Genomic DNA, 72,089 nt, shown 5'->3' with positions numbered 1-72,089 from the left:
GCAACTAATGAGTGACTGACTTCAGATTCAATCGTCAATTGATAGCTGTTTACATTTTTGTGGTACATACCAGGGTTGCCTAACCCACCAGTGGGACTGAGGCAGGAGGGCTTTGGGTCTGCAGTCAACAGGTCGGTGGGTAAACATCCTCTGGTTATGAGCAAATTGCTATCACTGTTAATCTAACGGGAATAAGCTGATCTGGAAGGGAATTCATGCATCTTCAGTTTGAATTCAGTTAATGCCACTAAAATTTAGGTCAGGATCTGGAGGCCGTCTTGCTCACACTGAGGAATTGGAAATGGAATTGTTTTATTATTGTCACATGTACTGAGGTACAATGTAAAGCTTGCCTTGTATATTGCTCGTATAGATCAGATTATTCCACAGTGCAGAACAAGGTAAAACAATAACAATGCTGAATAAAGTAAAAGTGCAGGGCAGGTAAACAGTAAGGTGCAAGTTCATTTGACAGAAGTTTGTGTAATTTGTCATGTCACCAAAAACAATGATAAATTCCTATAGATGTTCAGTGGAGAGTATCCTGACTGGTTGCATCATGGCCTGGTATGGAAACACCAGTGTCCAGGAATCGAAGAGACTGCATACAGTGATGAATACAGCGCAGTGCATCATAGGCAAAGCTCTCTCCACCATTGAGTATACTTACATGGAGTACTGCTACAAGGAGGTCGTATCCATCGTCGAAGACATGCATCATCCAAGTCATGCTCTGTTCTCACTATTCTCTTTGGCAGCAGGTACATAAGACTTAGATCCAACAGCAGTATGTTCAAGAACAGTTATTACCCTACAACTATCAAGCTCCTGATCTGGCGTGGATAACGTTAATTACACTACTCTGAAGGAGGAAGAGCTTAGGAGGAGACAATGGAACCTAATGGCCACTCCTTTGCTTGCATTTTCAGAAACAGCTCCATTTCCATCTTTCCCTTTCAGGGTTCTTTTGAAGACCCTGACCTGGAGTTACATGCAACACACATCAAAGTTGCTGGTGAACGCAGCAGGCCAGGCAGCATCTCTAGGAAGAGGTACAGTCGACGTTTCGGGCCGAGACCCTTCGTCAGGACTAACTGAAGGAAGAGTTAGTAAGAGATTTGAAAGTGGGAGGGGGACGTGGAGATCCAAAATGATAGGGGACGACAGGAGGGGGAGGGATGGAGCCAAGAGCTGGACAGGTGATTGGCAAAGGGAATATGAGAGGATCATGGGACAGGAGGCCCAGGGAGAAGGAAAAGGGGGAGGGGGGGAAAACCCAGAGGATGGGGAAGGTGTATAATCAGAGGGACAGAGGGAGAAAAAGGAGAGAGAGAAAAAGAATGTGTGTATAAAAATAAATAACGGATGGGGTACGAGGGGGAGGTGGGGCATTAGCGGAAGTTAGAGAAGTCAATGTTCATGCCATCAGGTTGGAGGCTACCCAGACGGAATATAAGGTGTTGTTCCTCCAACCTGAGTGTGGCTTCATCTTTACAGTAGAGGAGGCCGTGGATAGACATGTCAGAATGGGAATGGGATGTGGAATTAAAATGTGTGGCCACTGGGAGATCCTGCTTTCTCTGGTGGACAGAGCGTAGGTGTTCAGCAAAGCGGTCTCCCAGTCTGCGTCGGGTCTCGCCAATATATAGAAGGCCACATCGGGAGCACCGGACGCAGTATATCACCCCAGCCAACTCACAGGTGAAGTGTCGACTCACCTGGAAGGACTGTCTGGGGTCCTGAATGGCGGTAAGGGAGGAAGTGTAAGGGCATGTGTAGCACTTGTTCCGCTTACAAGGATAAGTGCCAGGAGGGAGATTAGTGGGGAGGGATTGGGGGGGACGAATGGACAAGGAAGTTGCGTAGGGAGCAATCCTTGCGGAAGGCAGAGAGAGCTATGCCTTCTCCATCCGTTATTTATATACACACATTCCTTCTCTCACTCTCCTTCTTCTCCCTCTGTCCCCCTCACTATACCCCTTGCCCATCCTCTGGGTTTTCCCCCCCTCCCCTTTTTCTTTCTCCCTGGACCTCCTGTCCCTCCTGTCCCATGATCCTCTCATATCCCCTTTGCCAATCACCTGTCCGGCTCCTGTCTTCTCCTATCATTTTGGATCTCCCCCTCCCCCTCCCACTTTTAAATCTCTTACTAGCTCTTTCTCCAGTTAGTCCTGACGAAAGGTCTCAGCCTGAAACGTTGACTGTACCTCTTCCTAGACATGCTGCCTGGCCTGCTGCGTTCACCAGCAACTTTGATGTGTGTTGCTTGAATTTCCAGCATCTGCAGAATTCCTCGTGGTTGCCTGGAGTTACACGTTGACTTCGGTTCTTTGCAGGAATGGGACCTGCTCTCGGGGTTTCGCAATTGGCCGTTATTCGACATGCCAAGGATGCGGCCTAGGAGATTAGCTCGCCTTTGGAGTTCCGGGATCTCGTGGCTCTGGAAGCAGGCGGACCAAAAGTCAGTGTCTCTGCAGGAATTTGGTCTGTCGTGGGAGATGGAAGGTCTCTGGCTGTATGCCCAGAGACCCGAGTTCTTTGGGCACAGAGCTCAGAAAAGTGACGCAACGGACTTTTAACATCATAAATCAGCGAGTTGTTTGTTATGTCGCCCCGGGAGAGAGCAATGCATACTGCAATATAACAGTGACCTAAACAGTATTCGCATTATGGTCAATCCCCAACACCAAAGAACCCATCCATCCCATTCCCCTTTTTAACTCCCAGTATCCCTGGAACTCATTCTTTGATATCAGCTCCCCATTGAATTTTATTTTTGCCTGGCCCTTGATGAACTGGCTGTTGAAGGGAAAATTCTCTACTTAGGAACTAGTGAGAGCATGGGACAAGCTGCCAGCAAAAGTGGTGGATGTGGATCTGATTTCAACATTTGAGGGAAATTTAAGAGTATGTGGATGGGAGGAGCATGGAGGGCTATGATCCAGGTGCAGGGGAGCGGAACTAGGCAGAATAATAGTTTGGCATGGACTAGATAAGCCAAAGTGTATTTTCTGTGCAGGGATGTTCTATGAATCTGTAACTCAAAACTTTATCTCTCAATGTAAATTGTACAATGTACAAAGTAAATGGCAGGATACTTGGCAGTGTGGAGGAGCAGAGGGATCTCGGGGTACATGTCCACAGATCCCTGAAAGTTGCCTCACAGATGGATAGGGTAGTTAAGAAAGCTTATGGAGTGTTAGCTTTCATAAGTCGAGGGATAGAGTTTAAGAGTCGCGAGGTAATGATGCAGCTCTATAAAACTCTGGTTAGGCCACACTTGGAGTACTGTGTCCAGTTCTGGTCGCCTCACTGTAGGAAGGACGTGGAAGCATTGGAAGGGCTACAGAGGAGATTTACCAGGATGCTGCCTGGTTTAGAGAGTATGGATTATGATCAGAGATTAAGGGAGCTAGGGCTTTACTCTTTGGAGAGAAGGAGGATGAGAGGAGACATGATAGAGGTATACAAGATATTAAGGGGAATAGATAGAGTGGACGGCCAGCACTTCTTCCCCAGGACACCACTGCTCAATACAAGGGGACATGGCTTTAAGGTAAGGGTGGGAAGTTCAAGGGGGATATTAGGGTGGGAAGTTCAAGGGGGATATTAGAGGAAGGTTTTTTATTCAGAGAGTGGTTGGTGTGTGGAATGCACTGCCTGAGTCAGTGGTGGAGGCAGATACACTAGTGAAATTTAAGAGACTACTAGACAAGTATATGGAGGAATTTAAAGTGGGGTGTTATATGGGAGGCAGGGTTTGAGGGTCAGCACAACAATGTGGGCAGAAGAGCCTGCACTGTGCTGTACTATTCTATGTTCTATGTTCAATAGACTTGACTAAAAGATTAGCACTTGGATATGTATGGTCAAAGTTAAATGTTCTTCACATGAGTGGCCCCTCCTGCAAAAAGAGTTGTGCACAGTAGAGTTAGGAATTGTGGAGAAGAAAAGTAATTTTGAAGCTTTTGAGCACAAATATTTAAAGATATTTAAAGTGAGAAAAGTAATCAAAGTAACCAATAACACGAGAGAATCTGCAAATTCTGCAAATCTTGATCAACACATACAAAATACTGGAGGAATTCGGCAGCATATATGGAGGAGAATAAACAGTCAGTGTTTCAGATTGAGACCCAGCAAATGGTCTTGGCCTGAAACATTGCCTGTTTATTCCCCAAGATAACCAATAGGTTATTTATTGTCTTTTTCTTAGTGGACAGTGACAGTGAGAAACAGGTCCTTCTATTATACTGAGCTTAGATTGGCCCAGTCTAAAGCATTATATTTAGTTTTGCATACTGAATCTTCAGGAAGGACAGAAACACTTTGGCCTTTGAATCAGTAGAGCACAAGTCACTAGGATTATAAATATAAAAGTAGAAGTACTTATCAGGACAGAGGCAACTGGAAGAGAGAAACAGGATAGCACAATGGTTAAGCAGGCAGACTCACAGCTCACATAAACCAGGTAAAATCTTTGACCTCCGGTGCTGTCTGTGTGGAGTTTGCATGTTCCCTTAACGACTACATCAGTTACCTCCATCTACTCAGTTTTGTCCCACATACCCTGAACATGCACGGGATGGGAGGTTAGTTCAAAGTACAAGAGAGACGTTCAGGCAAGTTTTTATTTCAACGCGGAGAAAGAGATTCATTTTATATTTTAAAGATGAACTTTCTCTGATACATTTACATCAAAGTATCAAAACATACAGTGGAATGCGTCATTTGCATCAAACCAAATCAGCAAGGATTTTGTTGGGCAGCCTGCAAGTGTTACCATTCTACCAGCACCAGCATAGCACGCCCACAATACACTAACTTTAACTGTACATCTTTGGAACGTGGGAGGAAATAGGGACACTCGGGGAAAACCTACATGGTCACAGGTAGATCATATAAACTCCTTACAGACAGCGATAATAAGAAACTCATATCTCTGGCACTGTAAAAGCAGTATACCAACCACTACACTACCAAGCCACCTGATGGGTGACTGGAATATCCAGCAGGGGTACTGGTGGAGGCAGATATAATGAAGCCATTTAAGAATGTCTTAGATAGAGACATGAATATGCAGAGGATGGAGGGATGTAGAATATATGCAGGCAGAAGGGATCAATTGTCATTAGTTTAATTAATCTGGCACAATGTCATGGGCCTGTTTCTGTTCTTTGATCTGTGGTAATTAAAGTCATAGATTCATCATGGAAACAAGTACTTTGGCTCAACTGGTCCACACTAACTATGATGCCAATCCAAGCTTTGCCCAAATTTTCTCCATATGCCTTTCAATTTTTCCAATTGAAAGTTCCAAGTTCAAAGTTCAAAGTAAATTTTTATAATCAAAGTACCTATATGTCACTATATACAACCCTGGGATTCATTTTTTTGTGAGCTTACTCAATAAATCTAAAGAATAATAACCATAACAGAATCAATGAAAGATCACTCTACTAGGGCGTTCAACCAGAGTGCAGAAAACAACAAACTGTGCAAATGCAAAAAGAAGAAATAATAATAATAAATAAATAAACAATAAGTTTTGAGAACATGAGATGAAGTGAGTCTATTGGTTATGGGAGCATTTCAATGATGGGGCAAGTGAAGTTCAGCAAAGTTATCCACTTTGATTCAAGAGCCTGATGGTTGGGGGATATAACTGTTCCTGAACATGATGGTGTGAATCCTGAGGCACCTGTACCTCAGGAGAGCATGTCTTGGGTGGTGGGGGTCTCTGATGATGGATGCCCTTTCCTGTGACAGGATTTCATGTCAATGTGCTCAATAGTTGGTAGGGCTCTATTCATGATGAACTGGGCTATATCCACTAATGAAGGATTTTCCATTCATGGGCATTAGTGTTTCCATACCAGGCTATGATGCAGCTAGTCGGTATACTTGTCCATGCACTTTCTAATGTTGTTTCGGTACTGCCTCAACAAATTCTGCTGGCAGTTCATTCCATATACTGACAACCTTCTGGATGAAAAAGGTGATTCCAGGAATGAAAGGGTTATCATACGAGGAACGTTTGATGGCTCTGGGTCTGTACTCGCTGGAATTCAGAAGGATGAAGGCGGATCTCATTGAAACCTTTCAAATGTTGAAAAGCCTAGACAGAGTAGATGTGGAAAGGATGTTTCCCATGGTGGGGGAGTCTAGGACAAGAGGGCACACCTTCAGGATATTTAAAACAGAGATGCAGAGAGATTTCTTTAGCCAAAGGGTGGTGAATTTGTGGAATTTGTTGCCACATGTAGCTCTGGAGGCTAGGTCATTGGGTGTCTTTAAGGCAGAGGTTGATAGGTTCTTGATCGGACATGGCATCAAAGGTTACGAGGAGAAGGCCGGAAGCTGGGCTTGAGGAGGAGATAGGAAAAAAGGGTCAGCCATGATTGAATAGCAGAGCAGAATCGATGGGCCAGATGGCCCAATTCTGCTCCTGTAGCTTATAGTCTTATGGAAAACATTGCATATCAGATTCATATTAAACCTCTCCCCTCTCACCTTAGAGCTCTGCCCTCTAGTTCTTGAATCTCCAGCCCTGGAAAAAAAGTTAGTGTGCTTTGAACCCCTCTATGCTCCTCAAGATTTTATAGACCTCTGTAAGATCAGATCCTCACTCTCTTCCACTCCAATGAAAGCAGTTCTGAACTTCTCAAACTCTCACAGTATTTCAGTCCCTTGAGTACCAACAGCATTCTTGTAAATCTCCTTTCCAGCTTAATGACATTTTAATTGGCCACTGTAAATAGCTCCAGGTGTGTAAGTGAGTGATGGATCCTGAAAATAATGGAAATGTGCAGTGAACACAGCAGTAGGAAGTCAATGTATAGACGTTAGCTGAGAGGCCTTCTTTGTAATTTTTGATTCTATGACTGTGCGTGTGCGCAGTTCACCCCATGTCTCCGGTGGGATTACGCCGTTGCACACACCTACCATGGCCAGCAGCCCCCAATTTCCAGTGGCCTCATTGTCCTGACTAACCCATCAAGGCAGAGCCGTGTGCAGGCAGTAAGCAGATCTCACATGGTGCCATCTGAGACCCTAACCTCAGGACATTGGGTGGACTTTCGGTCGCTCAAGTCACTAGTAATCCTTTCTTACTGCATCCACATGCCTCTAATGATCTGAAACACTTGCAAGCAGTTGAAATACATGTATTTAATTTAAATTGAGAAAATAACAAATGTATTTCAAAGCACTCAATTAATTAAAAACATTAATACCGATTGTCTTATGAGGAAAGGTTGAATGAGCTTGGGCTTTTTCTTTTTGGAGAAAAGGAAGATGAATTGCAATTTGATAGAGGTGTATAAGATTACAAGAGGCATAGATCAAGTGGACAGTCTGTAGTTTTTCCCAAGTTGGCAGTGGCTAGTACTGGAGGACACCTTTTTAAGGAGAGTGAAGGAAAGTTTAGCAGAAATGTCAGTGTACACAGAGAGTGGTAGGTGTCGGGAATGTCCTGCAAGGATGATGGTAGAGGGAGATACATTAGGAACATTTGAGACTCTGAGACAGATGTATGGATGGTAGAAGTATGAAGGGTTATTGTAGGTTAAAAGGTCGACACAGCATTATGGGCTGAAGGACCAATACTGTACCGTACAGTTCTATGTTCTCTGCTCTAATTAAAGTTGAATACAAATCACTTTATTTCCTTTTTAATAAAAGTCAGTGCGTCTATTCATTTGAATGAGACAGAACCCTGCTCTGATGGCCAAGGCAGGATACTCATGGAACACGGACGCGTTCTGCGACTGGCCAACAGCTCTCAATGGCATCACAGATTTCCATAAGTGCAATCCAGCCTGTTGTTTCAAGTTAATAACCTTCCATCGTCAGCTTTGACAATCCATCATCTGCTTCAAATATTAACCTTGTATATGTCTCTCTGTAGATGCTACTTGGATCCAGTGAGCAGTTCCTATATTTTCAGTTAATGTACCAGACTTCCACCATGCACAGTACTTTGCTCTTGTTCTGAATTATTCAATAGCTTACAGAATTAAGTTATGAGGAGAGATTATAATTTAAATTTTCACAATTGAGGTTGCTAGATTTTTGGTGGATTGGGATATTGAGGAATATGGAACAGGAGCCCTGTTCTAATTGAATAGTTGAACAGGCTTGAAGGGCTGAATGGTCTTCAGCTGTCCATGCACACTCGTTGGCCACTTTATTAGGCATTTCTATACACGTGCTCATTAATGCAAATATTTAATCAGCCAATCATGTAACAGCAACTGAATGCATTAAAACATGGTCAAGAGGTTCAGTTGCTATTTAGACCAAACATCAGGGTGGGGAAGGAATGTGATCTCATTGATTTTGATCATGGCATGATTGTTGGTGCTAGATGGGGTGGGTTGAGTATCCCAGGCACTGCTGATCTCCTGGGATTTTCGCGCACAACAGTCTCCAGAGTTTGCAGAAAATCGTGCAAGGAACCCCAAAGAAAATCCAGTGAGTGGCAGTTCTGTGGGCAAAAATGCCTTGTTGATGGGAGAGGTCAGAGGAGATTGGCCAGACTGGTTCAAGCTGACAGGAAGGCAACTATAACTCAAAAGTGATGTGTAGAAGAGCATCTATGAATGCAGAACATGTTGAACCTTGAAGTGGGTAGACTCCAGCAGCAAAAGACAACACTTTTATCTGTACATCTGCTAGTGAATGAAAATATCTAATCAGCCAACCATGTGGTAGCAACACAATGCATAAAAGCACGCAGACAAGGTCAAGAGGTTCAGTTGTTGTACAGACCAAACATCAGAATGGGGAAGAAATATGATCTAAGTGATTTTGACCATGGAATAATTGTTCGTGTTAGATGGGCAGATTTGAGTATGTCAGAAACTGCTCATCCCTTGGGATTTTCATACACAACAGTCTCTAGACTTTACAGAGAAGGGTGTAAAAAACAAAAACACATCCAGTGAGCGGAAGGTTTGTGGGTGAAAATGCTTTGATAATGAGAGAGGTCAGAGGAGAATGGCCGGACTGTTTAAAGCTGACAGGAAAGTGACAGTAACCCGAAATAACCAAATGTTACAACAGTGGGTGCATAGAAGAGCATCTCTGAATACACAACATGTCAAACCTTGAAATGGATCAGCTACAGCAGTAGAAGACCATGAACATACACTCAGTGACTACTTTCTTAGGTACAGGAAGTACTAATATAGTGACCACTGAGTGTATATTCCTACAATGACTGCATTTAAAAGCATTCATTTCATGTAAGATGTCTGATCCATTTTGGTAAGGTATAATAAGGTGCAGTACTAATGCATCACTTCTTAACTTAATGTCTCACATTGATCATGTCCAATATCTCTTTCATCAAGGGGACATTGAGACCATTTATTTAAATGTTTTATTCAATATTTCATGCATTTTAAACCTTGAAAGTGGTAGATCAATTTAGGTACCGATCTGACATTTACACCAATGAGATTTATTCAGTTTTTAATGTGCAAGAGAGGTGTGATTTATATATTGATGTAATTCAGATGATGGATTAGCTGGTAATTTCATGAAGTCATTTTTAAAAATCCAAGCATTTTAATTTGAATCCTGATGTTAGTAATATTTCTTTCCTTGTCTGATTCAATCATATTCAATGTAACGTCTTAGCCTTCTGCAAAATAGTACTCACTTTTCCTTGTGTAAACAAAGATAAACTTTCCTTCACAACTTACTATCACACTTAACAAAGGAAAGGACCATTAAACACTTTGCAATTACTTATTCACAGTGATCTCAAGGTGAAATAGAAGTTTTTTTAGAACATTTATTTCAAAGGTTCGAAGTTCATTTTATTATCAAAGTGTGTATGCAGAATACAACTCTGAGATTTGTCCTCTCCAGATAGCCATAAAATACATAAAAAAACATAGAAGTCATTAAGGCCCCTCTCCCACATGAAAAAGAAAAAGAAACAAATCTTACAGGTTCCCACAGTTTCCAAAACACAATTAAGACAAAAAGAACAAGTAAAAGGCATAGAAAAGGTGAAATAATTGACTCTCTGGATGATGTTGCCTGAGGAAACATTGCTCGCTGGCACCATCTTGACCAGAAATTCATCTGAAAAGAAGCAAAAGGCTTGGCTGGAAATTATAATACCAGGAAATAAATGCCAGGCTAATTTTATATAGGGGATTAAACCAATAGCTACTGATGGATTACAAAAGATGGTAGGTGAACAAGTCAGTTATCTAGTACCTTATGTTAGATTTATCCTATCACCTCCTTACTGTGCTTGTTAAAAAGCTTTTCACTTATCCGCACTTTGAAGTTACACCCCACATTCACTGCCATGTGTTAACCAATGCACATTAAAGTTTGGAGGTCATCAGGAACTTGTATTACTAATAAGTCATGTTAGTGATGACTTTTACATTTCACATTTGTGACTGGTGTCAGTTTGTCTGTCCTGACCGGTTGCATCACCGTCAGTATGGAGGCGCCAACGCACAGGGTTGGAAAAAGCTACAGAGAGTTGTAGACTCAGCCGTCACGGGCAGTAGCCTTGCCACCATCAAGGACATCTTCAAAAGACAGTACCTCAAAAGGACAGCATCCACCATGAAGGGCTCTGACCATCTAGGACATGCCCTTTTATCATTACTACCAGCAGGGAGGAGATACTGAAACCTGAAGATGCAGGCTCAACATTTTAAAAACAGCTTCTTACCCTCTGCCATCAGATTTCTGAAAGGTCCATGAACCCATCAATGCTATTTTGCTCTCTTTCTCACTATTTTTATATATTCCTATAACTTTTATATATTACATTGTACTACTGGCATAAACCAACAAATTTCGTAATCTCATAATGAAAATAAACCTGATTCTGATTCTGGTAGCAAAGGTGGGCACTCTTGTCCACTTTGCTCTGGTGAGGACTGCTGTGGAATGTTGCCATCTTGTATATTATGCCAATAGCAGGTTTGGGCTTTGAGGTGAGCTGAAGCCCGATTTAAATCAAACACCAGAGTTTATTGACGAGCCAGCATTGGGGATTTTGGAGAAGATGTTCCGCTGATCCAGAGGTCACTTGCCACCTGACCTTGGATCACAGTGTTTTTTTTTCCGACATGCTTCTCTGACTGGAGGCTAGCTCCCAGCTGATCAGTGTGGCCTAACACAATGTAAGGGCTCCCTGACCTTAAGCGGTTGACTGCACACCAAGAATGGCTTTGACAGCTTGCAAGTTCCTGCCCTCAGGCCCGCCAGCTATGAAAGATGTAACAAAACTAAATATTTGTGAATTTCTTTGACTTTCACAAACACTTTTAAAGTCTGGAATGATCAAAAAATGAAACCAATATTAGACTAATTGCAATTATTATGTTTTAAAGTAACGCACTAAAAGAAGCATCTGTGCACACTGTGCGTGACAGTCAAACATTTAAACTCATAGACAAATCAATTGAAAATGTGAACTTACTCATTTTGACCCCACTGGTTTCAAGAGGACAACTGCAGTTGCACTGAGTCCATCATGATGAAGGGTCAAGGGACAGATTACTTTGGTTAAGAGTAGGGAAATCTATGAGACTCCATCGCTATAAAGCAGGTCTCCAAGAGCAATCTCTTGGCTCGGGACTACTAGCTTTTAAGCAGAAGATTTGGACTATTAAAAGATTCTTGTATGGTCAAGGATATAATTACATAGCAGAATCAGAGAGAGAGACATACTAACATATCATGATGTTGCTTATAAGGGGGACATTAAAGCAAGAAGTCTGAACAACATAGAGCACACAAAACTTCGGTGAGATTACACCATGGATACTAACTGTACATCCAGCTCTCTGCCGCTTGTAGAACTTGATAGAGAGTGAATGACTGATGAAACTGCCTACACAACAGTCTCCACAATTTAAAGTAATTGATTAGGTGAATTAGGAGCAGTAAGTTTTCTCTTCCTAATTGCACATTGATTTGGACACCAAACACAGTCGGCATTAATTCAAAATAATTATTTCCATTTCCCCCAACTGCTTTAATTCCTTTGCTCTGTGGAGAGTATCCAGTGCTCATAAAGCTGTCAGACAAGATCATAATAATAAGCACAGCAGAGTTGAGCCACAAATTTTAAAGTATTCAAATGTTTTGTTACTGTGACTTCAATGATGCACATTATTTTGCTATATTCTAATACAGATTAAAAACAAAGAGATATTATTGGAATATTAATGCTTTCATTTTAGAAGGGAGCTGGAATGCTGCTGCCTTTATATTCTGAAAAGAATGATTAAAGGTCCTTCCCAGACCCATCCTTTTTTCGATTATTAATATAAACCCATGTTAACCTTGCCTTTTTTATGCACGTGCAACTTTGTGGAAAAAGTAGATTCTAAAGAGTTTGTATAATCTGGAATTTCTCACTTAAAACTTTGTATATTAAAAAAAACACTTCCTTGAAGCACAGCCCCATTCTAATCTTACTTGGTGCCCAATCAATTTTCTTTTTAACAAAGCAATTCATCTTAAGTATGAATTAATCATGCCAGTAGAAAACTGAATGAATAACATTAATATTGAATTCTCCTGATGTAACAGTTATGTGTAGTTGCTGAACATTAGCGTTGGAAAAAAAATGGATGTTACTGAGAGTTTTTCATTTGCCAAATATTGCTTTCCTTGTGTGTCAAGTTGTCATCTTGTAGATACATGATCTTCACTGAGTCCCCTTGCTCATAGATCAAACATGCAGTCTTTCCAATAGAAAATTATCTGTTTAGCTACTTCAGTCACAAAGAAGATGAATGTCCATGGAAATTACGAAGAGTGTAGATTAAATTATTAACCGAGAGGTTGTACACCTTGGGAGTCATTTCAAGAATGATTCAAGCGGTGCTGAAGAGAAAGGAAAAAAATAGACTTCTCACAAAATGATATTTAATAAAATGGAAATAATTTATTATATCTTAGTTTTGCAAATTCAGCAACCATTTTTTTTATCAAGATAATATTTATGTCAAGCACTTCCCTCCTAATTGGTTCTTTAAGCCTTTACACAATGAAGGATTACCATTATATACGGTGTTGATGCAAGGAACTGATAGAGATTGAAAATAGGATCAAACAGTAAGGTTCTTTCTTTGTTAGATTATCTGTTCTTTAACCAACATCAAGTGAACTGCATGCCAACTGACTCAGCATTTCATCCTCTACTGCATGACAGCTCTTGCTGCTTTTGGAAGGAACATGAATTGGTTGTTTGAAAAGCAAGCCGCTGTAGAATATGTGTTTTTCAAATATTCTCTCTGTATTTTTTAAATTAAATTGCTGAAATTAAATAGTTTAAAATGAACAATCTTTTAAATATTGGTCTACGGAAAATGCATTTAACGCATTTTATTTGAATTATTTTTCCTAGAATGGTCTTCACAAATCTTTGCTTGTAAGTAATAGCCAGATGCTGTGGATACCTGAGATCTGAAGCACACGTACTGTAGATATTATTAGTAACACTCATTAGGTCAGGCAGCTTCTGTGGAGAGAAACAAAGTTTGTGTTTCAGGCCAAAGATCCTTCCTTAGAGTAGATGAACAAACACAAAAAAATCTGCAAATGCAGGAAACCCAAGCCAACATACACAAAATTCTGGAGAAATTCAGGATGAAGGATCTTGACCCAAAACGTTGAAGGTTTCACATATGGCAAAGGATTGCATTTCTGTTGTCCAACCACTACCAGTGGGAAATGCTACCTACATTGAAGTATAACACCTGCAGAAAGGGCTAGCACAGGCAAGTCATATCTTCATTGGTAAGTAAGTTTATTATTGTCATATGTACAGTGAAAAACACGCCCTGCATACTGCTCATACAAATCAGTTCATTACAACAGTGCATTAAGGTAGCACGTGATAAAACAATAGCAAACTACAAGGTGAAGTGTTGCGGGATGCAGAATAGTGTATTACCATTGCCCACCTCTAATTGTCCTGGAGAAGGTAGAAGGCTGCCACCTTCCTGAACCGCAGTGGTGCACATGGTAAAGCATTGCGACTTCCCCCACCTCCCCCACCGCCCCCCAGTTTCCTTGGCTGTGTAAGTCTAGGGATAAGGCTGTGTAATTTGCTACCCTGTTACAACCCGGTGCTAAGAAGTATCAGACAGCACACTGCATATGATTAAAAGAATTATATTTATGAATCTTAACTAAAGGGTTAGTAAAGAAAAGAGAGATAAAAACAAAAAGGGCCCTTATAATTAAACATTCAAATGTGCATCAGTTGGAGCTCAACTCTTTCAAAAGTCATATTCACCGATCCTCAGTAGACCTAGACACCTTGCTCCATCGAATCTCAGTCCCCCACCGGGTCGAATCCTACAACCAGTTCTCTCCAGTGTCTTCTCCCTTCATCTCCACCCGAACAAAGGAGCCAGCTCAGAGTGGTGTCAGGCACACGACATCTACACCCACTCCCCTGATTGGATGACTCACTTTCCAAAGTGCCCGTTATCTCTAACCATAACCCAAACACTACTTCTACAAAAGCATCAACCCTCCCCTACCCCCTCTTATTTCAGCAAAAAGCATCAGCACCCTGTACCCACTAAGCAAGCCCCCACGAAAGACCATAATCTGCAGTACAACAAAAATTAATCATTCACCCAACAATTCAACATAACACAGGCTCCCTCTCTTCCTAATAAATGGATAGAGAAATGTCCCCCTTTCACAGCGAGTGGGGAGACCAACAAGACAAAAAAAAACACTCGCTGATTACATTGTTAAGGTCTGCCGCGTCGCTTTTTTTTTGCGTTTTCCAACTTGAGAATGGGCAACAAACGCTCCCCCACCAATGAGGGAAAGAGAGAGAACGATCCAATACTGAGGATAATTTGGGTGCTGTTTAGGGAGATGACCTTTCAGAGGCACAGGACCAGTTGCTGGGTTAATGGCACTGTGCCTGTCTCTGAGGCAATGGACAGAAGAATGAAGCCAGATAGAGCAATACTGATAGTGATCTGATAATAAGGGGAGCAGATACTGCAGATACCAAGATGCTGTGTTGCCTCACAGGTGCCAAGGCTAAGGAGATCTTGCAGCAGGTATAGGGCAATATGAGCAGGGAGGGTGAGGAGCCAGAGTTCATGATCTATATGATGGAATGAAAGGATAGGTAAATAGGGGGAAAAACAGAGGACAATGATTAACTTATAATCAATCACCTTGCAAGCGCCTTAGCTTACTGCTTTGGACAAGTCAGAAAGAAGCTTCACTCTGCAACGGGTGAGGTACTGGCCATTATTGTCTAAAGGTAGGCATAGGATTAAATAAGGAACTAACTGATCCTGCAGAAGCATCTCAAGGTATAGCTAAATATGGGAGGGATGAGGTAACAGCTAGAATGTTCTTGAGAAAAGGGGAAGGGGTCCGAATGAGGAACTGATGGGCTAGCTTTGGCTTACAATAATTATAACTAACTGACCAATGATTATCTTACAACTAATTGTATCTCAGCATGTGATTGAAATGATTCTAATATTGTCTAAACTTGTAATCGTAAGATTTCCTGCTACCTGATCAATATTATAAATTGTGGAGAATTGTGTAATTCGGGGGCAGTGCCTGGACTGGCTGTTTTGGGAGATCAGTCTGTCGCTTCCCCCATAGCATGCTATGAGTAGAGAATAAAGGTTTGAAAAGAATTAAGTGTGTCAGTGTATTTGTGGTACAATTGCTCTTGCATCTGGTCTGATCGAGTATGACATATATAGGTACAAATAGCAGAAAAATGAGCAGGGATGAGGTCTTTCAGAGTGATTTTAAGAAGTTAGGTAGTAAGTTAAAGAACAAGATCTACAATCTCAGGATTACTACCAGTGACGTGTGCTATTGAGCTGAGAAATAGACACATATATGATGGTACAAAGATTAGAGGAGGAGCAGGTAGTGTTGAGGAAACAGGTAGGCTGCAGAAGGTCTTGGACAGATTAGGAGAATAGGCAAGAAAGTGGCAAATGAAATACAATGTTGGAAAATACATGGTCATGCACTTTGGTAGTAGACATAAATGTGCAGATTATTTTCTAAACTGGGAGAAAATCCAAAAAATCTGAGATGCAAAGGGAGACCTTGTGCAGAAAACCCTAAAGGGTAACTTGCAGGTTGAGCCAGTGGTGAGGAAGGAAAGTGAAATGTCAGTATTAATTTCAAGAGGTCCAGAATACAAGAGCAGCGATGTGATGCTGAGACTTTATAAGGCCCTGATGAGGTTTCACCTTGAGTATTGTGAACAGCCTTGGGCCCATCATCTAAGAAAAGATGTGTTGCATTGGAGAGGGTTCAGAGGAGGTTCACAAGGATGATTCCGGGAATGAAAGGGTTATCATACAGGAAACATTTGATGGTTCTGGGTCTGTACTCGCTGGAATTTAGAAGGGTGAGAGGAGGTCTCTTTGAAACATTTTGAATGTTGAAAGACCAAGACAGTTTAGATGTGGAAGGGATGTTCCCCATGGTGGGGAAGTCTAGGACAAGTGAGCACAACCTTAGGATAGACAGGCACCCAGTTAGAACAGCAATGCAGAGAAATTTCTTTGGCCAGAGGGTGGTAATTTTGTGGAACGTTACCACAGGCAGTTGTGGAGGCCAGATCTTTGAGTGTATTTAAGGCAGATATTGATCGATTCCTGATTGGACATGGCATCAAAGGTTATGGGGAGAGGGCCAGGGAGTGGGACTGTGGAGGGGAATAAAGGACTCATGCATGATTGAGTAGAGGAGCAGACACAATGGGCCATATGGCTTAATTCTACTCCTTTGTCTTGTGGTCTTAGGGTCTTATATTGTAGTTCGACACGTGGCTAAGGAGTAGATGCAGGTGCAGGGAATTCAGATTTATAGATCATTGGGCTCACTTCCAGGGCAAGGGTGACCTGAGAAATAAAAAAGTTTGCATCCGAACTAGAGGGGAACCAATATCCTCACTGGGAGGTTTGTGAGTGCTGTGTTGGAGGATTTAATCTAGAGTAACAAGGGGATGGGAATGTCAGCGGTATGAGTACAGATGGTAGGACTGAAACTAAGAAATATGGTATGATAAGTAAGACTGTAAAGAGGAACAAGGGATAGGCAATTAAGCATGATGAGACTGATGGGCGGAAACGTGGTTTAAAATTAGATCTGGTGGGAGGATACCAAACTGGGCCAGGGCAAATTATGACAGGATAAAATAAAGAGCTAGGGAGTTGTGGATTGAGGGCAGGTGCTGTTGAACAAGTCTATGTCTGATCTTTGTTTAGAGTTCAGGTTCGGCATATTTTGGTTTGGGCAAGAATAGTAAGGTAAGGCAACACTGGATAACCCATGAGGTCCTAAATTTCATCAGTAAGGAAAAGGAAACAAATGCACTGTTCAGGAAACCAAAAATCAGACTGGGACCTTGGGGAGTATGAAGATGGCAGGGAAGTTGGAGAAATTTAAGAGATTCTCAGACAGGCACAGGGATGAAAGAAAAATGGAGGGTCACAGGGGATGGAAGTGTTAGATTGATCTTGGAGTAGCTCAAAAAGCCAGCACAACATCATGGACTGAAGGGCCGGTACTGTGCTGTAGTGCTCGATGTTAAGTGCTCAAGCAAGCGATTAAGAAAGATTCAGGCTTACTATCACTGACATATATCGTGAAGTTTGAAGGCCATAAGGGGCCATGAAATGTCCTTGGACCTTGGCAAACGGGATCCAGGAAAATCCAAAAGGTATTTCAAACTTTATTAAAGAAAAGAAGGTAACTGAGAGGGTAAGTCCACTCAAAGATAAAGGGAAAAAATGTGCCTTGAGACAGAGAAAGTTGGCTGAGGTATTACTTGTTGTTGGTATTTACTGAGAAGTTTTTCTAATAGATAGGAAACCTTACCTATCCATATTCCTGTCTAAGGATCTTTTAAGTGTTAATATACCACCTCATCTACTTCCAGCTCATTCTATATACTATTCTCACTCAGTGGAAAAAATTCCCCCTTAGGTTCAAATTCAGTCTCTTCCCTTCTCACATTAAGCCTATGCACTCTAGTTCTCAATTCACCAACCCTGGGAAAAAATCTGTGCATTGACCCATCAGTGACCTTCATTATTTTATAGACCGCTGTAAGATCAGTACTCCATCTCCTGAAGGCCACTGAAAAAACTTCCAACCTGCTCAACCTCTCCATATGTCAGTCCCTCAAGTCCAGACAACATCCTTGTAGATCATAGTTTGGGGCTGCATAGAAGAATGAGGGAAGATCTCATGGAAACCTATTAAATATTGAAAAGCACATATAGAGTGGATGTGGAGTGGATATTTTCTATAGTAAGAGAGTCCAAGTCTGGAGGACACAGCCTCAGAATACAGGGTGTCCCTTTAGAACAAAGATGAGGAGGAATTTCTTTAGCTAGAGGATGGTGAATCGGTGGAATTCATTGCCACAGGTGACTGTGGAGGCCAAGTCATTGGGTAATTTAAAACAGATGTAGAGAGGTTCTTCATTCATAAGGGTGTCAAAGATTATGAGGAGAAGGGAGGTGAATGGAGTTGACAGGGACAATAAATCAGCTATGCCGGAATATTAACTTATTCCTTTGAGATACAGCGTGGAATCAGCCCTTCCAGCCCTTCCAGCAGTTTACAAGGTCCTATTAACCTGCAAACTGGTACGTTTTTGAAACATGGGAGGAAACTGGAGCTCCTGGAAGAATCTGACACAGTCACGGAAAGAACTTCCTTACAGGCAGTGGTGGAAATTGAACCTAGGTCACCTGTACTGTAAAGTGTTGTGCTAACCCCCATGTTACTTGCGGCCAGCAGAGCACGATGGGCTGAATGGTCCAATTCTGCTCCTATGTCTTATGGTCTGATGGTCTAGATCTCCTCTGCACTCTTTTCACCCTCAACGGCATCTTTCCTATTGCAGGCCAACCAAAACTGAGCACAATATTCCAAATGCGGCCTCACCATTATCTCTTCCCATAGCACTGAGTTGTGTATTTGGGCTTGCAGCTCATCTACATTTCCTCAGGCTTCGCTTGTGAAGTTTGCATGAGATTTCACAGAAATAAATTCTAGTGAGCAAAGCAATTGGAGGCAATTTACATGTTGCAAGCCATCACACAGATTTTAAAACATCTAAGGCTGATTGACTTCCCTGGACGACGAGACGGTCATGGAAACCTTGAGAATATTAAACTCAATTTGTGGAAACATGGTCCAAATGATAAGGCTTAGCTAAAAACGCAGGTCGAGAATACTAACTTGTCAACGTCTCTTCGTAATCAGCTGCAAATTATTTTTCGATAATCCTGCTGCAATGACATTGCAATCATTGTTTCCTTAATGTGGCAATTTATTTACATCAATAACGTGGTGTTCCTGAATTAGTGTCACTGTTGTCAACACATGAAAACCTCAGGCATACATCATTAAATATTCATAGTAAGTAATTGATATGGTACTGGTATTGAAATAGGGATTTCCCAAGCACTGGGTCTCACCTTCATGGTTCAGTGATGTTCAGCATAAACTGGCCAAGTCTTGCACTGGAAAAGAGGATATTGTATTATATGTAACAGTCCTTAGTGCAACTATGGGCACTTTAAACTGCCCAATGCATCGCCAGAACCAGTCTACCTGCCCTCAAGGACATATATACGGAAGGGTGACAGAAAAAGGCCAGCAATAGCATAAAGGATACGATTATGGACTGTTTGTCCCCCATCTATCAGGGAAGAGACTATGCAGCATTCATGTCAGGACCACTAGACCCAAACGTTTAGGCTGATTAGCATCTCCACCCATGAACTAACCCCACTCCATCACTATATACACATCACCTAGTGTCACTTTATGTATGTACAATCAGTCCATAGATGTATATCACAGATACTTGTACATCATGCTTTATAGGATCTCTTTTATATTTATATTCTGTTTTGTTTTATTGTGTTCTTTAAGCTTATAGTGCTTTTTAGGCTGCATCGGAAATGGAGTAACAATCATTTTGTTCTCCTTTACACTTGTGTTCTGAAGCCTTGAGTCTTAGTGGAACAAGTGTGGGCTTGTTCGTCATGGGAACTGGATAGAAAATCCCAGATTTAACAATCAGCGTCTCAGTCATAGTCTATACCTGACTCCTTTACATTGCTTCTTACTGTCCAATGTGAGAATGTCAAAGTATTGTCCTAATCTATGCAAATAAAAACAACAAGAACATTTACTGATAAACCAAAATTCATGCTGTGATAATTGGTGTTGGTCTTGGTTTGTTATTGTCATATGTACCAAGATACAATGAAAGCTTGTTTTATGCAGATCAAATCGTTACACAGTGCATTGAAGCAGAATAAAGTAAAACAATAACAATGCAGAATAAAGTTTAAAAGCTACCAAAAAAGTGCAGTGCAGGGAAATGATAAAATGCAATATCATAACGATTGTAAGGTCAAGAGTCCATCCCATTGAACAAGAAGTCCTTCCAAGGGATTGATGGAAGCTATCCTTGAGCCTCGTGGTACATGCTTACATACTTATGTATCTTCTGCCGGTTGAGAGAAGGGGGAAGAGAGAATGTCTGAGATAGGTTGGATCTTTGATTATGCAGGTTTCTTTACTGAGGCAGCGACAAGTATGGACAGGGTCCACAGAGAGGAGGCTGGTTCCCAGGATATCGTTGCCATACCAAGCCATTATGCTTCCAGACAATGCTTTTATGGTGCATCAGAGAACATAAAACACAGAATATAGAAGAGTACAGCACACGAACAAGCCCTTTGGCCCACAGTGCTATTCTGAACCAATTGAATTAGTAATCAAATGGCAAACTAAACTAATCCATTCTACCTACACAATGTCCATATTTTTTCCATTTTCCTCACATCTTACCTAAACATCTCTTAAAAGTCTCTAATATTTTTGCCTCTACCACCACCCAGAAAGCACCCACCACCCTCTGTTTAAAAAACTTGCCCCTCACATCTCCTCTGATATCAGTCCCTCTCACGTTAAATACATGTCCTCAAGTATTAGACATTTCAACCCTTGAAAAAGATTGTCCATCTACTGTATCTATGCTTCTCATAATCTTATAAACCTCTGTCAGATCTTCCCTCAGCCTCCACCACTTCAGAGATAACAACCCAATTTTGTTCAACTTCTCGTTACAGCACATCCTCTCTAATCCAGTTAACGAAGATTCAAAGTATGTTTTTATCAAAGTATGTATGCAGTATACAACCCTGAGATTTGTCTTCCCCACAGAAAGTCACTAAACAAGGAAAACTATGGAACCCCTTCTAAGAGAGACATCACCCCCATATGCAATAGAAAGCAAATCGCGCAAACCGCAACAAAAAACAAGCAAAAAACACAATATATAAAACAGAAAATTGAGAGAGTCCAGGCATATTCAGTTCAGTGCTGTGTTTGTTATCTGCAGACTGCCCCGATTCAAAGTTGTCCAAAACATCAACAAAAAAGGAGTGACCAGAAACCAAAATCACATCATAATGTGAACTACAGAGTACAATCCTGATAAACATTTTCTGCATCCTCTCTAAAGCCTTGACATCCTTCCTATCAATTAAAAAATTGGTAAGGGTAGATGGAAGTATGCTGAATTTCTTTAGCTTTCTCAGAAACCAATATTGAAACTAATGAAAAATCAATCACTTGCTAAGGTTCAATTCTAACATTTTTCACTTTTTTTTTTGTTGTTGAACCTTCTCATTAAATGTTTGAAAACAAAGTTTTAAATAGTACAACATGGTGAGAGGGGGTTGTGTTCAAAGGGGTAGAATTTCCATTCCACCATCCAGGCCTAAAATGACGATTTTGATTATGAAGGCCAATCCTAAACACTCTGCACAGCCTTTTGTGTGGCCAGACAGCAAGCAAGATGTTTTCTCCACTTCCCCGTGAAGTCTGAGTAAGATAACCCAGCCCAAGGCTCTTGGTTAGGCCAAAATTCTTTGATGTAGAGATAGCCCCATTGGTAATGCTACTTGATTGAGGTACATCACTGTGAATGACATTTTAACAGTCATATATTTTCATTGCATAGATGTTTTATTGATGATCCTCTATAGTTAAAATAAACCATTGAGACAGCTAGCATCCATAGGAATTTGTAGAGGCTTTAGAGTGCATGCAGTGGAGATTACCAGGATGCTGCCTGGATTGGAGAACGTGTTTTATGAAGATAGGTTGAGTGAGCTAGGCTTTTCCTTTGGAACAAAGGAGGATAAGCGGTGACTTGATAGAGGTGTACAAGATAATAAGAGACATTGACAGAGTGAGCAGCCAGAGACTTTGCCCAGAGTGAAAATGACTAATAGCAGGTGGCATAATATTAAGGTGACTGGAGGGAAGTATAGAGGGATGTCAGAGCTAATTTTTTTTACACAGAGAGTTGTGAGTGCGTGGAAGGCCCTACCAAATGTGGTGGTAGAGGCAGATACGTTAGGGGCATTTAAGGAACCCTTAGTTAGGCACATGGACAAAAGCAAAATGGAGGGCTATGTAGGAGGGAAGGGTTAAATTGATATTAGAGTAAGTTAAACCTCCAAGGGGACCACAACCTTGTCATAGAGTTTGGAGGCTTGAGTACCTCAATGACCTGGAGAGTTATGTTGGTTGGAGTCAGGGCTTTATTCTTTGGCTCTTGGTAGGGTCATCCATGCCAAAGAGGTTAAAGAATAGAAGCCAGACCAAGAGTGGTCCACCAGTCCTCCAGGTTGGGAGTTCAGCTCAGGGCTAACAACCCTGACTGGTAAAAAGAACTGTTAAGGAAACGGCAATGAAGAATCTTTCTACATCTGTGCATAATGGTATTCCTGAGTCTCCACCAGGGACTTTCATGACTGACAGTAGTGAAAACCAAGCTATTGACCCGATGAAGGAAGCCCTGGGCACTGCCAGAGATAGAGGAACTTCATTGCTGCGTTACAGACAATAGGTAGGAAAATTAAAAGCTTAGCTCAATGTCAAGAGCTGAAGGACCCGTACAGTCCTGCAGTGTTCTATGTTCTATGAGCTTGTGAAGAATGACACTATTGTTAGGGAAGTACCACATTGAAGCCAGCTCTGATAACTCGAGTTCAATACTGATTTCCAGTGCTGTTACTGTGTTGTTTGTTCGGTTCACCCTGTGATCCTGAGTGTTCCTTCGGAGTGCTTCAGTTTCCTCTTCACCTTCCAAAACCATGCAAGCTGGGAGGTGAACTGGCCACAGTAGATTATGACCTCAGTGCACAGATGAGTGGTAGAATTTGGGATGGATGTTGCTGAAATTTGTGAGAGAATAAAATGGGTTAGTTCATGAATAACTAGGTGCTTGATGGTCGGCATGGACCCGATGGGCTGAAGGTACTGCTTCCAAGCAGAATTACTCCATGACGCGACCTATCATCGAGTGAACCTCAAGTGTAGTGACAACTGGACCCATCACAGCACTCTCCAATTGAATCAGAAGGCTGAAGCCTCAGGAAAACAGTTAGGGAACAATTGACTGAACAAAATAAAAACAAAGAAATGTTTAAAATACAAGGCTGCATCTGGCAGAGAGAGAAGCAGGGTTGACATTTCAGGTCAGCGACTTGTCATCAGACCTGGGATGGGCAAACAGAATTCCTCAATACTCAGAGCGAAGCAGCAGTGAATTAACAATAATTTGCAAGTTGAAATACTGCAGATGCTAACAATCTGAAACAAAAAAACACAGAAAATGTTAGATACGTTCCCCCTTCATGGTGAGTGAAGCGATTAATGATACATTTCAGAAATGAATATCAAGCTTGGCTACTTGCTTTTCCTTCTAGTATTATAAGAACATAAGACCATAAGTAGAATTATGCTATTCGGCCTATTGAGTTTGCTCCACCATTTCATCATGGCTGATCCAATTTTCCTCTCGGCCCCAATCTCCTCCCTTCGTCCCGTATCCCTTCATGCCCTGACCTATCAAGAATCTATCAACCTTTGCCTTGAGTATACATAAAGACTTGGTTTCCACAGTTACCAGTATCAAGGAATTTCACAGATTCACCACTCTCTGGTGAAATTCTTCCTCATCTCCCTTCTAAAAGGAAGCACTTCTGTTCTGAGGCTGTGTACTCTGGTCTTGGGCTCTCCCACCATAGGAATCATCCTCTCCACATTCACTCTATCAAGGCCTTTCACTATGTGACAGATTTCAATGAGGTTACCTCTCATTCTTCTGAATTCTAGTGAATATAGGCCCAGAGCCATCAAATGCTTTTCTTATGACGTCATTCAATCTTGGAATCATTTTAGTGAACCTCGTTTGAACCTTCTCCAGTTTCAGCACGTTCTTTCTAAGATAAGGGGCCCAAATTTGCTCATAATACTCCAAGTGAGGCCTCACCAGTGCTTATAAAGTCTCAACATTACATTCTTGCTTTTATATTCTAGTCCTCTTGAAATGAATGCTAACATTACATTTGCCTTCTTCACCACAGACTCAACCTGTAAATTAACCTTTAGGTAATCCTGCACAAGGACTCCCAAGTCCCTTTGCACCTCAGTTTTTTTGTATTTTCTCTCCGTTTAGAAAATAGTCAACCCTTTCCTTTCTTCTGCCAAAGTGCATGACTATAGACTTTCTGACACTATATTCTATCTGCCACTTCTTTGTCCATTCTCCTAAACTGCCTAAGTCCTTCTGTAGCCTCTTTACTTCCTCAAAACTACCTCATCCTCCACTTATCTTCATATTGGCTACAAACTTTGCAACAAAGCCATCAATTCCATCACCAAATCATTGACATGTAACGTAAAAAGAATCGGTCCTAACACAGACCCCTGTGGAACACCACTAGACATCGACAGCCAATTGCAAAAGGCTCCCTTTATTCCCACCCTTTGGCTCCTGCCAATCAGCCACCACTTTATCCATGCCAAAATCTTTCCTGTAATATTATAGGCTCATAGCTTGTTAAGCAGACTTATGTGTAGCACCTTGTCAAAGACATTCTGAAAATCCAAGTATGCAACGTCAACCGATTCTCTTTTGTCTATCTTGCTTGTTACTTCTTCAATGAATTCCAACAGATTTTTAGGCAAGATTTTCCCTTGAGGAAACCATGCTGACCATGGCCTACTTTATCATGTGCCTCCAAGCACCGTGAGACTCCATCTTTAATAATCAGCTCCAACATCTTCCCAACAACTGAGGTCTGATTAACAGGGCTATAGTTTCCTTTCTTCGGCCACTCTCCCTTCTTGAAGAGTGGAGTGACATTTGCTACTATCCAGTCTGTAGGAACCATTCCAGAATCCAGTGATTTTTGAAAGATCATTACTTTTGCCTCCACGATCTCTTCAGCCACCTCTTTCAGAACTCTGAGGAGTACACCATCTGGTCCAGGTGACTTATCTATCTTTAGGCCTTTCAGTTTCCCAAGAACCTTCTCTCTAGTTATGGTAACTTCACGCACTTCATGTCTCCTGATACCTGGAACTTCCACCATACTGCTAGTGTCTTTCACAGTGAAGACTAATGCAAAATACTTATCCAGTTCATCTGCTAAGTCATTGTCCCTCATTACTACCTCTCCAGCCTCATTTTCTAGTGGTCCTATATCCACTCTCACCTCTCTTTTACACTTTATGTATCTGAGGAAACTTTTGGTATCCTCTTTAATATTATTGGCCAGCTTACTTTCGTATTCCATTTTTACCTCTTAATGACTTTTTTGACATTTTATTACACTGAAGTCTCACTTTACAATCCAATCCACTTCAAAACTTCAAAGCAAATTTATTATCAAAGTATATATATATCACCATGTACAACCCTGAGATTTATTTTCTCGCAGGCTTGCTCAAACCATAATAGAATAACAGCCATAATAAAATCAATAAAAGACCACACCAATTTGTGCATTCTACCAGTGTTCAAAAGACAATAAACCGTGCAAATACAAAAAGAAATAAATAATACTACTAATAATAAAGAAATAAACAATAAATATTGAGAATATAAGATGAAAAGTCCTTGAAAGTGAGTCCATAGGTTGTGGGAACATTTCAATGATGGCGCAAGTGAAGTTGAGTGAAGTTATCCCCTTTGGTTCAAGAACCTGATGATTGAGGGGTAATAACTGTTCCTGGACCTGGTGGTGTAAGTCCGGAGGCTCCTGTACCTTGTTTCTGATGGCAGCAGTGAGAAGAAAGCATGTCCTGGTTGGTGATGGGGCGGGGGTCCATGATGATGGAAGCTACTTTTCTGTGACAAATCTTCATGTAGATGTGCTCAGTGTTGCAGAAGGCTTTACCCATGATGGACTGGACCATATCCACTACTTTTTGTAGGATTTTCTATTCAAGGGCATTGGTATTTCCCTACCAGGCTGTGATGCAACCAGCCAATATACTCCCCACTGCACATGTATAGAAGTTTGTCCAAGTTTTTGATGTCATGCCGAACCTCCAAAAAGTCCTAAGGAAGCAGAGGTGCTGCAGTGCTTTCTTCGTAAAAGGACAGGTCTTCTGACATAATAACACTGAGTTCACTACAGCTTCAATGGGTTGAAGTTGGGATTCCTCATATTCTCTACCCTTCTGATAATTTTATCCCTTAGGGGTTGAAACTGGGACTTGCACACATCTGATAAGCAAAGGTTTAAACTACCATCCTGTTTATCTATTCCTCCTTTCTTTTTACTCTTTCCAACATTAAGTGGCTTCTTCTGGGCTCTTCTCCTTTGCTGCTTATTTGAAAAGAAAACATATTTCCCTCCAGCTTGTGGAACTAGTACAAAATCTCTCGTGTTCTTTGCTGTCCTAAATTAGTTGCAAGCAAAGTTGGAGAACAGAATGTCACAGATTTCCAATGTTCTTGGGTCGCGCAGTTTGCCATCTGTAGTGCAAACCACCCCTATAATGCTATTGTAATATCATTTACACTTTCCTGCTGTTCTGAGTAAGTCTGTTGACTTTCTTCACCATCTCCTGGTACTGGCATCTGTTGCTACTTGACAGCATCAACAGGGAACAGAACAAAGTGTGTTAGCACCCTTGAGGCAGACTGGGAAGAATCATCATGAGCTGGCAACGTGCTTCACCTGAGCTCAGAGAACCGAAAGGTCTGTAACTTTTAAATCAATTGTATTCCTTCAGTTAACGGATAATTGAAATTGTGGGCAATACAGGATAGGATGCAATGATGTGCTTTGAATTCATCACTTCTATACAGCAGAAAGGTTTTGCATTAATATGGCCCCCCTCACATCCTTTGTAAAAATAAATTTAAATCAAAAATGTGAAAATTGAGTCAATGTTTCCCTTGGTATTTTGACTGATTTTTAGTTTTCACTTTAAGAATGCAAAAATCTCAATGCAATAAGGCACATCTAATAAATAATATAAAGAACTCAAAACCTAAGACTCATTGGCCTTGGAATAACATTGCTTCCCAGAATGTAGAGAAAATTCACCACTTCTAATTTCCGTAATGGAGTGTATTTCAGACTTCAGAAAGATCATATAACAATTAAATTACAGAAGTGAGAAAATTACAGAAATACATTAAAAAAAGCTCTGCTAGGCTCATGGATGTAAGAACAATGAAGAGTTATGGGCAGTGTAGGAGGGAAGGGTTAGATTGATCATGGAATAGGTTTATATAGGGGAAAGTCAAAATAAATTTATTATCAAGGTACATACATACTTTACCATATACTACCTTGAAATTCATTTCCTTGCAGGCAATTACAGGAAAATGAAGAAATACAATAGAATTTATGAAAAACTATACATAAACAAAGACCGACAAACAACCATTGTGTAAAAGAAGACAAGTCATATAAATAAAAAGTAACACTGAGAACATGAGTTGTAAAGAGTCGTTGAAAGTGATTCTGTAGAGTCAGTTCAGATTTGAGGTGAGTGAAGTTCTCCAAGCTGATTCAGGAGCCTGGTGGTTAGAGGGTTATAATTATTCCTGATCTTCGTGGTGTACGATTTAAGGCTCGAGAACCTCCTATCCAATGGTGGAAGTGTGAAGAGAGCATTAGCTGAATGATGGGGGTCCTTGATAGTGGATGCTGCTTTCTTGTGGCAGTGCCCCATATAAATGTGGTTAGGGCTTTGCCTGTGAAGGGCTAGGCTGTATCCACTACTTTCTGTAGACTTCTCTGTTCCTGGACATTGATGTTTCCATAGCAACATACACTATTGGTGTTTACATACCAGACCAAATGCAACCAGTTAGGATGCTCTCTACGGTGCATCTGTTGAAGTTTGTCAAAATTTTAGCTGACATGCCGAAATTATGCAAACTTCTAAGAAAGTGTAGGCCCTGTCATACTTTCTTCGTGAAAGTACTTACAACATCATGGGCCGGAAGGCCTGTACTGTGCTGTACTGTTTTGTACTCTGTTTATTGATTGTCTCTTATAGAAAAAGATGAAGTCATAAATATCACCGTTAGACATTGAGTTAGCTAAGAGTCGAGTGCTTCCTAATTGACCTGAATACATCATGTATATGTGGGTTATGAGCACCTTGAAGTAATTTTCATTTTGTAACCACTGGTAACTCTATAAATGCTGACCAATTAGTAATTCAGTGCATTCCAATGGTAAAATACTGGAAAGCAACGCATTCAAAATGCTGGCAGGATTCAGCAGGTCAGGCAGCATCAATGGAAATGAATAAACAATCAACATTTTGGGCCAAAACCCTTCATCAGGACTGGAAAGGAAGGGGAAAGACACCAGAATAAAAATGCGGGGTAGAGGAAGGAGGACAAGCTCGAAGGTGAGAGATAAAACCAGGTGGGTGGCTGGAGAGGAAAGAATCTGATGGAAGAGGAGAGAGGACTGACGACCATAGGAGAAAGGGAAGTAGGAGGGGCACCCAGGTTCACGTGATAGACAGGTGAAGAGAAGAGGTAAGAGGCCAGGTGGGAAATTAGAAACAGAGGGAAGGGAGAGGGAAAATGAATTACCAGAAGACGTAATCAATATTCATGCCATCAGGTTGGAGTCTACCCAGACAGAATATGAGATGTTGCTCCTTCACCCTGAGAGTGGCCTCATTGTGGCAAAAGAGGAGGCCATGGACTGACATGTTGGAATGGGAATGGGGCTAGGCATTAAAATGGTTGGCCATTGGGAAATGCCACTTTAGGCAGATGGAACCAAGTTGCTCAACAAATATCCCACAGTTTTCCCCCTGTCTTGCCAATGTAGATGATGCTGCAATAGGAACACTGGATACAATAGGTGACCCAAACAGGTTCAAAGGTGAAGCGTTGCCCCAATTGGAAAGCTGTTTGGGGCCCTGAATAGAGGTAAGGGAAGAGATGAATGGGCAGGTATAGCATTTCTGTTGCTTGTGGGGATATGTAGCAGGAGGGAGATTAGCGGGGAATCATGGAGGGAACAATCTCTGTGGAAAGTGGAGAGTGGGGGTGTAGTAAAATGCGTTTGGTGGTAGAGTGTCGTTGAAGACAGAGGAAGTTGTTGAGAATGATGCATTATATGCGGAGGCTCACGGGTGAGGTCAAGAAGAACTCTTTCCCTGTTAAGGCAGCAGGAAGATGCCTGCGAAATGGAGGAGATACAGGTGAGGGCAGCATCAATGGCGGAGGTAGAGAAACCATATTCTTTGAAGAAGGAGAACATCTCTGATGCCATGGAAAGGAAAGCCTTAGGTACTAGAAGGGTTACCTTAACCTATGTTGCATAAGACTTGGTGAAGTACAGATAGGAATTAAAGAAAATTGGGAAAAATTGACCTAACAAAAGATGTAAATAATTGCTTAAATAGATCCAATTACTGACACAGTAATTAAGCAACTGAGCTACTCCAGTGATACTATGTGAATCTGCTTACAATGTAAAGTTCAAAGTTCAAAGTACATTTATTATCAAAGTATGTATATCTACAATCTTGAAGACCATCAAACACCCAATGTGCAGAAAGAAAACAAATCATGCTGACAATAGAAGTAGGTAAGTAGTCCACAGGCAGAAAATCAGTCATCACTGCAGCCAGTCCAGGAGCCTGTTAGTTGCAGGCCACAGCCTCAGTTAAATGCAAAGAGGAGGAAATCTCATGGAGCATTGAGCTGAACACCAGCCCATCCTTCTTCTCTGGCTTTGACACCCTGACCTTTTCAATCTGGCCCAGTGCTTAAATCGGCCATTTCTCACTCTGGGACTGAGCCCTACCACTTCAATATGCTCTCGGGCTCACCTTGATTCATCCCCTCCCCAACCTTCAGAATTTAGAGACGGTTTGGATGAGTCAATGTAAGGGCTGAATTTACATTCTTGGAAATAGTGTTCTCCAATATCAGCATTTGCATCAGACATAATTGCTTCATTTCCTGCACCATATCATTGTGTTTGAGAATCTCCAAGGATCTGTCTTTTGTCCCTAGTGTTTCTCATGGCCCTCAGCAACAATTCCTTAAAACACTATTTCCACCTGCATGTAAATGGCATGTCAGCCACATCCGTTAAGTCCTTCACTGCCCCTGAGCTGGCAGTTGCATAATGTTTGCAAATCTCCAACTAAACACAAGGATGCCATAGTCTCTGTTCAGTAGCAGACCTTTTCCCTGACCATTGACTCTATCCCCGTCAAAGACAACTGTTTTAAATTGGACTAGAATGATTGTAACCATGATATCATTCTCCAAAGATGAGCATTGCTCCAGAGTTTCAAATGGTTCAAATGGTTCAGTTTCTTCTCAGAAATTGTATACAGTATACAATCGAAATACTTACCTTTGCAGACATTGATGAGAAACAGAAGAATCCCAAAAGAATGAACGACACAAAAAGTTAGAACTCCAAAGCTCCCTCTCCCCCCATCCTGCAAGCATCAACGCATCAAGCTCCTCCCTCCCCGCCCCTTTCAGCAAAAAGCATCAGCGCCCACCACCCTGCTAAGCAACAGCAAATCACCCAAAGAAAGACCATGATCTGCAGTCCACAAAAACTTTTGTTTACCCGACAGTTCGAAATGCTACAGGCATTCTCTCTCACTATCTAGCGAAACCAGAGACTGACAGTGGCTGTTACAATACTACAGTCTGCTGCGTATGAGGTCACACACTTCCACTTCTGTAATAGTTCAGCCCTGCCCCATTTCAGCATTATAACATGGCATCGAAAGTGATAGCATCGACTGAATTGCCCAGGCCAAGGTCTGGTTAATGAATTGCTCATCGGAATATCATTGTAGTGGTGGTGTACACTACAGACGGTGTGCAGTTTCTTAACACCTCACCCACACCTTTATTGTCTCCAAACTTGACTCCTTTTCAACCAGGCTCATTCTAGTCCCAATAAATTTGAGACAGACCAAAATAAATTTACCACAAGTTCACTTCATTCGTCACACCTTGCATTGGCTCCCAACTGTTCAATTCAGCTTCAAAGTCGCACCCTTCTTTTAAGGTTTACTCCTCGCCACCTCCGTAATCCCACAGAAATAATTGTGACCCCTTGATCAAACCCAAATTATATTTATTTATTTATTTATTGAGATACAGAGTGGAGTAGCCCTTTCTGGCCCTTCAAGCTATGCTAACCCAGCAACGTCTGATTAATCTCTAGCCTAATCATGGGATAATTTACAATGACCAATTAACCTAGCAACTGGCATATCTGTGAACTGTGGGAGGAAACCAGAGCACCCAGAGGAAACCCACACGATCATGGAGAACACGTACTAACTCCTCATAGACAGCAGTGGGAATTGAACCTGGCCTGCTGGTACTGTAAAGCATTGTGCTAACCACTATATTACTGTGCCTCGTGATAGTTGGTCTTCAAGCATTAAGGCTCCTAGCTCTGGAATACCCTTGTAATTCTCTCTGCCAATCTATCTCTTTCCTTCTTTAAAATTCTCTTTAGAACCTGCCTCTTTGTCCAAGATTTGCTAAGCTATTCTGACTTGTTTGGTCAGGCACCTCTGAGTTAGTATGAGCTACTTTGCTTCGTTAAAGGTGCTTTAGAAAAACAAGTAGTTGTAAAGGTGCAATCGTTGTGTCTCCCCTTTCAACAGAGGCCCCGGCTGAAAATGTTGTTTTGAAATACCTGAGAAAATAATTATGTGTACGTGTGTCCAGTATCTGTGATGTAAAGTTGCATAGCCATGTTTTATTGTGGAAGATGTCTTTGCCTGACCTCAAGCAACAATGTAAGTTTAGATAGCCACTTTAGTGCTCTTGAGGGAAAGGAATACATTTTTGTAACATCATTAAATCTACCAACCAGTCCCTGCTGTACCAAACAGTACTTTGACAATAATGGTTCATGGCAAGACCCAGAAGTATGTGGATCACGTACTATATCTCAGAGCCACCTCTCGATGAAGGTGGACACTGCCTATAATTTGTCAATACAGCCTTTGGCGGATTAAGAAAAAGTATAATTGAAGATCTCACCTCTTGTATAAAACATCTGTTCCACTGGGCAGCAGTCATCCCTGCGTCCTACATTTTTCTTACACCTAGACTACTTCGAGCATTGAAAAAATATCATTAAAATTGTCTCTGGAAAATTAAAGTTCAAAGTAAATTCCTTATCAAAATATGTATGGGTCACCGGATACTACCTTGGATTCATTCCCTTGCAGACATTTACAGGAAAATAAAATGCAACAAAATTTTGAAAGATTATAAATAACAAAGACTAACGAACAACCAATGAGCAAAAGAAGAAAAATCATGCAAATAATAAAAACAAGTAAATAAATTCTACTGAGTTGCAGAGTCCTTGAATCCTCGAAATTCATTGGGAAGGAAAAATAAACCAATGTTTGTTCCTCTGCCAGGGCAATATTGAAATAGATGCCATTGACAAAGTTAGATTCAGTGGCCAGGGAAGGGGGCTGCTATTGAACAGAGACAATGGTGTCCTCATGCTTAATTGGAGCTGACTTATTGTGTTCAATTCTGGTCAGCTCATTATAGGAAGGATGTAGAAGCTTTAGAGAGGATGCAGAGGAGACTTACCAGGATGCTGCCCAGAGTAGAGAACATATATTATGCAAAACTTTGAGCAAACTAGTGCCTTTCTTTTTGGAGTGAAGGAGGATAAGAAGTGACTTGAGAGAGGTGTACAAGATCAGTGATCCCCAACCTCCAGGCCGCGGACCAATACATTGCCGCGAAGAATGCAACCATGCAGCGGTAGCCAGAACGCACCCAGCACACCTTTAAGAAAAAAGGCAATTCCGTCGCCTCTGATCTGGGCTGATATTTACGTGCCAGGCGGAACCTAATTAATTAGCTTATTTATTTTGGCTTTTTTCCGGAGGTTGGGGACCACTGCACAAGATGACAAGAGGCATTGACAGAGCGGACAGCCAATGCCTTTTTCTCTCGCAGGGTGGAAATGGCTAATGCAGGAGGGCATAACTTTGAAGTGATTTGAGGAAAGTATCATGGGGGGATAGAACATAGAAAACCTACAGCACAATACAGGCCTTTCAGCCCACAAAGTTGTGCCGAACATGTCCTTACCTTCGAACTACCTAGGCTTACCCAGAGACCTCTATTTTTCTAAGCTCCATGTACCTGTCCAGGAGCCTCTTAAAAGACCCTGTCATTTCCACCTCCACTGCCGCTGCCGGCAGCCCTTTCCACGCACTCACCACTCCCTGCGTAAAAAACTTACCCCCGACATCTCCTCTGTACCTACTTCCAAACACTGCCAAGAGTCTTACCATTAATGCTATATAATGCACTGCTGGGGGGTTGTGCAGAGACAGGTACATTAAGGACACTTAAGAGGCCTGTGGATTGTCATATGGCTGAAGAAAAATGGAGGGCTAGCAGGAGTGAAGCATTAGATTGATCTTGGAGTAGGTTAAAAGGTCAGCAGAACATTGTAGGCTGAATGGCTTGTACTATGCTCTACTATTTTGTGTTCTTATTATCCCCTCTACTGATGGCCTGGTTGTATTCAGCCATCTAACCTTGGGAAAGCAGTGATGCCTGACTCCTGAAACACAAACTTTATTCCTAACTCCACCATGGGATAAGATACTAGGTGGACATAAGAAAGTTGTGGCCTATTCCATTCGAGCATGTGTTTAATGCTTCCATGAAGAGGTGCAATGTCCCTACTGACCTATGGAAATCTCTGGCCCAAAGAGGAGAAGCATTGGCATGATATTGAAAACCTCAAGGCCAAACATGATAAAAAGACCCTCCATTAGAGCAGAAGGAATGCAGTAACTCACTACATTGCCCAGCTATTTCCTTTCTGTCCTCCATAACCTGGCCCATCTACAGAAGGGTCTTTAATTTCCACTTGGCCTCACTAACAGCTGATAGCCCACAAAACCAGAGTGAAAGTAAATCATCTTTATTCACAAGAGATTGCCCATGGAGAAAAAGAATAGTGGTCAGAGTGTTGATATGTGCTCCACGGTTTATTCGGAGTTGCTATTTGTGCCACTGTATCCACCATATTTTTATTGAGAATAGACCCCTGCAGCACTTTGAGCCGCACCGCCCAGTATCTCCCAATTTAAACCTAGCGTAATCATGGGACTATTTACAATGACCAATTAACCTACTAACTGGTATGTCTTTGGACTATGGGAGGAAACCAGAACACCTGGAGGAAACCAATGAGGTCACAGGGACATCTTAGAAACTCCTTGCAGACAGCAGCAGGAATTGAAATTGGGTCGCTGGTACTAGGAAGCTTTGTGCTAGCTACAGTGCCGCAATTCCACAAGGCCTTACTTTTGGATTAGAGATTAGATCATGGAGCTGAAACAAGAAAAGTCTGACATTTACCCACAATGCAACCTCAGTTTCACTTTGAGAATTGGCCTCAGAATGATCTCAGGCCCAATCACTTCAAACAATTGACATTACTGTTTTTAAACCAGCACCATTTGCTCTCCAATTATTTTTGTTTCGATTATTATTGTATGAAGAACCTTTACGCAGACTGGTGATTGATTCGGTGCTTAACGCTTACCACAGACTGATATTCTATTTTCAACATCAATATCATTGAATGTGCTTAACAATTCCACAACTGGGATCTGAGGAAGGTTATTTAAAAAGGAAGTTCTAAACTCATTTTTAGCCTCTGGTCACTATAACTGAAAGGAATCTGCTCTGATCAGGAGCTTTGTTTTTAATTACTTCCCACTGCACTGGAAGACAAGACCCAAGCTATCCCAGTGAATGACAAATGAAATCATATCACTCTAGTGACTTCCAGATGATGTACTATTAAGAAAATGAAAAGAGACAAATCTCAGGTAAGATGACTGACAGCATTTTATTGCCAAAGTATCTTATTGGAACAACGTGTACCAAACCTGTCAACAGTGATTTTAATATCCCACTTCTATTATAACATGCCAGAAACATTTATTGCAAATTCAATTTTAATGCATTGGTACACTAAAATTGCAAAGTCTTTAAGCATGTTTTTGTTTCTCCCATCTGGAAGCTCATAAACAAATAAACAACAAGCCAGAACTGACAGTGATAGTATTGCATGAATAATTAATATTTAAACTCACTAAGTTCAGTTAAAGTACTTCATAGAAGGATTAAGTTGGATGAATAGAGTGGTGGCAAGATAGGAAGGTTGGAGGTGACCAGAACTAGGGTTAATAAATATTAGCTCATCATGAACAAATCATTTTGCTCAGAGAACAATGACAACAGAGAAACTGTTGTCACTATGAGAAGCTGAGGTAAATTTCAAGATTGTTTAATGTCATTTCCAGAACACAAGTGAAAAGGAGAATAAACTAATTGTTACTCCAGATCCAATGCAGCACAAAAAAAACACAATAAAATAAAGAACACAATAATAAAAAAAATTAAATATAAATACATAAATTTAACTTACATACATAAACTGATTGTAAGTATTTCAAGTGACACTGGGTACAGGAGTATCTGAACATTAAGGGGACTCTGACAGGAAATGTAAAAGTATTGGTGGTAGGGGTTGTGTTGTGGTGTTCATGGAGGAGTTGAGGAGTTTGATGGCTTGGGGAAAGTAACTGTTTTTGAGTCTGGTGGTTCTGGTGTTAATGTTGTGTAGCCTCTTCACTGGGTGGAGTGGGACAAACAATCCATTAGCAGGGTGGCTGGGATCCTTCATGATGTTAGTGCCCCTTTTCCGGCACTCTTCTCTATATACAGTATGCCCTTGATGGTGGGTAGGCTGTTGACGATAATGTGTTGGGCAGTTTTGACTACCCATTGTAGAGCCTTCCTGTCCGTCGCAGTCCAGTTTTTACACCATGCAGTAATACAGCATGTTAGGGTGCTCGCTACTGCATACCTGCAGAAGGGCATGAGTCTAGATTTACATAGTCCAGCTCCCTTCAGCCTCCTCAGAAAGTAGAGGTGCTCAATGCACTCAAGGAAAAACAATCTGAGCACATGAGGAAGAAAGGAATAACAGGTTATTTTCCTTCCATTCATTCATGTGATGTGATCGTTGTCAACATGATTGTTAATCGTTAATTATCCCCTACATTAAATTTTTTTTAGGCCACTTCAGAGGGCAGTTAAATCAACAATGCTTTGAAGGCTCTAGAACCACAGAAGTTTAGGAGAGCAGACTTCAGAAACAGAATCTGAATCAGGTTTAATATCACCGGTGTACGTATGTTATGAAATTTGTTAATTTTGCAGCAGCAGTACAATGCAATACATAATTATAGAGTAAAAGAATGTGAATTACAGTAGATATATATATATATATATATATATATATAAAATAGTTAAATTAAATAAGTAGTGCATAAAAATGGAAATAAAAAAATATTGAGGTGGTGTTCATGGGTTCAATGTCCATTCAAAAAGCACATGGCAGAGGGGAAGAAGCTGTTCATGAATTAGAGACTGTGTCCCTTTAGACTTCTGTACCACCTTCCTGGTGGTAATGACGAGAAGGGGGCATGTCCTGGTTAATGGCGGTCCTTAATGATAGACGCCGCCTTACTGAGGCACCGCTCCGCGAAGATGTCCTGATACTACAGGGGCTAGTGTTTTTGATAGAGCTGACTCATTCTATAACTCCCTGCAGTTTACTTCGATCCTGTGCAGTAGCCCACCCCCAATACCAGACAGTGATGCTGCCAGTTAGAATGCCCTCCAGGGTACATCTGTAGAAACTTACCAGTGTTTTTCAACTTCCAGCTTGAAGGACAGTAAACTACCAGGCAGTTCCTTATGAGAATCAGGTAATTACACTGTCACCATTACAGAAACTACATTTATTTGATTACCTAAATTTAAATTCATCTGCTGGTATGATATGCTTTGAACTTGAACCTGCCTAGTTCAAAAGTTATTGCCACTAGAAAGAGATTCTGTTGCATTTACAAGAGTAACTGTAAGAAGTTTGTGTGGATCATTGATATCATTTTGTGCCTGTTAAACCAGATGACTTATGTCTTATAAAATCTCCCCTCATGGAAATACACCTCACATAAAGTCCTGGTTACAGATCAGGGCTTCATGATTTCCATTGCACTATTGCACCTAAGTGTTCTGGTGGAATTAAATGGCTATAACCAAATAGCTAATGGTGCACAAGCTCTTCATTCCTGTACAAATTCGATCATTAGGCATACTTTAATTTACCATAGAACAGATCCATGCCGAATAACTGTCATTTCAGCAGTAATACAAAACGTTATTATCATCTCAGAAAAAACTAGCTATGGTCAATATCTTCCGCCAAACAAATTGGTGGAAGATTTTCTTCTTTTCAAATCTTTTAAATTATTATTATCCAAAATTAACAAGAGTATATCGAAGTAGGCAACACTTACATGTCTCAAGAATAATATCATTGTTTTAAAGATTGAAAAAATTTTGGTGACAAAAAAAAGAGAAAAAAACCTTACTAAAGCAAAGAGAGAAAAAGTAAACCCATTAGGAGTTCAACTCCAGAGCCATACGTCATACAAAAAGCTTCTAAAGATAAACATCAAACTGCAAGAAAACGAAAATGTACCAAAAATTTGCAATTAGATCATGGAGGAAATCTATCAATTAACTCAAATGATAGTAATGGGCAAATGAACCCCATCTTCAAGTGATGCTATGTCTTAGTTTGGAGAAAATTAGAAGTCGAACCTTTGAGCCTATGTTTGATTTTGAGAATACTTGGTTTTCTAGCCCCAAACAGACATTTGTATTAATTTTGTATTAGTTTATAGACAGCAGCTATACTTCATTAAGAGACAGCAACTACATTTCACCAAAAGCACTCAAATTTCACCAGATCTGCAGAAGCAGCATTCTAACTGGCTTCATCACCATCTGGTATTGGGGGGAGGTGGTGGGTTGAGGAGTGGGGCTACTGTACAGGACTGAAATAAGCTGCAGAGAACTGTAAACTTAGTCAGCTCCGATATAGGTACTAGTCTCCATAGTATCCAGGACATCTTCAAGGAGCGGGGCCTCAAAAAGGTGGTGTTCATCATTAAGGACCCCCATCACCCAGGTCATGCCTTGTTCTCATTGTTACCATCAGAAAGAAGGTACCGCAGCTTGAAGGCACACACTCAGCGAATCAGGCACAGCTGCTTCTCCTCTGCTGTCCGATTTCTGAATGGACATTGGACCCATGAACATTACGTCACTAATTCTTTCTTAATTTCTGTTTTTGCATAACTTATTTAATTTAAATAATATATAAACTTACTGTAATTCATGTTTTTTTATTATTATGCATTATATTGTACTGCTGCCGCAAAGACAACACATTATGCTGGTGATATTAAACATGATTCTGATTTAATTTCTATAAACAACACTCACAGTTTACATCACAGATTATTCTTACAGTTAATTCTCATATGCCTCCAGAAATGAATGAAATCTAATATAAACTTTTGGAAGAACACAAGGGGTCAAGAAGTGGAGGCAAAAGGATAGTCGACGTTTCGAGTCAAGACCCCTACATCAGGACCGAGACTGTAGCGGGAAGATAGCCAGTATAAAAAAGTGAGAGGGAGTGCTGAGAGAGAGGTTGGTAAAAGGTGGTGGAAGCAAGAGAAAAACCAGGTCATTTTTGACATTTGGAACCACATGGAGGAAGAGGAGGGGAAGGGTCTGGAGAGGGACTGGTGGATGATAGGTTGAACCAAATAAGGGAGGGATGTGAGGCAGATGGAAGCAGGTGGGGCAAGGTGATGAGTCAAATGGAGCGGAGCTGGGGCAGAGGTAAGATGGCACTTAACATCAACTCCTTCGAGCTCATCTGCAGAAACAGCTTAATTTCTACCTCTGAGATCTCTCTTTTTCCTTTTCAAGTTGGATGGGGCTCTATAGGAGACCTTGACCTAGAGTTATATTCAGACTTTGGTTCTTTGTAGTGGTGGAATCCACTCGCGGGGCTCACGACCGGCCATTTTCCATATCCCAAGGACGTGTCCCAGATGACAAGTACATTTCGGGGTTCCGAGGCTTTGCAGCCCTGTGGGTGAGCTGACTCCATGCCAGTGGCGCAAACTGAAGAGTTGTGGGAGAAAACAAACATCGGGAACAGTGGGTCGGCTGCCAGGGCTCTGTACTCGATGAATCGCGAGCTCTCTCTCTCGTTGGTGGGGGTAGAGTTTGTTGCCAACTCTCGATTGGGATAACTTGGGGAAAAAAAACGTGCCCCATACTTTATCATCACGACACAGCGAGTTGTTTTGTTATGTCTCCTCTCTGGCTGTGAAAGGGGGACACCTCTCTTTCCCTTGATTAGGGAGAGAGAGGGCCTGTCGTATTGTCGGGTGAATGATTAGGTCTTGTCGTACTGTAGATCATGATCTTTCTCGGGGCCTTTGTTATTGCTTGCTTGCTATGTGGAGAATGCTAATGCTTTTTTTCGCTGAAGTAAATGGGGAGAGGGAGATTTGTTGCTTTGCTGCTGCTTGTGCATGAGTGGGGGATTTGGGGTTCTAATGATTTTAGAGTCATTTATTCTTTGGGCCACCTCTGTCTTTGTGGATATCTGTGAAGATCAGGAATTTCACATTGTATATCGTAAACATTTTTCTGTTATTAAATGGACCTATTGAAACTATTGACAACTACTATTGGATCCTCCTTGAAATATTTTATTTTCAAGACAAGGATTTCATTTTCCAGGTCAACACTCCCTCCTCCTTTCTCCCACCTGGCCCTTCCATCTCCTCTTCATCTGGTTCCACCTATCACCTCCCAGCATCTCTGTCACCCCTTCCTCTCACTAGCTAGCAAAAAATGTTCTGATTTTTTGCTCCATGTTCCAGTGCCTGCAGTCATTTATGTATCCAGAAAGAATAAGAATCAGCTTTATTATCACAGGCATACTGTATGTCATGAAAGATGTTGTTTTCCAGCGCCTCTGCAGTGCAGAACATAATAAATGCTATGTTACAGTAAGATCTATATCAAAAAATAAGTAGCACAAATAGAGCAAAATAGTAAGGTAGTGTTTGTGGACAGTTCAGAAATCTGATGGTGGAAAGGAAGAAGCTGTTCCTAAAGTGTTGAGTGTGGGTCTTCGGGCTCCTGTACCTCCTCGCTGATGGCGGTAATGAGAAGACAGCATGTCCTAGGTGATGAGGGTCCTTAATGATGGATGCTGCCATCTTGAGGCATTTGAAGGTGACCTTGACATATATTCTAGTCGGGCAGCATTGTGAGTTGTCTAAGTTTCTTCAATGTCAGCAGAAGTGCAATAATGTAAAATGCACCATCTCATTATGATCCTATTAAAGTTGCACTTTCTGCTCAGGCATGGAGAATCAGGCTTTCTATTTATAGCACTCAGTCTGGGATGAACTAGGGTGGGGTGAAGCGATGCAGACATATATCAACACAAAAGGTGCTAGATATGCTTAAAGCAATTCACATTTGAAAATTAACTTGAAATGAATTTCACTTTGAAAATTGCATTCTATAACAAAACATTTTTTGTACAGAATGCCTAAAACTGGACCAGATGTTTGTATTTATGTAAAATGTTTTGTACTGAAAAATATATATCTGTAATGCGGGAATTTGAGAAATGAGGTTTATTTCATTTAATTCATTGGAGCTCATCCCTCTAAGATATTATCATTCATGACTTTTTTTTGAATTATTTTATTTTCAAGACATGGATTTCATTGTTCAGGTCATACTTATTCCCCCGACTGAGAATTATTGTGTCTAGTTATATTTTGAGGAGGGACGAGTACCCATTATAATTCAGGTCTCTTGAAGGAAACCAATTAGATTTGAGTTGCTGGTTACATGACAGGCAGGCTTACTAAAGAGCACAAGGCAGAGCACAATGTACAAACTCAAATGGTGTCAGACTATCCCTGGATGCAGTCTCCCATCTCTCACTTTAAGTGTGAACAGCTGTCACTTCAACAAGCCAGTACTGGTGTTATAATATCCACTTGAGCGTTAACCCAAAGGCAAAAAGTCATCAGAAAGAGGACATGGGGAACATAAGGAGTTGGCTACATGCTCCCGTACACTGACTGTCATTCAATAAGATCATGCCTGAGGTGATCTGTGCCCCAACTCCACTCTCTTTCCTATTGCCATAACCTTTAGCTGCCCTGCGATCCGAAAAGAAAATCTGTCAGCCTGAGCCCTGAATGAATTCAGCGATGAAGTGTCCACCGCAGAGATTCACAATGCTCTGACAGGAGTAATTCCCCTTCATCTCTAGCTCATCCGACTGACCCCATCTTGTATATAAGTGGCTACTGAAGATTAATAAACGTGTAGTCATGCCTCCGAATTTCAATAAGGCATTAACTTCTGCACTGGAAACTGTTGCTGTGCTGTAATGGGAACAATTAAAGCTACTAAATTTAGGTCTGGTGGTTCTTTATGATAATAAATGCAACACATAAAATTTACTTACACCATATATTCCTTAAAAAATAGGATAGGAAATTGTGCTGTGAAACCAAAAGAGGTTCATTCAAAATTCCATTAATTTAGACTGACAATATTAAACTCATTAGCAAAATAAAATACTCTATATTTCTGCAATTGCTTTGCAAAAGGATATCCATTTAGGAAGGCTTATCAATTACTCAAAATCTGAAGAACAATCGTCAGCACATCCAGTATAGAGGTAGCTCCTTTTGTCTTTTTCACCTGCTTAATTTGCTATTGTTCATGTAACTTGCTTTAACAAGTCTGTATGAAAGTTTAGGATGAAGCCTGGGAAGCTGAGATAAACTCAAGCATACTGACCCTTTAGAGCAAATTTTTTATTCATATTTATTAATAAAGACTCATTGTTATAAAATATGTTTTACATTATTGTCAACTCATGTTCTCAAGATTATTTTTATGTGCATAATTTGTCTTGTTTTGCAGATTGGTGTTTTTACAGTACTGTGCAAAAGTCATAGGCGCAGATATATATACAGCTTAGCCTGAGACTTTTGCACAGTACGCTATTTGTCCATGTGGAGATAGAGCGAGTTTGTAAATCTGGCGGGAGTAAAGAATGTTGGTGATGGCGAGGGTGAAGCACTGTGGGAGGGGTGAGGGACAGGTGGCAGACAAGGAGTGCCAGTGGCGGGGTGGGGGGCACAAGTGGAGACAGACCCAGCCCTGAGACGAGTCAAAGTCTTTTGATTCCAAACAATTGGTTTATTAATCACTACAGAATGTCTCTCTGATGCTCCCTCCCCTATCCCTTCCCCTTTTCCCCAACTGTGATTCCTCTCCCCCCACCTTTTAACTCTACCCCTCATCTTTTTTCCTCCAGTCCTGCTGAAGGGTCACGGCCCAAAATATCGACTGTACTCATTTCCAAAGATGCTGCCTGGCTCTCTGAGTTTCTCCAGCATTTTGCGTGCGTTGCTTTGATTTCCAGCATCTGCAGATTTTCTCCTGTTTATGAATCCCTTCCCCCTGCCCCCTTCCCATTCTCAATCCACAATAGAGATCAGCATCAGAATTGGGTGTATCATCACTCACACCCGTCATGAAACTTGATTTTTCTTGCAACAGCAGTACAGTGCAATACATTAAGTGCAATACATTACTGTGTGAAGTTCTTCGGCACCCTGGCTATACATATGTGTCTAAGGCTTTTGCACAAATATATAAGTCAATGTCTATTTTAGTGTATTTTTTCATGAAATTTGGCCCTTTAAGATTGTTAAAGCCAGGAAGGAGATGTAGTGGGGATAAGCTCCCACTACCTATTAAATGCCTCCAGTGGTGTACATCTCAAGTATCTGTGACTGGTCTGTGAGATCTGTGACGACTATAAAGAGACGTGCACTGAGGCCAACATCACTATTAAACACATCTCTGTGACGCAAATCAGAAGCCATGGCTGACAGCAGAGGTTCTGGCATGGCTGGAAGATCAGGATGTTGCCTTCAAATCGGGGCATAAGACAGCTCTCAGGTCAGCAATAGCTGCACTTTACTGCGTCGTCGGGAAAGACGAAAACAGGATTATTCACAGAAAATATACAGCTGCTTCTGTGACACCAGGGACATGAGGCACATGCGGCAGAGTATTCAGACCATAATGGATTTCAAGTCCAGCTTTTGCATCAACAATAGTGATGCTTCTCTTCCTGATAGGCTGAATGTCTTTTACGCTTGGCTTGATTCACAGAAAGATAAGCCTGCAAGGAAGGCTCCCACTCCACTTACCCCCCCCCCCACCCCACCAAGGTGCAGGCACTCCGTCTGGCCACAGCTGATATGAAGAAGACCCTGGCCAGGGGCAACCCATGTAAAGCTCCGGGGCCTGGTAACATACCTGGTTAGCTGTGGAGGGACTGTGCAACTGAGGTTCTACCAGGCACCTTCAACATCTCCCTGGAACAATCCACTTTCCCCTTGCGCTTCAAGAAGGTCACCACCATCCCAGTACCCAGTAGGATAACGTTATCCTGCCTCAAAGACAGTGGGACTGACCTCAACAATAATGAAGTGCTTTGAGTGGCAAGATATGGATTGCATTAAATCCTATCTTCCTGTTACAATGGACCCTTTCCAGTTCACTGAGCACTGAAGTCGGTCCACTGATGATGCCATAGTCTCTGCACTCCACTCTGTCTTGTCCTACCTGGAAAATGGTGCCTCACATACCAGAATGACTTTAGCTCAGTGTTTAATACAATCATCCTTCAGAAGATAATGGTAAACAGTCCTCGTTGGGTCTCAACTACTCTCCCTGTAATCGGATCCTGGACTTCTTGGACAGGAAGGCCACAATCGGTCTGTGTTGGCGGAAATATCTCTAGCTCCATCATACTGAGCACCAAAACACAGCCCAGGACAGTGTTCTCAGCCTGCTGTTGCTCACCCTGCGGATGCATGGCTGCACGGCTAGATCCAGTTCAAACCTAATCATCAAGTTCTCTGATGACACAACAGTGGTCGGCCTCATCAACCACAACAATGAGACTGAGTACAGAGAGGAGGCAGAGCGGCTGCTAGAATGGTGCGAACAGAAGAATTTGAGTCTCAGTGTGGACAAGACCAAATAGACGATTGTGGACTGCTTTAGGAAGATGCAGGCTGACCCCTCCTCACATGGCTCCTCTGTAGAGAGAGTTTGGAGCACCAAATTTCTGGGAGTGCACATAACAGATGTTCCCACCTGATCCCTCAGCATCACCTCTTTGGTCAAGAAAGCACTTCAACGTCTCCCCTTCCTGAGGAGATTGCAGTGAGTGAGGCTAGCCCCCTCCCCACACTATTCTAATCAATTTTTGGAGGAGCACCATTGAGAGTGCTCTGAGCAGCTCCATCACCGTCTTCTATGGAAACTGCAAGGCATCTGACTGCAAATCCCTACAAAGGATTGCAAGGTTTGCTGAGAGAACCATTGGGGTCTTTCTTCCACCCATCAGAGATATTTATCAGGGAAGCAGGGCCCTTAGCATTATCAATGATTCCTCCCATCCATCCTGCAATCTCTTTTGAAACCTGCGATCACGCAAGAGGTATGGTAGCATTGGAACAAGAACTGTTAGGATGGGAAACAGCTTCTTCCTCCAGGCCATAACATAACTGAGGTGTCATGAAGGAAGAAATGAAAGGGTTGACTATTTTCTAAGTGGAGGGAAAATACAAAAATTGAGGAACAAAGGGACTTGGGAGACCTTGAGCAGGATTGCCTAAATATTAATTTGCAGGTTGAGTCTGTGGTGAGGAAGACAAATGCAATGTTAGCATTCATTTTAAGAGGATTAGGATATAAAAACAAGAATGTAATACTGAGACTTTATAAACACTGGTGAGGCCTCACCTAGAGTATTGTGGAGTATAAGAGTGTCTGATGGCTCTGTGCCTGTATTCACTAGAATTCAGAAGAATGAGGGGTGACCTCATTCAAACCTATTGAATGGTGAAAGTCCTTGATACAGTGGATGTGGAGAAGATGTTTCCTATGGTGGGAGAGTTGTCTAAGATCAGAAGACACAGCCTCAGAATAGAGGCGTGTCCTTTTAGAACGGAGATGTGGAGGAATTCCTTTAGCCAAAGAGTGGTGAATCTGTGGTATTCTTTGTCACAGGCAGCTTTGGAAGTCAAGTCTTTGTGTATATTTAAGGCAGAGGTTGATGGATTCTTGATGATCAGGGCATGAAGGGATACAGGGAGAAGGCAGGAGAATGGGGCTGAGAGGAAATTTGGATCAGCCATGATGAAATGGTAGAGAGAACTCAATGCTCCAAACGGCCTAGTTCTGCTCCTATATCTTATGGTCTTATAGTCTTATGGTCATCATGCAACCAAGTTCAGCTCCTGGCCGTTATGTGCGGCTTAGCTACTAAGCCCAGTGGAACTGTTTCTACTGACAGGAGAAGGGACAAAGGCAGGTTATTGGTGGCTTAAAACCAATCGCAATGGGCAAATGGAGCTCGTCAGTGGTTGGTAGCTCATCTAGAAGGAAAATTCTAATTTGAAACCTCCACTGCCTTACATCTGTACCCACTCATAGGGAAGGCTTAGAGAGTAAATCCCAAGGAAATATCTAGAGCTGGAGTCTGTAAGGCGGTCCTACATTGACTAAAAGCTGACTAGCGACTCCTACAATGCCGCTGCTAACAAACTGTATCAGTCTTTGGATTCATCAGCTGCATGGAGGGTCGGGGTGGGGCTGCCACTTTGCTCCCCATTTCGTACTGCACTGGCTTACGTATTACAAAGACAGCTGGGACACAACATCTGTGGTAGATTCCAAGCAATGAAATCTCATGAAACTCTATTGCATTTCCTTTTTTCCTATAAATGCCTGCAAGAAAATGAATCTCAAGGTCGAATATGGTGACATGCATGTACTTTGGTAATAAACTTACTTTGAAATTGACGTCTCAAAGTGCTTTGCAAGCGATGAAGTACTTTGGAAGTGTAGTTACTTGATGTGCGAAACTCAGTGGCCATCTTGTGGATAGCAAGATCCCACCAACAGCAGTGTGATCATGACCAATTTAGTTCAGCCCCATTGGTTGAACTATAATGCAGCCATGTATAAGCTCATAATTTCAAGTCCAGTGACTTAAATGAAATACATGTTGGAATCCCAGTAACACACATAGAAGTTGCTGGTGATCGCAGCAGGCCAGGCAGCATCTCTAGGAAGAGGTACAGTCGAAATTTCAGGCCACGACCCTTCGTCAGGGCTAACTGAAAGAAGGGTGTCGGCCTGAAACGTCGACTGTACCTCTTCCTAGAGATGCTGCCTGGCCTGCTGCGTTCATCAGCAACTTTTATGTGTGTTGCTTGAAATTCCAGCATCTGCAGATTTCCTCATGTTTGCGTTTTGGAATTCCAGTATACTGTGTTTCCACCATTATATAGTGGGTTAGCTAAGAATAAATCCATCTGCTCACCTGATAATTTTGAGGTGTCTGTATTAGAAAATACGGAAAAACATCCTTCTGTTACAAGTAGAGGTCATGAGTGAAGGATCAAAGGTGAAAATTTTAAGGGGAACTTGAGGAGTAACTTTTTGACTCAGAGGGTCATGAGAGTCTGGAATGAGCTGCCAGCACAAATGGTACAAGTAAGCTGGATTTCATCATTTAAGGGAAATTTGGATAGGTATGTGGATGGTAGGGGTATAGAGGGCTATGGTCCCGATGTAGGCCGATGGGAGTAGGCAGCTTAAATGGTTCAGCACCAACTAGATGGGCCAAAGCACCTGTTTCTGTGCTGTACTTTTCTGTGACTCTGGTGAAAATATCCTTCCCTTCTGAGATGTAGTGTTGTAGGATTCTTTCTATCCCTCTGAGAGGGAAGACGATGGTTTGTTTTAACATTTCATTGTACTGCTGCCATAAAGTTAACAAATTTCATGACATGTGCCTGTGATATTAAACTTGATTCTGATTCTAGATTTCTGACGATCTAGATTTCTATTTCAATGTCACCTCAGTCCACCTAGATATAGCAGAGCGCCACCATCTGAGTAACAGCTGTCACTATAAGCCGAGCTACCGGTTTCAAAATGGTGGTTGGTAATCAGTTCTTTGTCCATCCTTTGTGCCAGACTCATTTTGTGTGTCAGGAGGTCTTGCACAGCTTGTATTGCTTAGAGTTCTGAAGAACAAGAGATGACATTATTCAAACACCTAAGATCCTAAAGGGAATTCACAGGGCAGGTGCTGGGGTGGTTTCAATGGTGAGAGAGTCTCGAACAAAGCAACATCCTACGAAATGTCTAGCCAGTCACCGAAAGCTGAAATTTCATCTCACTAAGAGTGGTGAATTCTCTACCCAGTGAATGGTGGAAGTTGGATTAGCAGAAGTACCTAAAGTGAAGGTGGATAAGTATTGGCAGGTTGAGGAATAGAGCATTGAGAACAGATTTAAATAGATCGAAATTATTACACAGTGCCTTGAGGCAGAACAAGATAAAACAATTATAATGCAGAATAAAGTGTAAAAATAACCATAATGTGCAATATCATAATGAGGTAGGTTGTGAGATTAAGAGTTTATTTTATCATACCAGAGGTCCTTTCAAGAGTCTGATAACAGTGGGTTAGAAGCAATCCCTGAACCTGATAGTACGTGCTTCCATGCTTTTGTATCTTCTGTCCAAAAAGAGGAGAAAAGATAATGTTTAGGGTTGGTGGGGGCTCTGATTATGCTTAGTGCTTTACAAAGCCAGTGAGAAATATAGATAGAATCCTTGGAGGGGAGGCTGGCTTCTGTGAAATGCTGAGTTGTGTCCACGTCTTTCTGTAGTTTAATGTGGTCATGTGCAGAACAGACATCATACCAAGCTGCTAGGCGTCTAGGTAGAGTGCTTTCATTATGCATCGATAAAAATTGGTAATGGTTGACAGGGACGTGCCAAATTTCCTTAGCCTCCTGATGAAGTATTGGCATTTGTGTGGTTTCTTGGCTTCAGTGTGGTTGGATCAGGACAGCTGTAGGTGGTGTTCACTCCTAGGAACATGAAGATGTCAACTCTTTCAACTTCAACACTGTTGATGGAGGGCAGATGGCCTAATCTTACTCATATTTTCTTGTGTTCTTTCAGTTTTGGGTAGAACTGCTGCTTAGCCATTCCTGTAAGCTGGGTATGATCATAGCTTCCAGTACCACGTGTGTGGAGTTTACACATTCTCCCTCTGAGAAAATGGGTCTTTTGATTTCCTCCCACAACTAAGTGGTTTGGTAGGTTAACTTGCCTGTGTAAATTATCCCTAGAGTGTAGCTGAGTTTCACATTCAAGGAGTCCACAACTCATGGTCTCAGTATTATTTACGCATTTATTAATAGTTATTATTTTTGTAATTGCACAGTTTGTCTTATTTTGCATATTGTTTGCTTGTCAGTCTCTGACATTCTGACCTTTCATTTCTTCTCACCCACCTATTACTTCTCCCTGGATCCCTTCCTCCTTTCCTTTCCCCTATTGTCCACTCTCTTTGAACAGATATTTCTTCTCCAGCCTTTAATCTTTTCCACCTACCTGGCTTCACATATCACCTTCCAGATAGCCTCTTTCCCTTCCCCCTCCACCTTATTATCCTGGCATCGTCCCCCTTCCTTCTTGGTCCTGATGAAGGGTCTCAACCCGAAACATTGACTTTTTATTCATTTCCATAGATGCTGCCTGACCTGCTGAGTTCCTCCAGCGTTCTGTGTGTGTTGCTTTGGATTTCCAGCATCTGCAGGCTTCCTTGTATTGTCAGTCTTTGTTTGTTTTGCAAGTGAGTCTTGGAGTAATATATGGTGACATATACAAACTTTGATAGTAAATTAACTTTGAACTTTGAGTTGCAGAATTTAGGAGAACAATAAAATAGGATTGGTGTAAATGTGTGCTTTGTAGTCTGTGTGGACTTGAGAGTCTGAACATCCTATCTTTACATTTTGTATCTCTAAGGCTATGTAGCCTGTCATTATTCTTTGTTATTTTAAGCATTGTTTGATATCCAGTTCATTAAAGGTAAACAAAAGCCTGTAGCTAAATGGATCATTCAGGGTACAGCAATGTCTACAGAATTCTCATTCTGTAATTTGAATTCTCCTTTCCTCCACACAAAACATTGCTTGACGAGTGAGTATTTCCGTTTTCTGGATTATTTTAAACTTGCCCTATCTGCATTATTTTCTTTCTGTATGCTCACAAGCTACCTGTGTATGTTTTGATCTTTGCTGAGTCAGAGGACATGCACTGAAGGTGAGGAGGGGTAGGTTCAAGGGGGATGTGAGGGGTAAGTTTTTTACTCAGAGAGTGGTGGGTGCCTGGAATGCCTGGTATGGTGGTAGAGGCAAATATATTAGAGGCTTTAAGAGATGTTTGGATAGGCACCTGGAAATAAGGAATTTGGAGGGATATGGACATTATGTAAGTAGGAGGGATTAGTGTTTGGATGTTTTTAATTTGCTTTTTAGCTGGTTTAGCCAAATGGCCTATTCCTGTGCTGTACTATTCTATTCTATTCTATAATTAAAGTTCAGCTCATGATGATAAGCCACCTCATCTGTCCTTGATGGCTAGAGCCTCTGCTCGATGAATAACCAAATGAATACTGGAAGAGGAGAGGACATGATTAACCCAGACCATGCTCTCTCGTTGCCTCTGCCATCAGGTAGAAGGTACACGAGCCTCAGGATTTGTACTGGAAGAGGAGAGGACAGGACTAAACCAGGCCATGCTCTCTTCCCGCTGCTGCCATCAGGTGGAAGGTACAAGAACCTCAGGACTCGCACCACCAGGTTCCAAAACAGTTACTACCCATCAATCATCAGGTTCTTGAATAAAAAGGGGTTAAATACACTAACTTGCCCCAGCTTTGAGATGTTTCCCACAGCCAAAGATCTCATGTTAAGGATTCTTTATCTCATTATCTTAACATTCTCCTTATTTATTGCCATTTATTTGTATTTGCACTAACACAGTTTGTTGCCTTCTGCACTCTGGTTGATCCTGTTATAGTTACTGTTCTGTAGATTTATTTACTTATTGAGATACAGTATAGAGTAGGCACTTCCGGCTGTCCGAGCCACGCCGTCCAGCAATCCCTCAATTTAATCCTAGCCTAATCACGGGACAATTTAAAATGACCAATTAACCTACGTCTTGGGATTATGGGAGGAAACAGGAGCACCTGGAGGAAACCCTTGTGGACACAGGAAGAAGGTACAACTCCTTATAGACAGCGGTGGGCATTGAACCCACGTCGCTGGTACTGTAAACCATTGTGCTAACCACCATGCTACTGTGTCACCCCACGATTTGCTGAGTATGCCTGCAGGAAAATAAATCTCAGGATTGTATATGGTGACAGATATATATATATATTTGATAATAAAATTTATTTTGAACTTTGAACTTTAATCTGTGGAAAGATCCCAAGCTGAATTGACACTCATGTGTGATAAGTAAATGTCTTGCAACTGATACCGGAAAAGCTGACTGTACTACTCGTTCAAGATGAAAACTAACATTAATCGTACTGGTGACCTTGCAATGTGGATGATATTGAACTTGTAGCCCTTCATGGACTTTTTCTCATTGACCTTCAGAGAGAGGAAGGTGGGGTGAGCAATATCATGGGCAGCTGATGCAGTATTGCTTGCTTTACACTGTTAGCTATAATGTAAATGAACTCCTAATGATTTTAAATCTTGCTGTTGCTGGCAATAGTCCGGATATAACTCCCTATTCCACATTTCCCACCAAGAATTCCGGTGTTGACACTTTTCTATGGTCTGTGGTTAATGAATTTTCAGCTTCTGAAAATGCTCTCAAATGCCCGGCGGCCACAATAACTTTGAACTCTAGGTGGCCAGTAAGTAGTGTTAGGCCCTTAACGAATAAGAGTCCCTGCTGATGCATGCAGACAGTGAACAGCAGGCGGATCACACAATAATCGAGATGTTCTCTGCCTCATAATAACAGGTGGTTGATTAATCACTCATCACGATCCTGAGCAGATTATGGGAATATTGTGATGCCTCTAAAAAAAGGTCACACATTTTTAGCATATTGCAAACATGGAGCACATTTGCACAATTTTTACACTGTCTAATTTCCTTTGTTGTTCTGCATAATATTGCTGACTAAAAATAAACAAATAATTATCTTAGCTATTGTTTCTAAAGATGATGATTGCCACTTCATAAATCTGCTGCCTGTCTGATCACTTCACAAAGCCATGAGTTTTGGCAGTTTATAGTTTGGTGGTGAGCATTGCAAGTGATCGTGTTCGTAACACAATGTCAACATGCACACAGCTAAGTACAAACACAAACACAAATGATACCAGTCATATACACTGTTAGATAACGTGGGTTATGACCGAAGAAAAAAAAATGGCTGGAGTCGCCTAGCACTATCATGCACGTGCGTCAAAAACAAACTTAAAAAAATTAGTGAAAGTAGTGGAAAGAAAGCTGCTAATATTGACAAAAAGGTATCTACCAGAAAACAGAAAAATAGCTCCATACCATTTGTCCAGTGTGTACTGCTGGCAGCCTCAATCTCTCTCTCTCTCTGGCACTGAGAGGAATAAACCCTTTTTATTCAGCACCAGGACATGCCATCTTTAATAATAAAGTTTACTTACACATGCAATAGAATATAATGCACCCAACGATGTAATTACCAAACATATTACAAAAAAAACTGAAGTATCTACCTTAAGTACAGAATACAAGCAACATATAGACATTTGCACATCCTCATTACTAAAGAAATGGAATATTCCACCATGTATGGTGGGAAAGACACAATAAAGCCAAAACCTTTCGGACCCAATTGTAGAATATACTGGGGAAGACACTGAAATTGTCTGAACCGCTGAGTTCCTCCAGCTTTTTATGTGTGTTCCAATGCTCAATGTTACTGAAAGGTTTCCTGAACTATAACAAGATGGTAAAATATTTTATGGAGAACAAGTTCACGTGTGTTGGGTGTGGTTTTCATTGATTCTGTTGTGTTTCTAGGGCGGTCATTTCTTCCGCAGTTTGAATGGGGCACAACGGTGCAAGCGTGTGAAAGTCGGCCTGTGAGACAGCGGGAGAGTTTAAAAAGCGAGCAGATTAAGAAGGGCCGGTCATTTCTTTGGCAGTTTGAATGGGGCACGACTGTGCAAGTGCGTGAAAGTCAGCCTGTGAGACAGCGGGAGAGTTTAAAAAGCGAGTAGATAAACAGAGCGGGCGATGGAGTAAAACCATAAGACAAAGGAGCAGAAAGTCAGCCATTCGGCCCATCGAGTCTGCTCCGCCATTTTATCATGAGCTGATCCGTTCTCCCATTTAGTCCCACTCCCCCACCTTCTCACCATAACCTTTGATGCCCTGGCTACTCAGATACCTATCAATCTCTGCCTTAAATACACCCAATGACTTGACCTCCACTGCTGCCCGTGGCAACAAATTCCATAGATTCAACACTCTCTGACTAAAAAAATTTCTTTGCATTTCTGTTCTGAATGGGCGCCCTTCAATCCTTAAGTCATGCCCTCTCGTACTAGACCCCCATCACGGGAAACAACTTTGCCACATCCACTCTGTCCATGCCTTTCAACATTCAAAATGTTTCTATGAGGTCTCCCCTCATTCTTCTAAACTCCAAGGAATACAGTCCAAGAGCGGACAAACGTTCCTTTTATAACCCTCTCATTCCCGGAATCATTCCAGTGAATCTTCTCTGTACCCTCTCCAACGTCAGCACATCCTTTCTTAAATAAAGAGACCAAAACTGCCCACAGTACTGCAAGTGAGGTCTCACCAGCGCCTTATAGAGCCTCAACATCACATCCCTGCTCCTATACTCTATTCCTCTAGAAATGAATGCCAACATTGCATTCGCCTTCTTCACTACTGACTCAACCTGGAGGTTAACCTTAAAGGTATTCTGTACGAGGACTCCCAAGTCCCGTTGCATTTCAGAACTTTGAATTCTTTCCCCATTTAAATAATAGTCTGCCCGTTTATTTCTTCTGCCAAAGTGCATACACTTTCCAACATTGTATTTCATTTGCCACTTCTTTGCCCATTCTTGCAATCTATCCAAATCTCTCTGCAGACTCTCCGTTTCCTCAGCACTACCGGTCCCTCCATCTATCTTCGTATTGCCAGCAAACTTAGCCACAAAGCCATCTATTCCATAATCCAAATCGTTGATGTACAATGTAAAAAGAAGCAGCCCCAACACAGACCCCTGTGGAACACCACTGGTAACCGGCAGCCAACCAGAATAGGATCCCTTTATTTCCACTCTCTGTTTCCTGCCAATCAGCCAACGCTCTATCCACGTATGTAACTTTCCCGTAATTCCATGGGCTCTTATCTTGTTAAGTAGCCTCATGTGTGGCCCCTTGTCAAAGGCCTTCTGAAAATCCAAATATACAACATCCACTGCATCTCCCTTGTCTAAACCAGCTGTCCCCATCCACCGGGCCGTGGACCGGTACTGGGCCGCAAAGCATTTGCTACCAGGCCGCGAGGAAACGATATCATTTGGCGATAGGGGTCAGCTGCACCTTTCCTCATTCCCTGTCACTCTCACTGTTGAGCCATTACCCACGGGTCATCCATGTCAGCGTGGGAAGGAGATCAACTCCTCGAGCTTGCAAATGACGGCGGGCTGAAAAGCATGTTTGACATAAAAACTCTGCCGGCATTCTGGATCAAAGTCAAGGCTAACTATCCTGAGATAGCCACAAAATCACTGAAAACGTTGCCTCCATTTCCAACATATATCTGCAATGAATGCAATGAAAACTAAATTGCGGAATAGACTGGACATAAGGAACCTCCTTCGAGTATCGCTGTCTCCCATCACTCCTGGATAGGACCGTCTTGTTGCAGGGAAACAAGCCCAGGGCTCCCACTGATTCAGCGATATTGGTGTGTTGCAATGATTTTATATGTTCATACGGGGAAAATATGTGCTGTGTGTTTAATATCCAAACATATCTTAAAATGTTATGATGCTATTGACTTATAAGTGACTTATATAACCATATAAAAATTACAGCACAGAAACAGGCCATCTCGGCCCTTCTAGTCCGTGCCGAACTCTACTCTCACCTAGTCCCACCAACCTGCACTCAGCCCATAACCCTCCATTCCTTTTTTGTCCATATACCTATCCAATTTTTCTTTAAATGATAATACCGAACCTGCCTCTACCACTTCTACTGGAGGTTCGTTCAACGCTTACTTCAAGCTCCCCTGATAATTGACTTATCGCTATATTCATGCGAGGAAAATATGCGCTGTGTATTTAATATTAAATTCGTTAGATAAACCCTTTTAGAAACGAAATTAAGTGTATTAGCCACTTACCACCTATATTGTGTTCGTGATTAACACCCCCCCCCCGGACTATATCGCCAAAAACGATCTGTAGAAAAAAAATCGGCACGTACACACATGTGCAAATCACGCATGCGCACTGGTGCCCGCGCAAGGCTTCATGGTCATTGTAGTCTCCTCTCCCCCGTCGGCCGGTCCACAAGAATATTGCCAACATGAAACCGGTCCGCAGTGCAAAAAAGTTTGGGGACCCCTGCTCTGTAGGCCCCCTAGTAGCAGCAGAGATACTGAGGAGCAGATTGGGAGGCAGATTTTGGAAAGGTGCAAAAATAACAGGGTTGTTATCATGGGTGACTTTAACTTCCCTAATATTGATTGGCACCTTATTAGTTCCGATGGTTTAGACAGGGCAAAGTTTGTTAAGTGTGTCCAGAATGGATTCCTGTCACAAGATGTTGACAGGCCGATGAGGGGGAATGCCATACTAGATCTAGTATTAGGTAACGAACCGGGTTAGGTCACAGATCTCTCAGTGGGTGAGCATCTGGGGGACAGTGACCACCGCTCCCTGGCCTTTAACATTATCATGGAAAAGGATGGAATCAGAGAGGACAGGAAAATTTTTAATTGGAGAAGGGTAAATTATGAGGCTATAAGGCTGGAACTTGCGGGTGTGAATTGGGATGATGTTTTTGCAGGGAAATGTACTATGGATATGTGGTCGATGTTTAGGGATCTCTTGCTGGATGTTAGGGATAAATTTGTCCCGGTGAGGAAGATAAAGAATGGTAGGGTGAAGGAGCCATGGGTGACTGGTGAGGTGGAAAATCTTGTCAGGTGGAAGAAGGCAGCATACATGAGGTTTAGGAAGCAAGGTTCAGAAGGGTCTATTGAGGAATATAGGGTAGCAAGAAAGGAGCTTAAGAAGGGGCTGAGGAGAGCAAGAAGGGGGCATGAGAAGGCATTGGTGAGTAGGGTAAAGGAAAACCCCAAGGCATTCTTCAATTATCTGAAGAACAAAATGATGACAGGAGTGAAGGTAGGACGGATTAGAGATAAAGGTGGGAAGATGTGCCTGGAGGCTGTGGAAGTGAGGGGGGTCCTCAATGAATACTTCTCTTCAGTATTCACCAATGAGAGGGAACTTGAAGGTGAAGACAATATGAGTGAGGTTGATGTTCTGGAGCATGTTGATATTAAGGGAGAGGAGGTGTTGGAGTTGTTAAAATATATTAAAATATATTCCGTCGGTCCCCGGGGCCCGACGGAATATTCCCCAGGCTGCTCCACGAGGCAAGGGAAGAGTTTGCTGAGCCTCTGGCTAGGATCTTCATGTCCTCGTTGTCCACGGGAATGGTACCGGAGGATTAGAAGGAGGCGAATATTGTCCCTTTGTTCAAAAAAGTTAGTAGGGATAGTCCGGGTAATTATAGACCAGTGAGCCTTACGTCTGTGGTGGGAAAGCTGTTGGAAAAAATTCTTAGAGATAGGATCTCCGGGCATTTAGAGAATCATGGTCTGATCAGGGACAGTCAGCATGGCTTTGTGAAGGGCAGATTGTGTCTAATAAGCCTGATAGAGTTCTTTGAGGAGGTGACCAGGCATATAGATGAGGGTGGTGCAGTGGATGTGATCTACATGGATTTTAGTAAGGCATTTGAAAAGGTTCCACACGGTAGGCTTATTCAGAAAGTCAGAAGGCATGGGATCCAAAGAAGTTTGATCAGGTGGTTTCAGAATTGGCTTGCCTGCAGAAATCAGAGGATCATGGTGGAGGGAGTACATTCGGATTGGACGGTTATGACTAGTGATGTCCCACAAGGATCTGTTCTGGGATCTCTGCTTTTCGTGATTTTTATTAACGACCTGGATGTGGGGGTAGAAGGGTGGGTTGGCAAGTTTGCAAACGACACAAAGGTTGGTGGTGTTGTGGATAGTGTAGAGGATTGTCGAAGATTGCAGAGAGACATTGATAGGATGCAGAAGTGGGCTGAGAAGTGGCAGATGGAGTTCAACCCGGAGATGTGTGAGGTGGTACACTTTGGAAGGAGAAACTCCAAGGCAGAGTACAAAGTAAACGGCAAGATACTTGGTAGTGTGGAGGAGCAGAGGGATCTGGGGGTACATGTCGATAGATCCCTGAAAGTTGCCTCACAGGTAGATAGGGTGGTTAAGAAAACTTATGGGGTGTTAGCTTTCATAAATCAAGGGATAGAGTTTAAGAGTTGCGAGGTAATGATGCAGCTCTATAAAACTCTGGTTAGGCCACACTTGGAGTACTGTGTCTAGTTCTGGTCGCCTCACTATAGGAAGGATGTGGAAGCATTGGAAAGGGTACAGAGGAGATTTACCAGGATGCTGCCTGGTTTAGAGAGTATGCATTATGATCAGAGATTAAGGGAGCTAGGGTTTTAGTCTTTGGAGAGAAGGAGGATGAGAGGAGACATGATAGAGGTATACAAGATATTAAGAGGAATAGACAGACTGGACAGCCAGCGTCTCTTCCCCAGGGTACCACTGCTCAGTACAAGAGAACATGGCTTTAAGGTAAGGGGTGGGAAGTTCAAGGGGGATATTAGAGGGAGGTTTTTTTACTCAGAGAGTGGTTGGTGCATGGAATGCACTGCCTGAGTCAGTAGTGGAGGCAGATACACTAGTGAAATTTAAGAGACTGCTAGACAGATATATTGGAGGAATTTAAGGTGGGGGGTTATGTGGGAGGTAGGATTTAAGGGTCGGCACAACATTGTGGGCCGAAGGGCCTGTATTGTGCTGTACTATTCTATGTTCCATTACTGTGTATGCCATCTAGAAAAACAAATCTCAGGGTTGAATAAGGTGACATATATGCACTGCGAATATAAATTTATTTTGAACTTTGAACTTCGGAAATCTACCGTAAGTAAATACATCTTCCTGAATTTCATTATAGTCCGTTTCATTGCTCTTTCAGAAGTTCAATGTGACTGCCTTTAAGCCAGTGAATTTGGCTTTTTCAATAATATTTCATAAGTAGGCAATTACTGAAGCATCCTCTTTCCATGATTCTTTGGTTAAGTGATAACAGAGTCAACAAAAGTAAACTTAGAAAACAGTACAGGTCACAAACCTGAGGCCTGAAAACAAATGTATGTTATTTGTAAATCTATTCTATTCATGAAGATTATTTTGCAGAACACTATGCATACCTACAACTAACTAACCCTTGGCAAGAGAAATATGTGGCTGACATCAAACAACAACTTTAGATTATGCAGTATGTTTAAAGTAGCAAAAAAAGGCTTCAAGGAGCCCACAGGTGTGTTGAGTAGATAACTGATGCAGAACCTGAAGCACCTTCAATTACTCCAAAAGACTGAGGTTTGGTAAAATATCGAAAGGCTTTTATTTGCTGTACAATACGGCCTCCACAGTGAGTGTCTGCCCCCGGACTGAGGGGGAGGGGCAAGGCGAACACCTTTATACAGGACTCTGTGGGAGGAGCCACAGGGGCAGTCAGCAGAGGGGTGTGTCCAGACAGGTAACCGAGTTACAACATATATACATGGTTTACCACATTCACCCCTCCTTTTTTTAAAAAGAGTCCCGCGGGGTGAAGTGACTGACAATATTTACAAGAAGTATATTTACAGGTTAAGTCTATCAAGCGGTCGAGTCCGTCGCTGTGATCTACGTAGCACCGGCAATGGCGGTTGTGCTGGCTCCGGCCTGACTTCAGCTGCCAGCACGTTAGGCGTCGGTAAACCCTCGTGCGTGTGCGTCGCGCCCGGTATGGGAGTGTCGTGTGGTGTCTGTATAGGGTTTGGGGTGCACGGTGTCTCGTAGGTACATACATTGGTGGGTACGGGGTCAATAGTCACCACGGAGTGTTCAGGGTAGGGGCCCGGAGCTCCTGCGGGTGCCAGGTCGCGTATGGAGACCGTGTCCTCCCGCCCATCAGGTAAAACCACGTAGGCATACTGGGGGTTCGCATGAAGTAAGTGAACGCTCTCGACTATCGGGGAGTATTTATTGCTCCTCGCATGTTTCCGGAGCAGCACTGGCCCCGGGGACGTCAGCCAAGTTGGTAGGGTGGTTCCAGTGGTCAATTTTCTGGGAAAAGAAAAGAGTCGCTCATGAGGGGTGGCATTGGTGGCTGTGCATAACAGGGAGCAGATGGAGTGGAGTGCCTCGGGAAGGACCTCCTGCCAGCGGGAGACCGGCAGCCCCTTTGACCTGAGGGCTAAGAGTGTGGCTTTCCACACTGTGCCATTCTCCTTCTCTACCTGTCCATTCCCCCGGGGATTATAGCTCGTGGTCCTACTGGTTGCAATTCCCCTAGCCAGTAGATATTGGCGCAGCTCGTCACTCATAAACGACGACCCTCTGTCACTGTGGATGTAGCATGGGTATCCGAACAGTGTGAAGAGCTTGCGCAAGGCTTTTATAACTGACGTGGTAGTGGTGTCGGGGCAGGGGATGGCGAAGGGGAACCGTGAGTACTCGTCAATTACGTTAAGAAAGTACACATTGCGGTCGGTGGAGGGAAGGGGGACCTTAAAGTCAACATTCAGTCGCTCAAAGGGGCAGGTGGCCTTGATGAGTGGTGCCTTTTCGGGTCGGTAGAAGTGCGGTTTGCACTCTACACAGACTTGGCAGTCCCCGGTCATCATCCTGATCTCCTCAAGGGAGTAAGGCAGGTTCCGGGCTTTCACGAAGTGGAAAAGCCGGGTGACTCCCGGGTGGCAAAGGTCTACATGTAGGGCGTTTAGCCGGTCGATCTGCGCGCTGGCGCATGTTCCTCGGGATAGGGCATCGGAGGGCTCATTGAGCTTCCCAGGCCTGTACATGATGTCATAGTGAAGAGTTCGATTCTCCACCTCAGAATTTTATCATTTTTGATTTTGCTCCGCTGCTGACTATTAAACATGAATGCGACTGAGCGCTGGTCAGTTAGCAGGGTGAACCTTTTGCCAGCAAGATAGTGCCTCCAGTGCCTTATAGCTTCCACTATGGTCTGGGCCTCTTCCTCTACTGCAGAGTGCCAAATTTCAGGGCCTTGAAGGGTACGGGAGAAGAACGCCACTGGTCTTCCTGTCTGGTTGAGGGTAGCAGCCAGCGCAAAGTCGGAGGCGTCACTCTCTACTTGGAAGGGAATGGCCTCATCCACCGCATGCATTGCTGCTTTGGTAATGTCCCTTTTTATGCGGTTGAAGGCCGCGTGGGCCTCGGCAGAGAGGGGGAATGTGGTGGATTTGACCAGGGGGCGGGCCTTGTCTGCATAGTTAGAGACCCATTGGGCGTAATATGAAAAGAAGCCCGGGCACCTTTTGAGGGCTCTGAGGGTATTGGGAAAAGGGAGTTCCAACAAGGGGCGCATATGGTCAGGGTCAGGGCCAATGACTCCATTCTCCACGACACACCCAAGGATAGCAAGTCGGGTGGTCCCAAATACACACTTGTCCTTGTTATAGGTGAGGTTGAAAGATTTGGCTGCTTGGAGAAATTTTTGGAGGTTGTTGTCGTGATCCTGCTGGTCGTGACCGCAGATGGTGACGTTATCCAGATATGGGAACGTGGCCTTCAGTTGGCACTGGTCCACCATCCGGTCCATTGCCCTCTGAAAGACAGATACACCATTCGTGACACCAAAGGGGACGCACAGGAATTGATAAAGCCTGCTGTCCGCCTCGAAGGCAGTGTAAGGGCGGTCCTCCCGGCGGATGGGGAGCTGATGGTAAGCAGATTTTAGGTCTATGGTCGAGTACACCTTGTACCGTGCTATCTGATTGACCATATCCGCGATGCAGGGTAGAGGGTACGCGTCGAGTTGCGTGAACCTATTGATGGTCTGGCTATAGTCCATGACCATTCTATTCTTCTCCCTGTTCTGAACAACGACCACCTGCACCCTCCAAGGACTTGTGCTTGCCTCAATGACCCCCTCCCTGAGCAGCCGCTGCACCTCCGACTTAATGAAAGCTCTGTCCCCCGCGCTGTACCTCCTGCTTTTAGTTGCCACAGGTTTACAGTCGGGGGTCAGGTTGGCGAACAGCGGTGGGGAGGGATCCTGAGGGTGGAGAGGCCGCAAGTGGTGTCGGTAGTGTGGCAGTTGGCATGATGTTGGGTGGGATGCGCGAGTCGGTGTGTGTGTGTGGTCAGTAGCGGGGTACGTGACATATCTCTACAAAATGGGATTCGAGACAGTAATTGGCGGGAGGGGCCAATCATACTTCATTGTCACGCTTTTCAGGTGGCTCTGGAAGTCCAACCCCAACAGCACAGGGGCACAGAGTTGAGGCAAGACCAGTAACGTAAAGTCCCGATATTCTGTGCCCTGCACCACTAGTGTCGCTACACAACCCCCCCCGGATGTCTGTTGTATGCGACCCGGAGGCCATGGTGACCCTCCGACTTACCGGCCGTATCATGAGTCCACAATGCTGCAGCGTGGCCGGGTGGATAAAACTCTCCGTGCTGCCTGTGTCAAACAGGCAGCTTGTCCTGTGCCCCTCCACCAGGATGTCCATCATTGACCTTGCGAGCTGGTGGGGAGCGCTTTGGTCGAGGGTCACGGAAGCCAGGGAGGGGTCACTGTCTTGGTTCGGCGTGGTGGGGTGCCCTGTGAGCACCCATTGGTCGTAGGCAGTGGGAGGTGGCGCTGACCAAGATGGCCGCCCCCATGTCTCGCACGTGGTGGTGGCGTGCAGGGAAGATGGCGGCCCCCACGTCTCGCAGGTGGTGGCAGTGTGCAGGGAAGATGGCGACCCCCACGTCTCGCACGCGGCACTGCTCGATCCCGCTCGCGGTTTTGACTTACAGACCTTGGCGAAGTGGCCCTTCTTTCCGCAGCTGGAGCAGGTAGCTTGTCGGACCGGGCAGCGTTTCCGGGGGTGCTTCTCCAGTCCGCAGAAGTAGCACTTCGCGGACTCACGACTGGCGGCAGCCGAGGTCAATTCGCCGGCAGGTTGCGGGGTCTGCAGCACCCACGAGGCCATCGGGGGATCGCGTGCCTGGAGAGCCTCGGAGTTATGCAGAGCGGCCTCCAACGTATCAGCCAGCTCCATCGCCGAATTTAGGGTAAGATCGGCTTTTTCCAGCAGCCGCTGGCGCACGTACACCGACCTGGTCCCCGTGACGAAGGCGTCTCTCACTAGGAGTTCTGCATGCTGCGCCGCCGTCAGCTCCTGGCAATTGCAGGCTCGCACGAGCGTCCGTAGGGCCCGGACGAACTCAGCACTCGATTCCCCGGGGGGTTGTTGCCCTGTCGCTAAACGGTGCCGAGCATAGACGCTGTTTATCGGCCGCAGGTATTGTCTTTTGAGTGCGTTCATTGCGCCGTCGTAGTTCGGCTGGTCTCTGATCAGCGAATAGACCCGTGGACTGACCCTGGAGAGTAGAACCCTGCGCTTTGCTACGGGGTCAGTCGCTTTAGTCTCCTCTAGATACGCTTTGAAGCAGGCCAGCCAGAGTTCGAAAGCGTTTCCAGCTTCAGGTGTTCGCGGATCGAGGTCTAATTTTTCTGGTCTCAGGGCCTGTTCCATGTTTTAAAACGTACAGCAAATAAAATTGAAGCACCTTCAATTACTCCAAAAGACTGAGGTTTGGTAAAATACCGAAAGACTTTTATTCGCTGTACAATACGACCTCCACAGTGAGTGTCTGCCCCCGGACTGAGGGGGAGGGGCAAGGCAAACACCTTTATACAGGACTCTGTGGGAGGAGCCACAGGGGCAGTCAGCAGAGGGGTGTGTCCAGACAGGTAACTGAGTTACAACATATATACATGGTTTACCACAGAACCACATAGGCAGATTTTTGGAAAAATCTGGTCAAAGTGATGTCTTAAAGAAAGAAAGAGCATTGTAACCAATAGAGTAGTAATCTCTCAGTTCTTGTGATCTGGGTATAATTCCAACCTCTGATGCTGGCTGTGTGGAGTTTGCACATTTTCCCTGGGAATGGTTTGCTTTCATGCCAATGTTCCAGTTTCACATAGTCATTAAACAGACCGTTTGGTCCACCAAGTTCGCACCAATCATCATGCAGGGGTCCATGGATCCCTTGGTTAATGGCAGGGGTCCATGATATATAAAAAGTTTGAGAACCCCTGCTTCAAACTAACCCTACACTAATCCCATATAATTGTAACCATATGTTCCAAAAACTGCTTCCCCGAATTCTGCCACTCCCTAAGAGCATTTTACAGTGATTATTTAGCATAGCAACCACGGGTTTTTGATTGGAAAATGGTACCAGAATGTTTAAGTTCTCCCTAGTGTAACATCACCTGATCTATGTTCAACCCGTACATCTGAGTGAAAAATTGGGAGACCAACGGGATGGATTTGCCAACGGCCACAGACGGCTGCAGATGTACATGGAGCTTAGAAAAATAAGGGCTATGGGTAACCCTAGGTAATTTCTAAGGTAAGGACATGTTCGGCCCAGCCTTGTGGGCTGAGAGGCCTGTATTGTGCTGTAGATTTTCTATGTTTCTATGTCTTCTCTCCGGAAACTCAGTCAGTCACCACAGTTCTGACTCGCAAACTTTTCAGATTATGAGCAGTTCAACCCTGTGACTTGCTGGGGAGAGCCTGTATAGGAAAACTACCTCCAATTACAGGGAGAACGTGCAGACACACGACAGATGGCAGTCGATGTCAGGACTGCTGGAGCTGTGGGGCATCAGCTCTGTTCTGTAAGGCAACCCAGTGCTGCCCACACCCCAAATAATGGCTGATTAGCCAGACAATTAGGCCACTGTAAATTGCCTCTAGTATAGGTGGTGGTCAAATTTGGAGTATGTTGATAGCAATGGGAAGAGACTATGTTTTGGAGGAATATTGGAGAGGTAATGGTATTTCTATGTGAGCTGGCATTAGCTTGATGACCCAGATGGCCTCCTAAGTCACAAGGAAACATGGAAACATGAGGTGAGTAGGAACGAGCTGCCAGAGGAAGTGATAGAGGCAAATATAATTTCAACAACTGGAAGGCACTTGGACAGGTACTTACTTCTGGAAAGATGTAGAGGGATGCAGGCCTGAAGCAGGCATGGGGTTAGCATAGACAGGCATAATGGTTGGCATGGACAAAGTGGGCTGAGCAGTCTCTGATTCTGTGTTGTTATGAACTTCCCAGGTCAGGGCAATTGGCAATGAACAACAAACTGTGGCCTAGCCACCATGTCTGGATTCCAGAAAAAACCAAGTCTATTTACCTTCCTCGCAGAATATCCAGCAGCAGCTCGGGAGATTCTTTAGATGCTGGAAATCCAGAGCAATGGAGAGTGACATACAGAAAATTCTGGAAGAACACAGCAGGTCAGGCAGCATCTAAAGAGAGGAATAAAAAGTTGATGTTTTGGGCCAAGACCCTTCATCAGGACTGGTTCTTGTATATGAATGTTTATTTATTTAGTGATCCGGCCCTTCGAGCCATGCTACTCCAGTAAACCCTGATAAACCTGATTATCCATACCCTAATTTACAATGACTGATTAACCTACCCGGTATGTCATTGGACTGTAAGAGGAAACTGAGGCACCCAGGGAAAACCCATGCAGTCCACAGGGAGGATGTACAGATTCCTCACGGAATGGCACTGGAATTGAACTCCAAACTCTGGGCTGTAATAGTGTTGCGCTAACGGCTACATCACCATGGAGCCCACTGCAGAATAGGACAGAAAACTTCTTCTCAATAATCCATTTCAAAACAACTGAACGTCAACACACTTGCTGTCGAACATCTCATCCCACACTTTTGTTATCTCTGAACTAAACCACTCCAGTTCTCCTACAGTCTCACTGACATTTTAGGATGCTGTAAGTCAAAACAATCTCCCGTTGTCACTGCCACAGTTGTCTCGCAGAAGGAGATGATGCACAGACTGCCAATCGGCTCAGGTATCATCATGATGCAACATGTTACTGCCAAATGGATGTTTAAATGTTGCCAAATGTCTCTGATTACACAGACACTTTAAAACCGTTGAATAGATTTACATAATTTAAAATAGGTAAACATAAAAAATTATCATGAGATTCTGCAGACCCAATTCATTTAAGTTTGTTGTTATTCAACCATCCACATCTATACAGCGAAACGAAACATCATTTTTCTAGGGCCCAGGTGAAAAACACAGTACGTACATTCACACACAGCACCTATAGTTACAATCCAGCCCATACAGTCACAAGACAATACTCGTACAAGTCCCTGCGTGGCACGGCCTGAAGATTGGCAGGTTGTCATAAAGTGTGAGGAGCATGTTAATGTAAGACAGTGTAATAATAAAACAAGGTGCTAGAAATCTAGAGCAGAACACGCAAAATGCTGGAAGAACTCAACAAGTCAGACAGCACCTGTGGAGAGGAATAAACAGGGTGAAACTCTTCTTCAGGGTGAGATAGGAAGGGGGAAAAGGCCGGAATAAGAAGGCGGGGAGGGGAGGGAGTACTAGGAGGCAGGTGGAGGAGAAGGTGGACAGGTGGAGGGGTGGGATGAAGTGAGAAGCTGGGAGGTGGACAGGTGTAAAGGGCTGAGGATGAAGGAATCTCATAGGAGAGGAGAGCGGACCTTGGAAGTAAAGGAAGGAGGAAGGCAATCAGGGTGAGGTGATAGGAGGGTGAAGGAGTGGATTCAGAATGGTGAATACAAAAAAAGAGAAAGGGTGTAGCGAAACTACTAGAAATTAGAGAAATCGATGTTAATGCAATCAGGCTGGGGGTTACCCAAAAAGAATCTGAGAGTGGCTTCATCTTGGCAGTAGAGAAGGCCAACGGTCCGAACTGTTGGAGGAGAAATGGGAACTAGAACTAAAATGGGTGGCCATCAGAACATTCAAAAAATTAGCCTTTCTTTTAGAAATTAATAAAATTAAATTGTGTAGAATGACAAAAAAGCATATGCAACCTACCTTTTCAATCTAGGTCAATAACATAAGGACATTAGAATTTATTGTATTATTTGAAGAAAACCAGAGAACTAACTGGCCAATCTTTATCCCTCATCAAATGCCACTAAAATTAAATTATCTCTTTGCTGTCTTACTTCAGATCATTGGGTTTTGCTTAGCAGTAATTGAACATTGAACATAGAATATTACAACACAGTCCAAGTACTTTGGTCCGTGATGTTGTGCTGGCCTTTTAACCTAGTCTAAGATCAATTTATCCCTTCCCCCTAGATAGCCCTCCATTTTTTAATCATCCATATGCCTATCTAAGATCTCATTAAATGTCCATAGTGTATCTGCCCCTACCAACACATCAGGCACAGCTTCCCACACACCCACCAATCTCTATGTACATAGCTTAAATCTGACATCGCCCTATACTTCCTCCAATCACCTTATATTATTGCACCTGGTATTAGCCATTTCCACTTGGAAAGAAGTCTCATGAGGATAGGTTGAGCAAGCTAGGGCTTTTCTCTTTGGAGCGAAGGAAGATGAGCAGTGATTTGATAGAAGTGGACAGGATGATAGGAGGCATAGATCGATTGAAGAGCCAGACTTTCTCCATTCTCAAAATGCCTGCTGCATTTCCTATAGTGACAGAAAGCAAAATGCGTCATTCATTATAGAATGTTTTAGGAAGATCTGACACAGTGAAAAACGATATTAAAATGAAAACCTTCAATTTGAAGTCAATGTACTTTTAAAGCAGAGGCCCAAAGAGATTGAGTAAAGGTCAACGTAGTATCTTCAGATTGCCTATGACTTTAATTTCATTGATAATCATTAATGTGCATTAATTGGGTTGAATATATTGCTTCATATATTCAGAAGATTGAGCTTAGCATGAATGTTAGGAATTGCAACATTAAGAGATGAAGATGAGACATTTCACATACCAAACACGCGAGGAGTGAAGGTTTGATTAATGGTAACGTGAGCTTTTGCAGTGAAGATAATCCTGAATCATTCTCAAGCCATCTGTCCATCACATTGTGCAGGAAAGGCCACAGATTGATATACAATTCTATTTTTAAAACATGTGAATGGTATTATAGACAAATTTGCATATGGCTCTGTTAACACCGATAGACTGTTCGTTTTCCTCCAGCTAAGAACATTCCAAAATGGAGCTTGTGTGAAAACGTTGTGAAGCAGACATCTGTGATAATATCCTGCTACCATCTGCTCTTTATCGATAGACGTATGCAACATTGTGGGTGATAATTCCAAGGTTAAGTAATAGATAATAGCTCTTCAAAATAGCATTTTATAGAGGAAGTTATTTTTGCCCTAGTTTTAATACACGTGGGATATCAAAGCTCAATGTATTACGTCAATGGGTTTTAATAACCAGCGAGCATCATAAGTACAAGATCGCCAGTGTTCGTTGTTGCAGTGCTTCCTCTAAAACTTGCTGAACACTTTAACTTTCCTGGTAAGTGTACCACTCTCTGAAATTTTCTCTTGTTTAAGACCATTAGTCATAGGAGCGCAATTAGGCTATTCAGCCCATCGAGTCTGCTCCGCCATTCCATCATGGCTGCTTTATTATACCTTTCAGCCCCATTCTCCTGCTTTCTCCCTGTAATCTTTGATACCCTTACTAATCAAGAACCGATCAACTTCCACTTTAAATACACTCATTGACTTCACCTCCACAGCCAGCTCTGGCAGTGAATTACACAGATTCACCACCCTCTAGCAAAAGAAATTTCTCCTCATCTCTATTCTAAAGGGACATTCTTCTACTCTGAGATTGTATTTCAGCGAGTTCAGGCACAGAGCCATGAAACACTCCTCATATGATAACCTTTTCATTCCTGAGATCAGTCTCGTGAACCTTCTCTGGACTTTCACCAATGCCAAAAAATCCGTTCTTAGCTAAGGGGTCCAAAACTGCTCGTAATATTCCAAGTGCAGTCTGGCCAACGTCTCAACATTACATCCTTGCTTTTATATTTCAAAAATCATGTGGGAATTGACTTTGAACTCTAAGAAGGGATAAAGGAAAGATGTCCACAGAACCCGATCACAGGTGCCAGTGTGGCCAGAAGACTGGTTTCAGTGTAAAGTTACGGAAAAGATTTCCAAGAATGCTGACAAGGTAATTGGTAACTATTATTCTTGTCACGTGTATCGAGATGCAGGGAAAAACTTTGTTTTTATGCCTTCCATACAGGTCATTCCACACATAGGAACAGCATAGAGAATTATGAGGAAATTCTGTCCAGGATGCACTTCCTTCCTTTAGAACAGAGAAGGTGTGGCTGTGGGAGGATCTAAATATGGTGTTTCAAATAAGATGACATTTACAGTCGATGTGGTACACAAGAACCCATATCCTCCAGCAGAGAGGTCAACAACTGTGGGCTATAAGTTTGAGGAGAATTGGAGAAAAATATTTTTACTCAAGAATAGTCTGTAATTCATTGCCTGAAAGAGTTACTGAGGCATAACCAATCATTACTTTTGAACACTTGTCATCTTGTAACCTGTAGGGCTAAGAACTGAGAGATGGAAAATGGATTTAGTACCAATTATCTTCTGCACTGTACATTTTTATGGTTCTATGGTTGTTAATGATGCCATCTTTCAATGAAATATTCAACTACTTAATCAGATAAAAGCAAAATATCACATTACTCAGTAGAAAGCCAGAGGTTACCTTGGATCCGAACCAGAATGCCTCATGTACTAACACCACAACAGACAAAAGATCTGGTTCATTTATTAAGCAGCTTTTGGCCTTGGTGTTTCAAACCAAATATCATGGGGGCCTACTTTTGAGCATTAACCAATGCAGTGAGTTAACATTGTGTGGAACATTATGGGATATTGAAAAAGTTGTTCAATTAAGTTATTTTTCACACATCAATAAATTCTTGCCAGTTTCAGAAAGTATCTGTATCATTAAGTGTTATTTAAATAATCAATTGCATTATGTATGGTTGTGACTGTTAGAAATGAAATAATATAGGAATTGTTATTAATGATCTCCAATTTACTTTCTGTTAAGTTATAGCTTAATGAAATGTTATTTTCTTTATATTATTGATATTCCATTACTCCACTATTAGAGTAATTTAACATTAGCATTTGCCTCTATTTCCTGAATTACCATGAAACTACTGTACTTCATTAGTAAATTAGTGCCCTAGAGATGTTTTACATTGACATTCAGTGCCTTGTAGAAAATGGCATGTTATCTCAATATATTTTTCAAAGAAACCCTGTATGAATAAGAGGTGCATTGATTGAAATGCAATAAAATGCTATCTGTATTTTGGAAGCTGTTGGAAGTCCAGTCTGTTGTTACATGAACCGGAATAATAACTCATCCTTCCATCTATTCTCTAAAACAGGGGTTCCCAATCTGGGCTCCACAGACCCTTCAGGTAATGGTAGGGGTTCATGGCATAAAAAAAGGTTGGGAACCCCTACTCTAAAATGCTGTAGAGATCTAGTGTTCATTCAGCCGGCATGCACTCAGAAACCTAATGGAATGCCAGCCTTTATTGCAAGGGGAAGGAGTATAAATGTGGGAAATTTTAATGTAAAATACAGGGTGCTGGTCAGATTGGACCTTGAGTACCATATACAGTCAGAATCAGAATCAGGTTTATAATCACTGACATACTGTATGTCATGCAGCAGTATTGTGCAAGGTATAAAAAATGTAAGTTAAAAAAGTATTAAATATTACCACAGATATATTGTAAGTATATACTGTATGTATATTGTAAATATGAATGTAATAAGTTAAAATAAGCACTAAACATTACCATAAGTTTTGGCCTCCATAATTAAAGAAATCTATACTTGGAAGCTGTTAGGGAACTTCAACATTTAATGGATCACAGGAGACCAGATCTATAATAACTATCAAGGGTTTACTGCTTAGCACTGGTATTTGGGAAGAAAGCTGGTGCGTGTGTGTGTGTGTGTGTGTGTGTGTGTGTGTGTGTGTGTGTGTGTGTGTGTGTGTGTGTGTGTGTGTGTGTGTGTGTGTCTTTCAGACAATCTCTCCACAGAACAAAGGAAAACATTATGGTTTTCCCAGTCCATTCCTGGCTGACTATAGGCCACTAACATTAGTAATTGATGTGATGCATTGTATCTAACTTGATGTCTGGTAAAATAGAGGGGACAGTTTAATCATCTTAGGGACAGATTATAGGGAGCTCTGGATGAGCTCTGGATAATACCTCGATGCTTACCAGACACCCTGTTTACTGTCCCTGAGCCAAAACAATGGCCCTAATATTGAGTATCCAGCTTGACTGACCTCAAGAGGTCATAGGTTAAAAGTGAAAGGTGAAATATTTAAGGAGAACCTGAGGGGAACATCTTCACTCAGAGGGTGCTGCAAGTGTGCCAATGGAAGTAGTTGATGTTGCTTTGATTACAACACTTAAGAAAAGTTTATTAGGTACATAATGGGGTAGGTATGAAGGGATATGGTTCAGGTTGATGAGACCTGGCAGAATAACAGTTCAGCACAGACTAGATGGGCTGAAGGGCCTGTTTCAGAGCTCTAGTCTTTGCTAGCTTGATGACTGTATGGCATAGATAAGGTGAATGGTCACAGTCCTTTTCCCAGTGCAGAGGCATCTATAACTAGAGGGCACGGCTAAACATAGGAGGGGAAATACTAAGTTCAAAGTTCTTAGTCTTTCTGGAGAAGATGGCGTGACGCAGTACGCAGCGGCCACTCCGGTGAATGATATCTGTAATCCATCAAGTAGGGTGCCGTGCACAATCCTGATTTGATGGAGACAGATGTGAGAGAACAGAGGAACATCTGGAGAAACTTCTGAAATGCCTTTTTCGCTGCCGCTGCTACTGTGTGATCCAGAATCTCTGGAGGAGAAGGCCCCAAGTCATCAGCTTTGCCTGTTGCTCGGCTACTGGGGTGGGGTCGAAGCGCTCGGTGCTCGCTGTTGGAGGGCTGGTCGGAGTTTCAAAGTTTTCGGACGGACTCAGAGTCGGCTGTGGTCGGGTGCTTCCAACACATCGGCAATTGTCGGCGCCTGGAGGTTTATGGCAGGGAGAGTTTCTCCCTTCTGCCACCTGCTATCGGGGACTATCAGAAGTCGATTGGAACTTTGAGACTTTTTTTTTTACTGTGTCTATGGTCTGCTCTTTATCAAATTATAGTATTGCTTTGCATTGCTGTAACTATATGTTATAATTACGTGGTCTTGTCAATGTTAGTCTTTGGTTTGTCCTGGGTTTTTTTTGTGATATCACTCCGGAGGAACATTGTATCATTTCTTAATGCATGCATTTCTAAATGACAATAAACGAGGACTGAGTGTCCCCATAATCTAATCTAATCTAATCTAAAAGTTCAAGTTCAAATTAAATTTATTATCTAAGTACATATATGTTGCCATATACTATCGTGAGATTCCTTTTTTCAGGCTATAGGATAATAGGGCAACTTTTTCACAGACGGTGATGGATATGTGAAACAATTTGCCAGAGTAAGTGGTAGATGTGGATACAATTACAATGTTTATCAGACTTTTGGATAAGGACATGGATAGGAAAGGGTTAGAAGGATATGCACCTGATGCAGACAAATAAGTCTAGCTCAGCTGGGCATGTTGGTCAGCAAGCACAAGTTGGGCCAAAAGGCCCGTTTCCTTCCTGTATAACTCTATGACGCTACTTCAGGAAGTTTGCCCTCCTCTTTCTCCGTCGGTAGCAGGGCATTCTACCACTGTCCCCAAAAGGAATGGTGGGAGGTAGGTAGCTATTAGAGGAAGGGGACCTGCAAAACAAAAATGACAGATGGAAGCTTTCCTCATCACTTCAGAAATTAAAACAAAGGATATTAAGACTAAAGGAAGAAAAGGGAATGCATTGGAATCCAGAACAAAAACAGAACACTGGGAGTACTCACTGGTTCAGGTGGCATCTGTGGGGACAAAAGATGTAAGTCAAGATTCCTTCATCAGGTTCAGAGGGAAGACTGCCAGATTATAAGGGAGCAATGTATGGGTGGGACAGAGGCCGGTACGTGGTGGATGGAAGCTGATTGGGGTGGGGGGGGTGGAATGATTGGCCGGTGGAGCCAGGTGATGCAGTGGAGCAGATAGATGAAGACAAAAGAGACTGCAAATGCTGGAGAAACAAATTATTGACTTGCACCTTTTGCCTCCACAGAGGCTGCGTGATCCATTGAGGTCGCCCCGCATTCTGTTTTATTATTTGAGATGTGAAGAAAATTTAGCTGACGGACCCTTTAGTGCTGCCTGTGGCCATTTTATTAATTTCCCGCCCCATCATTAACCAGACCTCTTGTGGTGATGAGCCAAGGCAAATGTAACAATGTCTGTAACAGAAGAGGCATAAGCCTACTGATGAAGCTGAAGGGGTATAGGGCTAAT

The sequence above is a fragment of the Mobula hypostoma genome, chromosome 7 (assembly GCF_963921235.1).
Source record: "Mobula hypostoma chromosome 7, sMobHyp1.1, whole genome shotgun sequence".
NCBI classification, from domain to species: domain Eukaryota; kingdom Metazoa; phylum Chordata; class Chondrichthyes; order Myliobatiformes; family Myliobatidae; genus Mobula; species Mobula hypostoma.
The sequence above is the reverse complement of the archived record's forward strand: the minus strand, read 5'-3'. Positions refer to the sequence as shown.